This window comes from Eurytemora carolleeae, unplaced genomic scaffold (assembly GCF_000591075.1).
Source record: "Eurytemora carolleeae unplaced genomic scaffold, Eaff_2.0 scaffold817, whole genome shotgun sequence".
NCBI lineage: Eukaryota > Metazoa > Arthropoda > Copepoda > Calanoida > Temoridae > Eurytemora > Eurytemora carolleeae.
In genome coordinates this window covers 84812-156900 of record NW_019396718.1, presented here as the reverse complement: position 1 = coordinate 156900, position 72089 = coordinate 84812, and the positions used below count along the sequence as shown (strand labels likewise).

At 31.6% G+C, this 72089-nt stretch overlaps 2 protein-coding genes across 3 annotated transcripts; one reads left to right on the top strand and one right to left on the bottom strand.

The window, feature by feature from the left end:
- Positions 1–12403: 12403 nt before the first annotated feature.
- On the top strand, positions 12404–23330 carry LOC111707739 (uncharacterized). The gene is made up of 5 exons (XM_023480879.1): positions 12404–12532; positions 16125–16192; positions 17787–17850; positions 19532–19635; positions 22810–23330. The coding sequence occupies exons 2-5, from the start codon at positions 16125–16127 to the stop codon at positions 22892–22894; spliced, it is 321 nt and encodes a 106-aa protein (XP_023336647.1). The 5' UTR covers positions 12404–12532; the 3' UTR covers positions 22895–23330.
- A 6801-nt stretch (positions 23331–30131) lies between these two features.
- On the bottom strand, positions 30132–67462 carry LOC111707749 (receptor-type guanylate cyclase gcy-20). Of its 2 annotated transcripts, XM_023480892.1 has the most exons (19): positions 67383–67462; positions 66649–66663; positions 62384–62488; positions 59734–59780; positions 58474–58562; positions 52712–52769; positions 51330–51401; positions 50492–50617; positions 48078–48152; positions 47477–47525; positions 43373–43441; positions 40448–40484; positions 38779–38916; positions 37818–37916; positions 35401–35492; positions 34762–34820; positions 33651–33727; positions 31924–31963; positions 30132–31863 (listed from the first exon to the last, which is right to left on the bottom strand). In XM_023480892.1, the coding sequence occupies exons 1-19, from the start codon at positions 67455–67457 to the stop codon at positions 31419–31421; spliced, it is 1767 nt and encodes a 588-aa protein (XP_023336660.1). In that variant the 5' UTR covers positions 67458–67462; the 3' UTR covers positions 30132–31418. The 2 variants fall into 2 exon arrangements, with proteins under 2 accessions (XP_023336660.1, XP_023336661.1); XM_023480893.1 differs by lacking the exon at positions 66649–66663.
- Between the last annotated feature and the right edge of the window lie 4627 nt (positions 67463–72089).

Below are 72089 nucleotides of genomic sequence, written 5' to 3'. Positions count from 1 at the left end.
TTCAGACTTGAATTTTTCATCCTTACTCTTGGAAGGTTTTAATTTAATCTTTGTTTGATTTACCTAATGATTTTCCCCATACTTCTTGGTAAACTGCGCAGCAGGTGGAGCATCTCTGAGTTCTTTTTCCGGGGAACAGCTGAAAGCAAAATGTCGTCTTTATTACTTTTCTTTTTATATTTTTGGTTTTGATTAAACGAAAGCTTACCTTTCAGAATAGTGTCTTCATTGTTTATATCATTGGACGTCAACTGTAATTAAAAAATAGATAACATTTCCAATTCCAAAGCTAATAAATACAAGTTTCCATTCATAAAAAAATGTGTACCATATTGCCATGAAAAACCATTTGGAGATTTGGGACGGGTTTTACGAACAAAAATTATTACTGACTCTAATAATATATGTCAAGCCAAACTCTGATAATAAAAGAATTAGAATAAGCAAGTTTTGTAAGTTTTAGCTAAAATACATTTGCTTAGAGAAAATATATACAGAGTGTTACACGAAACCTAAAAATTAAGGATGAGTTGAAGATCGTCTTATTTTTTATTTTTTTGCGGCATTCATAAACCTTAATTCATGTTTAAGTTAAATAAAATGTAAAAAATCCTAGCGACTATCTGAATCAAAAGAGCTCAAATTGAACTCGATATCATGTACAGTTAGCTAAAGGGTTAGACACAAAGGATGAGACTTCAGAGACAACGGAGTTTACTGTCTGTTTCCTTATATATTCCTGATTCTCTTAACAAAGGCCACTGTACGGAGTTTACTGTCTGTTTATTTATATATTCTTGATTCTCTAAACAGAGACAACTGTACGGAGTTTACTGTCTGTTTCCTTAAATATTCTTGATTCTCTAAACAGAGACAACTGTACGGAGTTTACTGTCTGTTTCCTTAAATATTCCTGATTCTCTAAACAGAGACAACTGTACTGAGTTTACTGTCTGTTTATGTATATATTCCTGATTCTCAAAACAGAGACAACTGTACGGAGTTTACTGTCTGTTTCCTTATATATTCCGGATTCTCTTAACAGAGAAAACTGTACGGAGTTTACTGTCTGTTTCCTTATATATTCCGGATTCTCTTAACAGAGACAACTGTACGGAATTTACTGTCTGTTTCCTTATATTCCTGATTCTCTAAAGCTATAAACTTCTTTCTCTCATTGCCAAATCATTAAATAAGCCATTTAACGGACATATTTAAGGCACAAAACTAAATTTAATCTTGGGATCGTCATATTTGTTTTCACCGTCTCATACTTTGTGGGTGTATTTGAAAATAAATATTCTCTGAGCCCGTTCTTTCACAAATAATGTATGCACAGACCCCGTCCTAAAGACGAAATTTGGGGACCGATAGTTTGACCGCTAGATGTTTCAAGCTAAATTATTATCTGATAGATAGATAATTTGCACGCACACAAAGGGCTCTGGAAATGCACCTTTCTACAAGGTCCTCCTTCTGCGCAGGACAGATGTTGAATCCTCTGAATGTCGTCTTTGTTAAAATGTTGAGATATACGAGACAATGTGCGAATTATTTCCCTCATTTCTTCTCCAGGTTCAGCTTGATCCAGACTCAGGATAGGTGGTTTGTCTAACTGCGAACCATAAAATAGATAGAAAATAGCTCTTTCAAACATTTAGATGACAGTATTGAGGGAGGGGGGCCATGCGGCCATGAGCCCGGCAATATCCTGTTCGAACCCAGGTAGTTAGCAAAACCCTGCTAGAACTTAGCGAAATCCCATCAAAAGACTGCTGAAAAAAGCTTTTATAGCGAATTTTAACTTTAAAAAGAAAAAAATTCAAAAAAGGAAAAAATGCGGGAATAGGTTACAATACTCCTCTTCGCTTCTAAATAAAAATCAATGCTTTAAAACTAATTTCCAGTGAAGCATGTTGTCTTCCTAGATTAACAAATATACTTGAGATGGTATGCTCGCAGTGATGAATAGGTGATACAGTGATAACCAGAAAACAACGGAAAAGGAAGACGACATTATAGCAATACTGTATATGAGAGTGTTACAAAGCAAATAATTTAACCAGACACTTATAAATTACTTTTTTGTTAAATGGGTCTGTTTACACTGCACAATTGCTGTGTTTCATAGTTAATAGTCATATAAAGTTAAAACTTGATTCTCAAATTTGTCTTCCTTTTCCAGAGTTTTCTGGTTATCACTGTAAGTAAAATCTTGCCTCTAAATATATATTGCAACTTATTATTATTTATTATTCAAACCGTACACTATTCGTCAAAACTGTGTAGAAAGTATATAATTATGATATTTATAATTAATTTAAAATTCTGAGTTCTGCTAACTGTCTCATGGCCGTATGCCCCCACCCCCCACCCCTCCAATAATTATAATTTTCAATCTTTAATTTACTATGCATAAAACCAGGGGCGTAAGAAGATGGGGGCGTTAATGGCCACCCTGAAAAAATCGAGTGGCCAAAAAATGAATATTTTCCAATTAATACCTTGTCCAGGTGCTGGCTATGTCCAGGATGCCGCGGAAAGAACGGAAACCAGGGAAGAGAAATGTAGCTTGGAAGACGACTTTCAGGAACATCCTGAAAAAGATATAGAATATCCAGCCCTGCTTTCTTCATGAACAGAAATAATAAACAAACCTGGGAGGGGTTTTGAAAGAGAAACTCCGGGCCAGGATTAACTGGATCTCAAAAATAAAAATCATTTCGTGGATTTTTGCAAAATAAAATCTAATTTTGATGTGAGCAAAAATTGATTAAATTCAAACTTTTAAAATATTTATGATATTCTTGTGTTAATACTTTGTGATAATATTTTCCTGTTTTTAAATATGTGTAGCCCTGGGCACATTGGATAGTCAGAATAGCAATAACATTATATACCAATAGCATCTGTAAACATAATACCATTAATGCAGATATCAATAAAGAGAATTTACTCAAAACCATTCTTAAATATTAATATAATTTAAAACTCGCAAAAGAATTTAGTTTTTGCCTCAAATTTTCTAATCACCTTTACAATTAAATTTCGGAGTCACGGAAGTTCGTAGTAAGATTTTGACTCCACTGGAGACCACCGGAATTCTTTTTCACTAGAGGGGTTTGAAAAAATGCTTTTTATAATTCAAAACTTTACGCAGGGTGATTTACATTTCACTGGAGGGATTCAGATGTCCTTCCTGGGGGGTTATAATTCCACTGGAGGGATTCAGATGTCCTTCCTGGGGGGTTATAATTCCACTGGAGGGATTCAGTTATCCTTCCTAGAGCTTTATAATTCCACTGGAGGGATTCAGTTATCCTTCCCGGGGGGTTATAATTCCACTGGAGGGATTCAGATATCCTTCCTAGGGGTTTATAATTCCACTGGAGGGATTCAGATATCCTTCCTGGGGGTTTATAATTCCAGTGGAAGGATTCAGTTATCCTTCCAAGGGGTTCATAATTCCACTGGAGGGATTTAGATATCCAGGCTGAACAGGATAAAAAAGGAGTATAAACTAAAAGGAAAGACGGATGAAAAGTATGGAAGGTTAACAAGAATGATAAACCCCCTGAAAGAAGATATCTATATCCCTCCAGTGGAATTATACACCCCTAGAAAGGATATCTGAATCCCTCCAGTGGAATTATAAACCCATAAGAATGAAATCTCAATCCCTCCAGTGGATTTATAAACCTCCTGGAAAGATATCTAAATCCCTCCAGTGGAATTATAAACCTCCTGGAAAGATATCTAAATACCTCCAGAAGAATTATAAACCCCTAGAAAGGATATCTGAATCCCTCCAGTGGAATAATAAACCCCTTGGAAAGATATCTGAATCCCTCCAGTGGAATTAAAAACCCCTTGGAAGAATATCTGAATCCCTCCAGTGGAATTATAAACCCCTAGGAAGGATAACTGAATCCCTCCAGTGGAATTATAACCCCCCAGGAAGGATATCAGAATCCCTCCAATGGAATGTAAATCACCCTGCGTAAAGTTTTAATTGTAAAAGGCATTTTTTGAAACCCCTCCAGTGAAAATAAAATCCCTCCGGTGGTCTCCAGTAGAATCGAAATCTTACTACGAACTTCTTTGAGTTTAAATTTCGTAGATCTTTACTATTTTAAACAATAAATTTTGGTGATCAAAGGTAAAATATCAAAGGTATACAACTCCAGGTTATAAAAATTTAGGGAAAATTTCGTTTTGTGGCAAAAAAACTCAATTCCTTTACTTATGGATTAATGACGAAGGGGACAAATAAAATATCAGATAAAATAAAACAATAAACAGTGTGTCCAACGAAACATGAGAGTTGGTGAATAGTTTTGAATGTCTTCTTCCATGCACTGTATTAGATATTGAAGACTTTGTGTGCAGTTTATTGAGTTAAAAATTCTTTTACTAAATTATATTTTACTATCATACGATTGTCAAATATTATTTTTTATTACTCTCTTTAGTATCAAACAACAAATTATGGAAGAAGACATTTAAAGCTATTCAGCAACTGTCATGTTTCGTGGGACACCCTGTATCTTCCGCGTTGTTGCTCCTGATTCATGAACTAAGGGTGTGAATCAGAGATGCCACTCCATAAATGAAACTAAGTTTATAGAGTCCCATTTAACAGTTATTTTTAATTGTTGCTTTAACACCTCGTCAAAATTGAAAAGTGATTTTATAGCATTGACAAAAAGAAACTTTTCCATTCATAAAAAGTGTATATAAAGTTTTGTTCTGATCTCTTCAAGTTCTTGAATTTGACTCAATCTGTTAGGATTTCTTTTTCTTTTTATAGAGATCAATGGCGGGCACAATATGCATCTCAATCCTCACAACAAATATTTAAACTCTTGAATATGATTTGTATACACACTTCAACTATAAATAATATCAGTTTTAATATCTAAGTAAATTCATGCAAACAGCTCTGTGGAGTAGGGTTTGATATATAAATTTGAGAAGACTCCTCTGAAGATAAAGAAAATTAAAAACTTTTTCTTGAGCTTATTGCATGAGTCATGATGAAATATTAAGATTTAATATGAGAAAAACAAACAGATTGAATCATTAAATCATGAAAAAACTCAAATACAAACATTTGGTAAAAAAGAACAGTATATAACCAAGGATCAAGAATCGTTTCCAAATTGTAAAATCTAGATATTACTCACCACAAAGTATGTTGCAAATTGCTTCATTATTTATAGTATTTTAATTATTTTGTGCTTTGTGTCAAGAAAAGATTAAAATTGAATTTACACCATTAATACTAAAACAAGATATCGTGAATTACAAAATATGTATATTATTATATATAATCATATTCTAATTCTGTATTATTTATATTATCTTATTTATCTTATTTATCTTATTTATCTTATTTATCTTATTATATAAACAAAATTATCAAAGTTTTTTCAGTGGTTTCCACTGATTTCGAACAAATAAAAATTATATTTTAGAAATGTTTGTTTTTGTTTGAATTACTATTCATTCTCTTCGTTTTGCTGGAAACTGAACACAGACTCCCCCAATAGATTATAGTACGAGGTAAAAGGGTAGAAGTAAATAAGTAAAAAAGTAAATTTTTTCATCTTCAATATTTTACTGCCCTCCTTAATAACAAAAATGCAAGAAAGTTTTTTTGCATTAAAGAACAAAAATTAATATCCGAGTTTTTCAAAAAACCATAAAAGTTTAGAAAATTTACGAGCTGATTTTTAATAACTTCAAACTGTAAAAATTACAAAATATACCATTTGAGTTCTTACATTTCCCCTGCCTGGAAGCAGTTAGGTATTGATGAAGTTATACTTAAAGGTTAACGATGCTGCTGGTGTTTATTTTCTCACAACAATTAAAAACTAAACTAGGAACAGGAATGAGCCATTAAATGAGTTTGTTTTCTTCAAAGGGATTATTTTCCATCAGTGATAACTAATGCAAACCAACATGTCGTCTTCGTAATGCCTTTTGTCAATCAAACCAACCAACCCAAACCAACCTAGAAACCTTGTATCCTTGTAGCTAACCAATCTATACACCTTATATTCCTGTAGCTAACCAGCCTAGAAACCTTCTATTCCTGTAGCTGAACAGCCTAGAAAAAATCTTGTATTCCTGTAGCTAACCAGTCTAGAAACCTTGTATTCCTGTAGCTAACCAGCCAAGAAACCTTGTATTCCTGTAGCTAAGCAGCCTAGAAACCTTGTATCCCTGCAGCTAAACAACCTAGAAACCTTGTATTCCTGTAGCTAACCAGCCTAAAAACCTTGCATAACTGCAGCTAATCAACCTAGATACCTTGTATGCATACAGCTAACCTACCCAGAAGCCTTTTATCCATACAGCTAGCCAACCTAGAAACCTTGAATCCCTGCAGCTAACCAACCTAGAAACCTTGTATCCATACAGCTAACCTACCCAGAAGCCTTTTATCCATACAGCTATCCAACCTAGAAACCTTGTATCCCCGCAGCAAACCAACCTAGAAACCTTGTATCCCTGCAGCTAACCAACCTAGAAACCTTGTATTCATGCAGCTTACCAACCTAGAAACCTTTTATTCTTACAGCTAACCAACTTAGAAACCTTTTATCCATACAGCTAGCCAACCTAGACACAAGCGTGTACCCCTGTAGCTGACCAGCCTAGTAACCGTGAATTGCTTCAGCTAGCCAACCTAGAAACCTTTTATCCATACAGCTAACCAACCTAGAAACCTTGTATCCCCACAGCTAACCAACCTAAAAATCTTGTATCCTTACAGCTTGCTAACCTTAAAACCTTGTATCCTTACAGCTAACCAACCTAGAAACCTTGTATTTTTACAGCTAAGCAACCTAAAAACCTTTTATCCCTGCAGCTAACCAACCGAGACCCCTTGTATCCCTACAGCTAACCAACCTAGAAAACTTGTATCCCCACAGCTAACCACACTAGAAACCTTGTATCCCTACAGCTAAAAAACCTAAAAACCTTGTATCCCTACAGCTTGCTAACCTTAAAACCTTGTATTCCTACAGCAAGCCAACCTAGAAACCTTGTATTCTTACAGCTAACCAACCTAGAAACCTTTTAATCCTACAGCTAACCAACCGAGAAACCTTGTATCCCTACAGCTAGCTAACCTTAAAACGTTGGATCCCTACAGCAAACCAAACTATGACCAATGGTAATGGAAAGTCTTTAAGATACTGTGGGTAGATTAGAACTAGATGTGTGTATAATCCTTATTATATATATTATATATATACATATACTGCATGTATAGACTGTAAGATACTGTGGGTAGATTAGAACTAGATGTGTGTATAATCCGTATTATATATATAATATATATACATATACTGCATGTATAGACTGTAAGATACTGTGGGTAGATTGGAACTAGATGTGTGTATAATCCTTATTATATATATTATATATATACATATACTGCATGTATAGACTGTAAGATACTGTGGGTAGATTAGAACTAGATGTGTGTATAATCCGTATTATGTATATTATATATATACATATACTGCATGTAAAGACTGTAAGATACTGTGGGTAGATTAGAACTAGATGTGTGTATAATCCGTATTATGTATATTATATATAAACATATACTGCATGTATAGACTGTAAGATACTGTGGGTAGATTGGAACTAGATGTGTGCATAATCCGTATTATGTATATTATATATATATATACTGCATGTATAGACTATAAGATACTGTGGGTAGATTGAAACTGGATGTGTGTATAATCCTTATTTTATATATTATATATATACATATACTGCATGTATAGACTGTAAGATACTGTGTGTAGATTAGAACTAGATGTGTGTATAATCCTTATTATATATATTATGTATATATTTACATATACTGCATGTATAGACTGTAAGATACTGTGGGTAGATTGGAATTATACTGCATGTATAGACTGTAAGATACTGTGGGTAGATTAGAACTAGATGTGTGTATAATCCGTATTATGTATATTATATATATACATATACTGTATCCGATTAGACCTTTAATATGGTCAGCAAACCTGGCCATGTATTTAGGGTTATAATCATGGATTAAGGAAAACAAGGATTCAATCATTATTTTTTAATAATTATTACGATGAAATACAATTACAAATCTCCATATATGTAAATTTAACAATCAGTATTGCTAGCTGTGATCAAAGTACAACTATTTCATAATTTTACAGTATTTAATGTTCTTTATTGTTATACTTGTAAAATAGAATTTTAACTTTTATTTTATCATATTTATTTATTTTTGTGTTTTTCCAGATGTTTTATTGTATATATTTCTAAGTAAAATATTACCCTCCCCCCCCCCCTAGCTTTCTAGATCATTCATTTTAGTGTGAATACTGAATACTGACCATAGCAGAGAAAAAGTTTATTTGATCAAACTTCTCTTCTCTATTATAAAATCTGATTTGTACATTAAGACCCAGAAACTGTGAAGTAGTAAGACGATATTTTGGAAATATTTTGTGTATTTGATGTTCTTAAAAAGTACAGTTAAACCCTTCATAAAGAATACATCGGAAGAATTTATCAAATGTTGTCTTGACAATTTTTTTATACTATATTACGTCAATTTCAGTAATTGCGAAAATACATAAATAGCCATGAATATGCGGGAACAGTTTTAAAGAGTTCCATATAATCACTTAATTAAAAAACTAAATTTCTGCAACATTCCATTATCAGAAAGTGAAGAATACGACATTTGATGAATTCTTCCGATTCGTTTTTTTCTGTAAACGATCGTATCAGAAAAAAACGATGTGTCACAACGAACGAACCATGCTCGTTTTGAACTTTAAAAAAACGGAAAACTAAAAAACGATATGATCGTTTTTTTAGAAATGTTTCGCTCATGAATCTGAGTTTTAAGAAAATATTAATATTCTGTTTTTTTCATGAATGTTGTTTTAAATGGGTTTTTATAGAAAAAAATGGATATTTTCTGACCTACTTTTACGTAGAATTTCAACAACGATCGTTTTTAAAAACGTACGTTTCGTTTTCAGGATTTTCCTCGTCGTTTTTAAAACGTAACAATCGTTAATCAAAAAAGTGCAAATTATCCATCTTTAGTGTTTATGTGTACTGCATTGAATTAGGTTTCATGATGTCATGATGTTTTAAGATCATAACTGATTTAATGCAGGGGTCCAACTAATTCCTTTTTCAATCCCATTTGGGATTGACAAATTTGAGAGAAATGGGGCCAAATTTTTTTAAATGATAATTTAAAAAAAAAAATTTGAAATTTGAAAATGTTTTTCAATTGGGGGCATTTTTTTATGATTGGGGGCAAATGGAGGCAAATGTGTTAGTGGAATTTGAAATTTTATTTTAATTGGGGGCATTTTTTTAAATTTGGGACAAATGGGGGCAAATGTGTTAGTGGAATTTGAAAATTTTTGTAATTTTGGGCATTTTTTATAATTGGGGGCATTTATTTCCCAATTGGGGGGAAATGTGTGAATGGAATTTAAAAATGTTTTTTTTAAATTGGGGGCATTTTTTTTAAATTGGGGGCAATGGGGGCAAATGTGTTAGTGGAATATAAAAATGTTTTGTAATTTGGGGCATTTTTTTATAATTGGGGGCAATTTTTCCCCAATTTGGGGCAAATGTGTTAGTGGAATTTGAAAATGTTTTTTTTAAATGTGGGCTTTTTTTGTAATTGGGGGCATTTTTTATAATTGGGGGCAAATGGGTGAAAATGTGTTAGTGGAATTTGAAATGTTATTTTAATTTGGGGCATTTTTTTTAAGTTGGGGGCAAATGGGCGCAAATGTGTAAGTGAAATTTGAAAATGTTTTTTTTAATTGGGGACATTTTTTTTAAATTGGGGGCAATGGGGCAAACGTGTTAGTGGAATTTGAAATTATTTTTTAATTGGGGGCCTTTTTAATTTGGGGCATTTTTTTAAGTTGGGGGAAAATGGGGTGCTAGTGGAATTTGAAAAAAATGTTTGTAATTGGGAGAATTTTTTTTTTTTAATTTAGGGCAATGCCCCAAATGTGTTAGCGGAATTTGAAAACAATGTTTTTAATTGGGGCATTTTTTAAAATTGGGGGCAATGGGATCAAATGTTTAGTGGAATTAAAAATGTTTTTTAAATGGGGGCATTTTTTTTTTAAAGTTGGGGGCAATAAATTATTTTGGGATCGAGAAAATCAGCTATTTTGGGAATTATATGGACCCCTGATATAATGTCCTAGATTATTAAACTCTAGGACATATCAATAGATATTTGAGTTAAAGCTAAGATTTAAAAAAACCGAACATTCATAAATAAAAGACAAAATCATAAGGTATGGAAATGCTCGTTTACCCTTTTTATTTCCTTCTTCCGCTTTTTTCATTTACTTTTCTTCAGATAATGTGCCCTCTTTTCAGATAATGTGCCCTCTTTTCAGATAATGTGCCCTCTTTTCAGATAATGTGCCCTCTTTTCAGATAATGTGCCCTCTGTTCAGATAATGTGCCCTCTTTTCAGATAATGTGCCCTCTTTTCAGATAATGTGCCCTCTGTTCAGATAATGTGCCCTCTTTTTAGATAATGTGCCCTCTTTTCAGATAATGTGCCCTCTTTTCAGATAATGTTCCCTCTGTTCAGATAATGTGCCCTCTATTCAGATAATGTGCCCTCTTTTCAGATAATGAGTCCTCTTTTCAGATAATGTGCCCTCTGTTCAGATAATGTGCCCTCTGTTCAGATAATGTGCCCTCCTTTTCAGATAATGTGCCCTCTGTTCACATAATGTGCCCTCTTTTCAAATAATGTGCCCTCTTTTCAGATAATGTGCCCTCTTTTCAGATAATGTGCCCTCTTTTCAGATAATGTGCCCTCCTTTTCAGATAATGTGCCCTCTGTTCATAATGTGCCCTCTTTTCAAATAATGTGCCCTCTTTTCAGATAATGTGCCCTCTGTTCAGATAATGTGCCCTCTGTTCAGATAATGTGCCCTCCTTTTCAGATAATGTGCCATCTTTTCTGATAATGTGCTCTCCCCTTTTCAGACACACCAACTTGTAAAACTTACAGTTAAACACTAAATGAGCCATACATCGAAAGAATTTATGAAATGTCGTCTTGACAATTTTTCAATGGGGTTTATACTGTTTTACGTAAATTTCAGTATTTGCGAAAATAGCCATGAACATGCAGGAACAGTTTTAAAGTCCTCCATTTAATCATATAATTAAAAAACTAATTATCTGCAACATTACATTATCAGAAAGTGAAGAATACGACATTTGACGATTTTTTTCGATGTATTTATGTATGTACAAAAACCTGGAATCAAAAAGAATTTAAGAAAAAATAACAGTGTAAGTTGGAATCACAAAATAAGACAAAAAGTAAATTTATATACAGGGTGTCCCACGAAACATGACAGTTGGTTAATAGTTTAGAATTTCTTCTTCCATAATTTGTTACGTAAGTTGTTTGATACCCAAGATAATAAAACATATACTATATGGGAGGCATGTTATTGTAAAATTGGTTTCAAAATAAAATATGTTTCAAAAAAGTAATTTTTTTATTAAAATAAACTGCAAAAAGCCTTTAATATCTAATACAGTATAAGAAAGACGACTTTCATAATTATTTACCAACTGTGATGTTTCACGGGACACCCTATATATGAGGTTCAAATAATATGTTTCGTGGGACACCCTGTATATGAGGTTCAAATAATATGTTTCGTGGGACACCCTGTATATGAGGTTCAAATAATATGTCGATCGCATTTCCTTTACTTTTGTTTTCTAACTTCAATTATAAACCTAAATCACATCAATTTCTCCATTGGAGGTGTGCAAATATTTGCATATCAGAAGAATACGCCCAATTTTTATCGATATTTTGAAATTCAAAATTGATTCATAATTTTTGATGATCATCAGGAGGGATTTTTTTCTAAAATTATATATAGAGAAAATTCAACATATAATCTTTGAAATCCGAAAATGCCAGGAAACAATATTGTTTATTTAAACATAGATTAATATTCATCATCTCTTTTGGTTTTATAAAATAATTATTTGAGTTTTATAAAACCTCTGTCGTCTTTACACTTTCAGAAGTTGAAATATATGTATTTATTAATCTTTTCAAGTTTATCGGACTTAATTAGATTTGTTCTGTTCATTGTGTACAATAAAATGCATTAATCATGGAGAATCACATACAAATCTGTACTACAGCGGACAGCCCCTTTAAGGGGAATTGTCCCTCCCCCCCCCCCCCCACCTTCAATCTGTTTGTCTGTCATCTGCTAATAAAAGGAAAGCAAGGATAGCAGGTGTATGTGGGGGGGGGGCGTTGTGAGTGTTTGAAATTTAATTTCTTAGTTTCACGCACCCAAGCAACTAACACACTACTGAGCCTTCATCTTAATTTTTAAAAAACTCATATTTTTTAATTTGTATAATGTGATTGTATCTGAAAGTCGGTAACTGAAGGAAAATTAAGGCAAGTGCTTCATTTCTAAAAACCAGTTTGTCGACATGAAATTCTGCAATTAATTTTTATTGAGAAATTACTATAAATGATCCAATTTTAAATTTTCAAAGAATTCAGAAAATTCTTTTAAGGGTACCGTTGTGAATGATGGGTCACTTGAAACATTTGAAAAAAATGTAGTCCGTCCATTTTCTGAGTTTACAAGAATCATGATGACTCCACTTTAAAAAATCCCGTTAAAAAAATTGCAAATCAATGTTAAAAAAAAATAAAACTTACAAAGCTTGAAAAATTAAGAAAGGTTAAATTTGTCAAAGAAATTAAGCTGCTCGATCAAATATGCATTTTCTGCTCTCTGGAATGCTACATGTTATCTTGTTTTGTTGTTTCTTTAGGGGTCAACTCTTAGAGTTCTTGGAGTATATTCAGACTTGAAAGAAAAGCTTCAAAGAGATAATCTTGAATTTGTTCAAGTATTGTTGGTTATATTTAACACAACCCTCAAAGTTTGGGACCAAAAAAAGAAAGTATCGGCCATCTTTAAGCACTGCACTGCACACTAGTAAAACAAGCTAATTTAGTACTATAGCTCAAGCACTGCACTGCACACTAGTAAAACAGGCTAATTTAGTACTATTAGTCTAAACATTTCGCCCATTCATCATTTGTTCACATGTTGCAAGCTTAAAAGTAAATATCACAGAACAACGTAGTAGGGGTCACTTGTAAACAATTAAGGTGTTTTTTTTTGCCTCAAACTCAAATTGCCTTATCCATATATCTTTGTAACCTGATGGTGTAAAAGTTTGGTATTTCAAACATAGATAATTTGATCTAACAGAATTCATAAAAAAATCAGTTTATATTTTTAATTAAATAAGAATAGAGTTTTTGCCTCAAACTCAAATATTTCTAATCCCTCATCTTTGCAACCAGGTGGTTTAACCCTTTGATATTTTAAACTTATATATGTATTTGACCTAAAAGAGTTGAAGACTAATTTTTAAAATTCGTGATGGTGATTGACCAAACCTCTGTAGAGTAAAAAAGTAGATGTTAGTTCCTCATTTATTGAAAATATATTTCGGTCTGGGTTGACCCTCGTCAGTTCTAACGATATGATAACCATCAAAATCGATATAAAAATTTTTTTTTTTATTTGGTTAAAATTCACAAGAAAATAATTTAATAAACAAATAAAAAAGATTTTTCAAAATGAAAAATTTGGTCTGTCAAATGGACATTCTTTTTTAAATCTCTCTCAATATTGGTGTAATTACGGAATTAAAAAAGGAAAAAATTAATTCTTACACCCCAAAAGGGTAGAATTATGTATTTTGTTTCAAATGAAAAATTATATTGCAAAAAAATATAATTTATGCCGCGAATTTAAGAAATAAGACATGGTTTAAATGTACTAAGAGAACTTGTAACTTATTATCTGATTACTCGACACGAACTCTGATTTTCCTAATCTTAATTTTAGTTTTAGCATTCAGATATATGTAATAGACATTTGATATTTTAAACTATGAATTGTGTTAGATAAAATAGTCAAAGTTTACAAGACCAAATGTTTTATTGGGTTAATCCACCAGGTTGTAAATCTATCTGGAATGGAAAATTAATGTTCGATTTGAGTAATTAATTTATTAAGGTACAAAAAAAATTGTATTACTAAAATGTGTACTTTTTTATTCCTGATGCATTTTGAATTGCATCATTAAATGCATCAATGGTTTGCCTGGTATATATATATATATATATATATATAAATTGCACACTTAGGTTCCTACTATACATTGCTCTTTGATTTGACGAATCAAACATTGCTGCAAAAATGCTGCAAATCTAAAATTTCTCAATTTAAAGTTCAAACGAAATTCAAATAGACGGCTGATTAAAAGGTGAATATACTTAATGTTAATCCCTGTCAACGTAATCTAAAACATATGTGAGAAGCAATCAACAATTTGTTTTAAATCTTTTATAGACTACAATTTATTAAACAATCCACCATCAAAATTCAAACAAAATTTTAAAGAAACTGAGTTTTTGCCACAAACTAAAATGTGCTAAACTAAACAACTAGATGGTGCATGTCATTGTCCACCTTTGTCATTTTAAACTTAGATCCACTGATTTTGTAGAATGAAATTGCCAGTCCACGACATTTGGTTGCAAAGAGTTTTATACAACGTGTCAAAATCGTTGGCCTTAAAAGAATGAATTCAATTTTGTTTCTTATTTAGATGAATTAATTTTAAACTTTGTTTTCAAACTTTAATCCCTTTTCACTTGTTTCTTCAAATAATGTAAAATTAAAACAATTAGATTTCTGAAAATGTTCAAGGCACATTTTAAATCACAACAACAATTCGTTTTACAAAAAAACAATCGGAAAGGAATTGAGATTTTGTCACAAACAAATTTTTATATCTTTACAACCTTATGGTTTGTTCTAACAGAATTCATGGTCTGAAGTATCAAAAGTCTAGGTTGCATAAATATAGGGATTAGAAAAGCAGAGCTTGTGGCAAAAACTATGTTCTAAGATTTATCTAAGGTTGATAATCCAAGTAAATAATCAGTTGGTTGATCTAAGGTTAATAATTCAAGTGAAGAGTCAATTGGTTGATCTAAGGTTGATAATCCCAGTGAAGAGTCAATTGGTTGATCTAAGGTTGATAATCCCAGTGAAGAGTCAATTGGATGATCTAAGGTTGAAAATCCCAGTGGAGAGTCAATTTGTTGATCTAAGGTTGATAATCCCAGTGAAGAGTCAATTGGTTTATCTAAGGTTGATAATCCCAGTAAATAGTCAATTGAATGATCTACCGTTGATAATTCCAGTGAAGAGTCAATTGGTTGATCTAAGGTTGATAATCCCAGTGAAGAGTCAATTGTTTGATCTAAGATTGATAATCCCAGTGAAGAGTCAATTGGTTGATCTAAGGTTCATAATCCCAGGGAAGAGTCAATTGGTTGATCTAAGGTTCATAATCCCATTAAATAGTCAATTGGTTGATCCAAGGTTGATAATCCCAGTAAATAGTCAATTGGTTGATCTACGGTTGATAATCCCAGTGAATAGTCAATTGGTTCATCTAAGGTTGATAATCCCAGTGAAGGGTTGATAGGTGCTCGAAAGCTGGTTGATATCCTTACTTTTGACTACGCTTCCATAGCCATAAACTCGAAAACATCTAACCTCTAATCTAATCTGTAATAAATTACCGGTATTAATCATGGACATGGGTAACAAAATTTTAATGTAGTAAAATTGTTATAATATTTGATAAACAAAACTTACTAGTATTAGGTAGGTAGGGAAAATGAGGAGTCGATTTGTGACTTCTGAAAAATAAATACCCGGTTGGTTACAAAAATTATTGTTTACAGCGATAATCACGAATTTTAAGCATTTCTATATTCAAAACTTGTTTTCATTTTTCATGGATTTAGCGTCTATTGATAGAGGAGGTTGGGTTTAGTTTCGGCTCTGGGAGGGGGGGGGGGGATGGCTTTTTGCTTTCAAGATGAAATCTATTGAAGAAAGGTTTCAATATGATTTATGGTCTACAATATTGTAATATTTTAGATGTCTCTGGGCAGTGTATCGGAAGTGGAATTGAAAGGTGAAGGCATGCTGCCATTTTTCATTGCAAGGTAAGCTAGTTTTTTTAAAACCAAAAATAATGATTTTAATATGTAGTAAATTCGAATTTTTTTACTCTTGAAAAAGACTGTCAGCGAACTTCCTTTCGAGGATATCAATAAATCATATCAAAAAGTGTGGAAGATAGTGTTGTTTTTCTGTGACCTTCTTGTAAACAACACATACGCAAGCTATTTTAACAGAGAACCCGCAAATGAAATAAACAGTATAAATACAGATAAGCATACGAAGATGATCACTGATCAGCTAAAGCTATTAAGGGTACCGTAGTAGATCAGGCATTGTCATCCTTGCATGGACCATGTAGTCTCACACACGTGGATTTAATGGTTCTGTCAATGTTCCAGAAAGCTGTGACTTTTGACCACAATTTGACCCATTAAACATGATTGTTTAGCCTTTTTTCTAAATATTTTTTGTCGGCACATGCATTTTGAATGAAAAAGTACAGAATGGATAAATCCGTAAAGTAAATGATGGTTAAATTTTGATTTCAAATAGAAGAAACCGATTGCTGTTCACTCTGGTTAGCTAGTCCGGGGTTTCTCTTAATCCTCAAAAAAAGTTCTAAGACTATATTCAAGGCTGAGGACTAAGGAATCAAGTCATTGCAACAAACTCTAATCCTCTAATCCCTATATCTTTGCAACCAAATGTCGTAAACCTTAGATATCTAAAACTATTGAGTCTTCTGGATCAAATAATCTTAGTTTGAAATACCAAAGATTTACACCATCATGTTGCAAAGATATAGGGATTAGAACATTTAAATTTTGTTTTAAAGGGAGTGACCGGCTATGTAAGGTAGTTGATCTGAGTATGCAGTGTTGTGAAAAGCTTCTTTCGGATTCATTTAAGACATATTAAACTTTTAAAGATCTGTAAATCCTGAGTTTGAGCGCAAATTCGATGTTCAAAACTGCTAATTTAGGTGTGGATACGCTTTCAGAAAATAGTTTTTTTAAATCATTAAATAACGACGACATAAAATGTAAAAAAGTTCTACAATAAACTACAGACGTCATGTATAGGAACATGTTGAGAAAATAAAAATTAATCTTATCATCGAAAATAAGTAATCTTGTTCAATTATTAGTTTCTATTATCTCATTATTTTGGTTTCTCATTATTTACAAAGATTTTCGCAGATTTCCTAGAATTATTATTGAAAAGACGACATTTGAAGAATTTGAAGAAATCTGCAAATAAATTCAAAGAAAATAAGAAATTCAATATAATTATGAAAACGAAATAATCGATTTTATCATTGATTTATTGACAAATTTCTGTAGAGAAATATGTTCCTGACCATCTAATTAGATTACTGTATAATTTCTACTTTATTTTTGGTTGTCGTTATTTAATAATTTAAAAAAAAAACAGTTTAATATGTCTCAAATGAATCCGAAAGAAGTTTTCCACATTACTGCATACTCAGTTAAACTACCTTACATAGCCGGTCACTCCCTTTAAGTTGTCTTTACAGTCTCATCTCTTGTGGGTTACTCTGTAACAATGTAGCACTGTCTTAAAGTTTTGACCTTTGTAAGAGGAAATTACGTATAATTATACAATATATTACAGGATAAAGGATAGAGATTACAATGAAAGAAATATTCTGCGTGCAGGACTTGATGTATCATTTAAGGTAAATCAGGATTTTATTGTAATTGACTTTTATAAAAAAAAACTTTATCTAAAGAACTGTTTTAACCAAAGTCTGCAAAGTCTTACGCAAAAATAAATCTAAGGTTGGCCAATTTAGTTCAAGTGCGTTTCAATAATACAATGTAGAAGTCCACAAAAAAAGTATTATTGGATTCGTTAACTTGAAACCAGTTTTAGTTTATTTACAACACATACTGTTATAAACTTTTTTTTAAAGATATCTTATTTACTGATAAAAACTTACAATATGCTAGAGCATACGTGACAAGAAAAGAGAAATGAGACTACTTTATCAAATCATTAAACAGTTTAAAAGAAAAAAACAGTTCTACATAAAAGACATAAGTCGAATTCCAGAGAATTTTTCAGGGTCTGGATACAAATCAGTAAATTTCAGGGTCAGGGGTATATGCCTTGCAATCTTGGGAAATATATTTTTTTTTAATTGCTCAAACGTTTTAGCAGAAATGGCTTTCATTTTTGTTAAAGAAAGAAAAATATTTTAAAAATTTCACTCCCGTAGGCAAATCCGAAATTTATTAAAAGTTCATAGTATGTTGACAAGTCGATATGTAGAAATGTAGAAAATGTTCAGAATGTTCCTTCTCTAGTGTGTGCAGTGCATTTGTCTTGGCTTTTCCTATTCTGACGTCATACTTTAATTAACATTCTTTCTTTGCAGATTTATGCAACTTTTTATTTGCCATAAATCCACAAAATTGTTCATGTCTTTAATATTATTTAGTTTATTATTTTTCAGATGTGTTATGTACTATTATTTTGAAATCTTCGTGAATTTATGACTAAATGCAAAATTATGGATGTTTACGTTTTCATTTTTTTTGTAAAACGATCGTTTCGTTATGAAAACGGCGACAAAGAAACAAAAACGAAACGACTGTTTTTTAAAAACTATCGTTTTTTAAAAAGTTTGTTCTTAAAACGGTAGTTTTTCAAAATTATCATTTTTATAAAGCTCGTCGCTTCGTTGGCGATCTTTAACGACAAACCTTCGTTAACAAAGAGAGGAGGAGAGAGGAAAACGCTCTGAAGGGTATTGGTACTTATCGTTATCATTGATTTAAAGAAAATAATCAATAAAGTTGCATGCAATTATTTTTCAAAAACGATCGTTTTTTCAAAAACATCAGTTTTTCATAAAGTTCGTCGTTTCGTTAACGATCTTTTACGACAACCCTTCATTAACAATCGTTGACGACAATCCTTGGTTACCGATCGTAAACATATTTATCAATGACAATTTTTTTCAAAAACGATTATTATTCGTTTTCTAAAAGCTTTCAAAACGAGGGGGTCGTTTTTAAAAACGATCGTTTTTGAAAACGATCTAAAAATGAAACAAAAACTATCGTTTAACGATCGTTTTCAAAACGATTAACAACCCTATTTAACAATTGGCAAAAAATAGTAGTTACATAACATACTGAAATATATTAATGTTTACTAAAGGCCCTTTTCAAACATTTTAGCTTTTAACTGTTTCGTTTTTATCCACTTTATTCGTACTTGATAAATGAATAAACCTAATTTTTCTGCCAAGGGGCCACTATCATCATACCATGGTATATTTTTTGCAAAATTCTGCGATACATTTTTTTGACCTCTTGTCTTTCTTTAAAAAAAATGTTCTTTTTTTACAGAAGTTTGAGAGAGAATTTGATGATTCTGATCTGACAGTTTTCTGCGCTGCCGAGGGTAGACTTAAACACGATAAATCAAACAAATCAATCATTATATTCAGCAGGTTAATTTAATACTATTTATAAATCAAAATATAAAAAGGTTTTTTATACATTTTAGAAATCAAAGAAATCAAACATTTTGTGCACAGCAGGTTGCTAAATACAATTGATAAATAAAAATTCAATTATTTGGATTAAAAATCTAAATATTTAGAATTCAATTATTTGGATTAAAAATCTAAATATTTAGGATGAGAAAAGTAAATTCATTTAAACAATTTACAAAAGTCTAAACAATTAAATGCTCTATTGATAGGGTAAGGGAAAAGGTCATAACTTAGGCAGTCTAAAACAATACTTAAGCTTGTCTAAAGCTGTGTTTGGATTACAGAAAAGCATAAGTTGTGTTGCGTTGCTGGAGTAGGAATGTAGATGTTGATATACCAAGTTTTATGTTACTGTTACGAAGCTCTACAAAAATGTAAGACGTTTCTTATTTTTAAAAGTTGTAAACCTTTTTTCTTTGCGTTCATTACATTGTGAAAAATATTCATTCGAACACACACAGATATAAATCAAAATTGCATTCATTTTCTTACGTCAGAAAACTCTGAAATAGGAAGACGACTTTTAAAATCAAGTTCTAACTTTTAAAAGTCCAATTAGTATCGAGTAAAATATTTTTCTGTCTACAATATCCAAAAATACTTAATTATTGATAAAATGTCGTCTTCCTTTTATATTGTGTTAAAAAGTTGCAGAATGCAATAAAAGCAAACTTATAGAGAAAATCTTTTGGATAAATAAAAACATCTTAAACATCTTGAGGAGCCCTTGGAATAATAAAAAAAACCTATAATATACGAAAACCATAAAACAAGGCCTTTCTACTTTTAAGGAGCAGAATCAAATCTAACTAAATTCCATTTTATTTGCAACTTGGTGGGGGTTAAACTTAATTCAAGGGGTAGGGGTAATTCGTATTTACGCCACTGTTAGCATTCCTGCAATCATAAGCCTAACAAAATTATTTTAAATAAACCCCCATATTGAAGAAAATACGTGTTTTTGTTTAATTTCAGTTCAAGAGCTCAGTTTAAAAACTGCAACTCTTCCTCGAAGGTTAAAATGAAAAGAATGAAATGTTTGCAGTTTGTCCAGTTAATCCAGTAAACATCATTAATTTCCTCATATCTCAACACTAGAGCAGTTTTAAGCACAGGAGAACTCAAATCCAAAAGGTCGATTTTTTCTGTTACGCCCTTGGGACCTCGTAGCTCTTTTTAATTGAAGGCCCAATAATGCGAAGACCTTATTTATTTGATATCATGTATACATTTTTCAACTTCAGGCAAAGTTAAGAGTAAAATATGAAGATTTTTTTTTAGAAAAATAAACAATATTTGACAAATAAACACCCGTTTAGATAGACCTGCCTTGAAACAATAAGCTGTGCAAAATATTTAGAGATTATAAAGGATGTAAAAAGTTTGCAAATATGCTTTCTAGTCATGATAAATTCACAAATATATATGCATTTACAAACAGAAAGTCTTAAGGTAACTAACGATAACTAAAAAAAAATTACAAATAGAAAGTTTTAAAAAAATTAAAAATGGCCGTAAAACAATTGAGTCTTTGCCACCAACTCTGATTTTCTAATCACTATATCTTTGCAACCCAATGCAACATCATTAGGTTGCAAATATAAAGGGATTAAACAATTTGAGTTCTTAGTTCCTTTGGGTTGAAATTTCAAAATTAACAAAGGAGCTGATTTTCTCAAACCTACATCTTTGCAACCTCATGAGACACACTTATGATATTTCAACCCTAGACCATTGGATTTAACAGAATAGTTTGAAATATCAAAGGTCTACGACATTGGATTGCAAAGATATAGGGACGGACAAATTTGAGTTCCTTTTCCATCTTTTTCAAAACATGAAGAATGATGATAATCAATCAACATCTATTTCAGAAAATATATATCTTATAGTTTATCAAATGTTAGTATTGGCCAAGAAATATAAAGACCAGGAACCGCCATATCTCATGCGTCAAATCTGTCTACTGCAGTGGGAGGAGATCAAAACAAAGAATTCAGGGGCAACGCATCATTTTTGAGGGAAAAGGACCCAAGGGGTGGAATTAGAATATATTGCTATTGTATTTTCCATATTGACCAGAAAGCTAAAAATCATATGTATTCGCTCAAACTATTAACATGTTTTTTGTTGGACTGTAATATCACATCAGAACTGTAGTCCGTTCCCTTCAACTTCTGTGGGGGCACTGGGTTTGTTTACTTTCCTCCGACAGTACAGTACATAACATGCGTAATGCGTATATCTGAGTTGGGCGTTCCTGTATATAGTTCCTTGGTATTGGTAATCATTTCGGCAGTAATCATTGAAAGTTCTTGTCGAATATATCAATACACTGTAGTTAACTTTCGATTCTAATTTTGATTTCAGGCTTTTAAACAGCATGGATACACATAAACATGGAATCAAAGAGAAGCATCACTATAATTACTTGTAAACTTGTAATTTGAAAAAAGCTTGTAAGCAATCAAAAGTTGTCGTCTTTGTATTGATTTAATCGCCTACCAAGGTATTTAAATTATCATTTGATTATATTACATGAATATTTATATTATTATGATTTATTTGTCGATATTGGATATTTAATTAGAAATTAGATATGATTACAAGGCTTTACCTTCTTTCAAAAGGCAGGTTTTTTTGTTGCCCTCTGTTTTGAATTTCATGTATCCAGCTAAGTTATTTTTTATCATACTTGTGCGTAAGATACAAATTACAGGTGCTACGTTGCTTCAAAGCCGTAACAGTTCTGTCGCATAGATTTGACATTTTTCTACTCTCTAATTGCAGTGTGGTCACATTGAAATTAAGTTAATTCCATGTGACACCCCCCCCCCCATGCGAAGATGGCAAAGACCGATTTACAATGGTACCCATAAAAGGTTTTTCTGATCTAGTATGAAATGAAAACCAATTTTTTTTCTAAATTTATTTTTAATTGTTCATTTTCATTTGCGGTTTCTCTAGATGATTAAACTTTTTTTCGAGTCAGAAAAACGACGATTTCCTCCACATTTTTGATCAGATGACGGTGTCAATGGTACCATGCATTGTATATATCGGGCATTGCCGCCATCTTAGCATAAAGGGTCCCTTAAAAATTTCGCTAACAGTCCCTTTTTGTTCTAGTCCTGGGCCTGCGCACAAGATCACGTATGGAATCTTGAAAGAAAAGTTTCCTGACTACTCATCAATTATCTGGAGAGATGGATAATAAGACCAAAATGTTCAAATTCACTTTTTATTTCTATCATGAATAAGTTCATTAATCAACTTATTACTCAAATTTTCTTATTCTCATCATCCTCATACCCAATGCATTGTTTTTCAACCTCTTACTTCTGTTTAATCAAATTATCAAAGTTTAAAAGGTTTTCACAATTACAAAATATATAAAAATTAAAGTTTGAGGCAGGTAAATAGTTCACGTCTTGGTTACTGCACGCTCAAGTTTAGAAGAAAAAAATTTTGATTCAATATTTTGTTTCAGTAAATGATTGATTAATGTTCGCGTAACCCTGCTTTACATCATGCTAAAAAAGTTTGACTAATAACTTTAATATTTGTATCAAAACCATAACTCTTAATGCAGAAGTTATTTTTAATAAAATATGTATTTTTACGAGCTTGTTTTTATTTAAACTCGAAGTCATGATTTTTGAATAATAAATTTTGTAAATAAAGATTTATTTTATTAAACATACTAATTTATGCAGTCAGGCCCTTAAAAAAGGGCCTGAACAAATTTATTTTAATTTGAGCGGCGTCTCAAATCCGCCAAAAACCGGCTTCAATCATAACCCTCAAGTAATATTAAAAAAACAGCTGGCGTAGGTCCGATATTGCAGTAGGTCGGATAAATAGTAGGTCAGAAGTTCAGATAGGGAAAATGTTGCGTATAGACGAATATTATTATATTTCTAATTGAATCCACGAAAATGATGAAATTAATCTGTCACTTCTATGTTTATTTAACATTTTCTGGAATTATTATTAATTTCAAATAAAAACAAAAATTTCATTCAATTTAATCAACAGTTTGAAAAGAAATGACAGGTTCTAGACTTACTGGGTGATTCATTATACGCTAGAGGGTCTTTTCAGATATTTGATGATTCCAATTATGTTTTTTTTTCTAAGAGACGGAACATAACAATTCACAGAATAAATTCATCTAGCACAATAATTAAGGTTTCTGCTTTTTTCAAATTGTTTTAAGATTATTTTGAAAAATTATGTTAAAAATTCAAACTCTTTTCAGAAATAAGTCTGCCATATTTTCAGTTTAAAAGTGTTTCTGTAAAACCTGAATTTTAACTATAAAATCTCTGTTCAATAATTGAAACTCCACCTGACTTCACAAAAGCTGGAAACTAGATTTTTTTTAATGTTTCAACTCAAAGATATAATCGGTCTGATGACGCACAATTGGGACACACTTTTGGGTGCACTATTGAGGATGCACTATTGGTAGGCATCATTGAGTACGAACACTTTGAAGGACACTATTGGGACACACTATTAGGACGCACTATTGAGGACGCACTATAGGACGCACTATTGGGACACGCTATAGAGGATGCTATATTGAGATTGCAATATTGAGGACGCATTATTGGGGACCACTTTTAAGGACGCAGTTACAAGACGCACTATTCATGACGCACTATTCAGAATGCACCATATAGGACGCACTATTGAGGACGCACTATTGTGGACGCAATATTGAGGACTCACTTCTGAGGACGCAATATTGGGGCGCGCTATTGACGATGCAATATTGAGATTGCAATTTTGAGGACGCACTATTGGGACGCGCTATTGACGATGCAATATTGAGATTACAATTTTGTCGACCCACTATTGGGGACCACTTTTAAGGACGCAGTTACAAGACGCACTATTCATGACGCACTATTCATGTTGCACTATTGAGGAAGCACTATTGTGGACGCACTATTGAGGACTCACTTTTGAGGACGCACTATTGAGGACGCACTAATGAGGACGCACTATTTGGGACAAAGATAGAGAACAGACTTTTTAGGATTCAGGTACTGGACAAACTATTTAGGACGCACTATTCAGAATGCACTATTCAGAATGCACTATTCAGAATGCACTATTCAGAATGCACTATTCAGAATGCACTATTGAGGACGCACTATCGGGAAGCACTATTGGGACGCACTTGTAAGGACGCAGACACAGAAAAGAAATATGAACACACAATTGAGGACACAGATAGATGACGCACTATTGGGGCGCAATATAGAGGACACACATACATGTTTAAAAACATTCGATATCGTAGCTAAACATGTAGAAAAGTAAACGAGACTTAGATTAGAGGTTTGTTGACAATGTAGAAAAAGAAAGTTTTGAGGAATTTAAAAATATTTCCCGTTGTTGTGAATTAGAAAAGATCTAGTTCTGACTTGTCACACGTTCAAAAACTAGAAAATTCCATTAAATATTTGTTACTCACTTTTTACATAAAGTTCTCGGCAAGTCAAGTAAAGCAGGGAAAGAATCGCAGATTAAGGTTTCGAAAATTAACGAAAAATGCCGTTAATGAACGGAAAGCACTATTTCAAATTATGATCTTTATAGTAGACCCCAATCAGTACCCCAAGAAGGAATGGGTATATATGGGCCTTCTATTCCAAAATTAAACCTATAGCCTAAAAGAAAAAAAATAACATTGCAAAACATTTTAAACAGAAAGAACCTGTCAAATCATTCGTTGGGATGTTTAGAAAGATGAAAATTTCCCTGTATGATAATTGAAGAACTGCAGTATGGTTTTGGTGAATTATATTGACGTACTAAGCCTAGGGGTGTCAGAAATGATTTTTTTTGCATTTTTTGAAAACGTCCAATAATCCTAAAAAAGTTTAATTTTGATAAATAATTATCATACAGGGAAATTTTCATCTTTCTAAACATCCCAACGAATGATTTGACAGATTCTTTAGCCTATTTTCATTTAAGTGAATCATCTGAACTCTCTGAACAGTTTAAACGTTTTCTATTCTGTTATTAAATACATTAAAGTCTGTAAAATCAAGTTGTGTGTTGACCACAGACCCTGACACTGCAGACATACTGAAACGTCAAATAATTCGTCGGTAAAACACTTTAATGTTCGGCCTCTAACTTGTAATTGAGATGTTTCTCAAATATTCTGCATGTTTACAACAGGTTCAACATAAAATAAACTAGAAAGCCGTTAAATAGCATTTTAAAACAATTTAGAAATATATTAGTTTGGAAAATTATTTTAAGTTTTTTAAGTGAAAAATACTTTTTGCAAGAGACAACTAAAATAAGAACATAAGACGAGAACTAGACATTAATAAGATAAGCAAGCATTTTTACAACTACACAAATAGACACCTAGACATCAAAATGCGCAGAGAACTGCAGAAATGATTTTTTTTATAGACAGATGACAAAATAGACAAATAGGACATAGGACAACTAGACTATTAAACTACTATGTCAACCCTAAAAACTAAATAAGACAACTAGACTATTTAACTACTATGTCAACCCTAAAAACTAAATAAGACAACTAGACTATTTAACTACTATGTCAACCCTAAAAACTAAATAAGACAACTAGACTATTTAACTACTATGTCAACCCTAAAAACTAAATAAGACAACTAGACTATTTAACTACTATGTCAACCCTAAAAACTAAATAAGACAACTAGACTATTTAACTACTATGTCAACCCTAAAAACTAAATAAGACAACTAGACTATTTAACTACTATGTCAACCCTAAAAACTAAATAAGACAACTAGACTATTTAACTACTATGTCAACCCTAAAAACTAAATAAGACAACTAGACTATTTAACTACTATGTCAACCCTAAAAACTAAATAAGACAACTAGACTATTTAACTACTATGTCAACCCTAAAAACTAAATAAGACAACTAGACTATTTAACTACTATGTCAACCCTAAAAACTAAATAAGACAACTAGACTATTTAACTACTATGTCAACCCTAAAAACTAAATAAGACAACTAGACTATTTAACTACTATGTCAACCCTAAAAACTAAATAAGACAAATAAACAGCTTAATGATTCAATAAAATTCAAATACAGGGTGTCCCTCGAAACATGAAAGTTGGTGAATAGTTTTGAATGTCTTCTTCCACATACTGTATTAGATATTAAAGACTATTTGCAGTTTATTTCTTTTTAAATGTTTAACTCATATATATTTTAATGTGAAATCAATTTTACTACAGTGAACCCCTTAATAACGAATACATCGGAAGAATTCATCAAATGTCGTCTTGACAATTTTCAATGAATTTTATACTTTATTACGTAAATTTCAGTATTTGAAAAAATAAATAAATAGCCATGAATATGTGGGAACAGTTTTAAAGAGTTCTATAAAATCATTTAATTAAAAAAACTAAATATCTGCAACATTCCATTATCAGAAAGTGAAGAATACGACATTTTATGAATTCTTTCGATGTATTCGTTATTAAGGGTTTCACTGTATAATATAACTGTCATGTAAAAATGTTATTAGTCTTTTAGTATCAAATTATGGAAGAAGACATTTTAAACTATTCACCATCTGTCATGTTTCGTGGTACCCTGTATCTGAAATGATAAAAAATAAACAATTTGACCAGAAAGTAATGACCCTAGTTTCCAACTATAAGCAGATATCTGTAAATTGTGTGTGCAGTCTCAAGATGACAAGATGAATGAGATTTAAATTGAAAATTTCAAGCAAAACAGTTTGAAATATATCAGAGTCAGAGATAATTAACCTTTTCCTCAGCCAGGCAAAAAGTTGCGAATTTTACAAGAAACAAATTTGCTGCTAATCAGTCAACATACATCAGAGCAGCTTAGCATTTCAAGAAAGAAAACATCATTTTCTATTTTATCGGTTTAATTCTTTTAATCTTGAAGTTTATGATAAAAACATATAATTTAAAAGCATTTTGGATATTTTTATTTTAAGTTATTTTAAGCCTAAAGCAGGGGGGGGGGGCCTGTATTTTTTTCGAATTTATTTAAGGGATTTTAAATAAAATTTTTTGGATTATATTAAAAATTTATAAAAGAAAAAGAACCCATGACGACATTTATTCTATCCTGTAGAAATACGCCAAATTAAGACGACATTTAACATATTTTTAGACCACGCTTGAATGCAGAATACAAATCTATATTAAGTGGTGGATACTTGTTTGAAGTACCGCCGTTTAAACTATTGTTCGCTTGAACTATTGTTCATTTGAACTACAGAAATGACGTCATATCCTGTAGTTCAAATCAACACATTACCTAGCACCCCCTTGTGAGTGAGGGAACCACTGGACGTCATGAGCCTACGCTATTCAGAAACGAGCCTACCAGATTCTTCTTTTTCGGAACGATGGGATCGTTCTTGATAGTTCCGTTCGTTCTTCTAAAAGAATGATCATCCTTCAAGAGTGACGCCCAGCCCATGTGGATTTAACGGTTCTAATATTCCAGAAAACTGTGACTTTCGATCACAATTTGACCCACTAAACAAAATTTTTAGCCTTTTTTCTTAAATACTTTTTTGTCGGCTTATACATTTTGAATGAAAAAGAAAAGATTAAAAAATCCGTAAGGTAAAAGATTGTTAAATTATAGAACAAATCACGTTTGATTTCAAATAGTAGAAACCGAATGCTGCTCATTTTGGTTAGTCCGGTGTGAGCCCGTGGCGGAGAAATGCAGGTTGGGAGCAACTGTTTTTCTGCAACTATGAGAATAAAAACTCATTGAGGAGTGTACCAAGAGGGACAGTAATCAGTATCGACAAAGGATCGGACAGGATGCGAGGTTCATCTGCCATCTGAGGCGGAAGATTTGCCAGAGAGCTTCATCTTTGGTTCTCATAAGTTTATAGTTGAAATATTAAGTTTATTTGTTATGTTGTAAATACAATTTTCATACACTACGCAGTCAAAGGCTTCAAGTTTTAATAGGTTAAAGTAGAATCAGGAAAAGCATATAGGACGTGAAGCTTACATTTAAGCAACCTCATTTGTATTATAAATATATAAAGTAATCTCTGTTTGTTTGTTTGTATGTCCGATCCTAACTCCGAAACATAATAACCAATTTGCCTAAATTTTTGAACTCTGGAGAACCACGGGAATGTTCTGAGATAGGATTAAAAGTTCTTAGTTGTAAAGGTCAATTCTTATAAGGGAAACTTTAAGTTTCAAGGTAAGTGCTGTTTTAAAAGAATGTTGTTACTAGTTGCTTGACTACCCAATTATGAAGTGAAATGGGTCTGAGGTCACTGCACATTCGCAGGACAATTCAAAATTATAATACAACTTTACATTTTTTAAAGCAAAAGAGTTCCAAGGTGAATGTTAGGTAAATCAAATTTAGGAAGAACTTACTGAACGTTTCCATACTGAATTTTCTTTCCTGAACGCATTTTGAAAAAACGTTTCTTTACACAACGTTTCCTTTCAAAAATTTCTTTACAAACGTTTCCTTACTGAATGTTTCTTCACAAAAAGTTTTGGAGTAGCAGGAATTGTTTTGTGGGAGGAAACGTTCTGTGTGAAAATATTTTGTATGTGCTCCAATCAAAGGTATAAATAACTGCTTTCTAGCTAGAGATCACTGACTTTACATAACTTTACACCTTCAGCCCTTGTAATAAATACCTCCTTTATGGTCTCCGGGGTCCAAATAAGATATTTATTTATTCTTCATATTTCTATATGTTCAGAATAATTTGATATCTGTTCCTCGGAGATAAAGGAGAATAATATCACATGACATTACGTCAGGAATTTCAGAATTATTTTCTTTACAATTTACAAATAATGGATGCCCTTGGCTGGAAGAAAATTTCAATTTTTCACAAAGCATCTGCAACTCTTTCAAGCTTTGTAAAAAAGCAATTTTGTCCCAATTGTAATATTAGATTAAATATAAATAAATATAAATATAAATATATAAATAAAGATATTAGAGAAATACTTGTTACTATTTCTAATGCAGTTAAATCTTCTTAAATGGAAATTATAATGAAAAGAGAAAAATTAAGTAACATGTTAGATTCACAATCGTACCATTTAAATCTTTGTCTGATCAAGTTAATTTAAATATTCTAATTTCTTTTATGAAAACTATATTCTTTTATTTTCTCTTCGTAGCTTGCGCTTTTTTTGGCTTTAAAACAATGAAGAAATTGTCAGAATTAAACAATAGGAAAATGATATTATCTACCATATTATTAATCAAAGAAATATTCTAAGGGTACCAGTGAGAATCGGGCGTGCATCTCTTTAATTGGAGGGTCAGTTAAATTCAAAACGACTGTCCTTTCAACTAAAACTTGTTGTTTAGAAATCAGAATTTGTATGGACTAAAATAAGAGTGCTAGCCATTTCTATTATATATTTTTTTAATAAAAATCATTAATGTTATAAAACTGTAATGCAAGCATTTTTATAATTAGTCTGACTTTTGACTATCTAAGTAAAATGCAAGGGTGGTTACTGGTTAAATTCTTTAAGTAAAAATTTTATACTATTTTACACATGTTTACATTTGGCACATTTTGATTATTCTGCACATTATTTATTAAAATTTTAAATGGGTGCAGAGATTCATTTTTTTGGCAACAGCTTGTCTTAAAGGGAGTGACTGGCTAGGTATGGTAGGTAAACTGAGAGTGCAGTATTTTGGAATAAAATTCAGGATTTAGTCATGGATAATTTAAAAAATCGAATCTATGAGCAAGCCCCCAGTAAAAACGTTTCATAAATATCAAAAATGAATCCTTTAATTAATTCCAAAATACTGTACTCTCAGTTCACTTACCATACCTAGCCAGTCACTCCCTTTAAATGAAAAATCATTGTCATCATTGCCCAATACTACTCGACAGTTATATAAAGAAGTTGAAACAAAATTTGAACAGAAAAATTTTAAATTCTGACTAATTAGTATTTAAAGATTTTGTTGTTCAACATTTTCTATAATTCAAAAAATTTAAAATTTACATTTCGAAGATTTTTTGCTTTCTGACTGGAAATTTTCAACTCGCCCCATCAATAAAATAAAAAAGGTTTTATAAAAACCAAAACTTATATCTCAATACACAATAATGTTACGTACAATTAAACAATTCAGTAAATATGGCTAAGTAAACAATTCAGTATATATGGCTAAATATTGTTAAAGTTTTTATGAAAATATGTTTTTGCAATTCTTGCTTCTTTTTAGTTGTAAAACTGTTTTCTGATATCCATCAATACTTTTAAATATATATATATATATAAAGCATGTAATGTAGCACTATAAAGAATTTATAATATTTTGAACAATTTCTCTGAGTTTCTTAAAACGAGTGATATAAGGAAGAAAATAAATTAGATTCCTTCACCTTCTACAAGATATAAATCAATTTGGAAAATTGCATTTGGAAGATGTCAAGGTTTGGTTCAGACAAAAAAAGTCCAAGTTTTTCAAAAAATATTTTGTTTTTTGTTTAAAAAATACATTGTGGAATTCCATTTTTTTACTCTTAAAGAATTCTGAACTTTTGTTTTTAACTGTTGTGCAGGTTGATAATTAACTCAATTCGCACCCAGCATGGATATAAAAAATATCCACATTGAACAACAAAATTAATTGTTTAAAATTAGCAATTCTCCGCCTCAAATCTGGTTTATTTTCTACAGGGGTGTTTCTAGTTTTGGGTTTAACAATAGAGTTTTTAGTCTGCTTTCAACATGTTTACACTCTTCTACATTTTGTTGGAAAATGCCGTTCTGGACTTTACTGTTCTCTAAAACCTTGAGTTTGTATTTTTCAGAATCTATTTTAGTTTTATCTTTGGTATTTTCTTGTTCGATGTTAGTTGTTTCTTTAGGCGCACAACACTTTTCCGAATGCTCTTGATTCACTGTTGTATTGGTTTCCAAAACGTCAGCCCTTATCGTTTCTAAACGACAATCAGTCCACTCATTTTTAAAGTCTGCATTTCTTCCTGATACAGCTTCAAGGTTGTGCGTTATGGCAGTTTCATTGTCTTCAATATTTTTTGACTTTAGTGAAAAGTTTTCGTTTTTTTCGTCGACATCTTCTGTACATTCCTCTCCTGTTTCATTTTCTACGGATCTTAACAAAAATTAATTTATTAAAATTTTAAATTAAAAATAAGTTGAATGCATTGTTTACCTATTATCTGAGAAGTATATCGATTCAAAATTTTCGGCCTCTGACAATTAAAATTCATTTAATACAATATCTTTTATGAATCATTGAGCATTAAAAGGAGTGTTCGCAAAAAATGAAGGGGGCTACTAATCTTACTTCTATCTGTTGCGCTATAAGGAGAAAATTGTTAAAAACAACTAATACCGAAGAACGTAGTGTCCATAAAAATTTAGAAAGATGCAACATTCAACTCGGATCATAAACAAATCAATTTAATTCCAAACAAATCATTCAGATATTACAAACAATAGTCATCCATTATTTTTCGACGCATTCGTAAATAGTCAATATTTCATAATATTTTGTATTTTTCATGATCTGAGAGTTCCTTTTGAAAACATTTATTCCTGTTTATATCGGAAGTAGCCTACATCCCCTTTCATTTTTCGCGAGCACTCCCATTAAGAAAGTAAAATGACCGAAAGAAACCATGAAATTTAAGATTTATTTTTAATTGACAGTTTGGAAAATTCATAAATAAAGTGTTACAGTGTACATTCGGCTTTCAGAGAGAGGCAACAACTAGATCTTGAAAGTGGCTTCTAAAAGTATTCAGAGATACAGGGTGAGAGAGAGAAAATGGCAAATAAGAGAAGCTTTAGCCAGGAGTATATATGATGGAGGGTATACACCCCTGAAGACAAAAGGAAAAAAACCTACGAGAAACATTGAGGCCTGCGCTCATCTTTTAACGCTGTATTGACCTGGAGAATGGAGGTTTTTTACCTGGCTGGACCCAGATTTTGCTACTGACAGCTCTAATACTTCTTTAATATACTCCTTAGCTGTCATAAATTAGTCAGGTTCTTATACAGCTCTCCAGTTTCTTGCAGCTGAACAGCTGTGTGGAAAAAAACATGGAACTACACCCTACTTGGAAAAAAATAAAATAATAGTGCAGAGAAGGAGGGGTTTCTCTATGCTTCTCTTCCCCCTCCCTCTTGCCAGAAACAAGGAAAATGGAAACATAGAAAAAATAATCCTGATAGGTTGTGCACCATGCACTATGATACTGGTTTATACTCTGCCGGCTGCGAGGAAAAGATTGTTGTAGACAAGGCTGTATTCTGAAGCACTGTCCGTGATGAACTTACAAGAATAAAGAATTCTTTTATCTATAATGTCCACTCCTTGTCCAACCTTTCTTATCCGATTTGTCATTATTAAGGCGGAATTCTGACAACGGATATCCTCAGAATTTTCAAACCCCGCTTAACAGTGACTTTTATTTTTCCAACCTGTAAGAATATATAAATTTGAACAATGGCTAAATGAAAAACAGCTGGATCATCATTCCTCAAATAACTTGTCAGAGAAATTTGACACCTCTGCCTGGAAAACAAGTAGTTACATGCATAATATTAGGGAGAAAGAAATCAGAAATATATATCAAAATGCATGCTTCCCTTGTATTCCAAGGATTAGAATGCGTAGATCTAAAAGAAACAGATGTATGATCAGCGAAAAAGAAGATGGCAGTCTGAGAAAAAATTAAAAATTTTGATTTAAAAATAAATTATAATCTCCGTAAAAATAAAAAAGCATTACATAAAAATTATTTTTCAAAAATAAGGCATTTATAGGATTTATTCATACGATTCCAAAAACATAGAGGACTCTTCATTATTTCTTTTATTCAATTTTGGCTTTAAAAATTGTTTTAAATATTTGCTTAATGAATTATTTTCCTGAATTTTGTCTGCTCTGATCATTTAGGAGAACTGTTACAGTTGGATTACTCATTTTATCTTTTACATCCGGTAACCTGGAGAATATGTATATAATAACATGCATATTCAGAGACGTAAAAAAAAATTATTGTTTACATTTTAATATTCTGATGTTTTCAGGAATCTGATTTTAAAATTAATATCTTCAAAAGATTGTTAAACTTAAACTGAAAATAGGAAAAGAACTAATCCAAAAATCTAAAAATCATTTTTCTGGAGGGCTTAACATGTAAAAATATTTTACCTTGGGGAGCTGGACATATAAAAAATTCGGAGGCCTTGACATTTATAAATCTTTTACCTGGAGGGCTGGACATTTAAAAATATTTTACCTGAAGGGCTGCACATTTAAAAATATTTTACCTGGAGGGCTGTGTATTTAAAATTATTTTACCTGGAGGGCTGGACATTTAAAAATATTTTACTTGGAGGACTGCACATTTAAAAATATTTCACCTGGAGGGCTGTATATTTAAAATTATTTTACCTGGAGGGCTGTATATTTAAAATTATTTTACCTGGAGGGCTGAACATTTAAAAATATTTTACCTGGAGGGCTGTACATTTAAAAATATTTTACCAGGAGGGCTGGACATTTAAAAATTTTTTACCTGGAGGGCTGCACATTTAAAAATATTTTACCTGGAGGGCTGTATATTTTAAATTATTTTACCTGGAGGGCTGGACATTTAAAATGATTTACCTGGAGGGCTGCACTTTAAAAATATTTTACCTGGAGGGCTGTATATTTAAAATTATTTTACCTGGCGGGCTGGACTTTTAAAAATATTTTACCTGGAGGGCTGCACATTTAAAAATATTTTACCTGGAGGGCTGTACATTTAAAAATATTTTACCAGGAGGGCTGGAAATTTAAAAATATTTTACCTGGAGGGCTGGACATTTAAAAATATTTTACCAGGAGGGCTGGACCTTTAAAAATTCTTTTACCTGGAGGGCTGGACATTTTAAAGATCTTTTATCTAGGGGGTTGGACATTTAACAATCGCTTAAATGGAGGGTTTGACATTTTAAAGATAATTTACCTGCACATTTTAGAAATTTTTACCTGTAGGGCTGGACACTTTTCTCTCCAAGTAACCAGAAGGTTTGGATCAATCCTTTCCCCTGAAATATTAAAATATCCAATAAATATTTAAATCGAGAATTATTTTGTATAGAAGGTTAAGCAATAACATGATTGATTGGGATAGAGTTTAAGTCGATCGCAGGGTGTCTATTAAATTTGTAAAACATATTTTTAGAAAAAAGAGGTAATTGACGAGTGTCAATGTATTGCAGGGTTCCCATAATATGATTAGTTATAGGTTATGAATAAGCATAAGCAACAATTCTTCATTACAAATTTTTTTTAAATATTTTTTTTAAGCGCAATCTGGGTTTTCCCAAAAGTTTTCAATTAAGAAGGTTCAAAATAAACACAAATTCTTTTTCGCCCTATCATGGCCAAAATAAAAAGTATCCAAAAAACGTACGGCTTCATAACTTAACGAAAGAACAGTGCAAGAATTGTATTCAGCGGTGGTTCGAAAGAGAAAACGAAAACAGAAATTATCTGGAAGTCGCCTCACATACGTCCAATCAAATTTCTTTAATTAAGTTGATATTTTTAAACCCTTGATAAAAATGCCTTTTCAAAAACCCGCTATTTGGTTTTGAACAGTCATTTTTATCGGACACACCCTACCTTCATCTCCACTTGTCCTCTCTCAACTGTCTCAAAACAATCAAATGTCTTCAATGCAGTATTTGTCTCAGAGCTGATATGGATCTTCATTGCTGAAATAGAATTAACATTTTTAAAGTATAATTTAGACCGTTGCGCAGCTCTATTTCTTTTACGTTCTTGAACATTTAAATTGTTTTTCAATTTTCTAAACAAAGAATAACAAATTCATGGTTCTTTTGGGTTGAGGGGTTGGCAAGGTTTAAAGTTTAATTTAAATTTAAAATCGTACTTTTAGAAGAAGATCGACTTTATATAATTCCAGAGGAGGGGGGGGGGGATGGATGCTTTTATATGCTCTGGGGTGAAAAATGATTATCATTCGGCATATTTTTGATAAATTTCATGCAAAATTTCATCCCCCCCTCCCCCCTTAAAAAAAATATGACTCCCCATTTCAGCGAATAAAACCTTTATGAACAATTTTTCAATGTTGAAGAAAACGAATTCCATCATTGTGATAGTAAAGAGCTACAAATTGTGTCAAGTTTTGTTGATATTGCGTCGCTTTGAACTTGCACAAGATATATTTTGCGCAAAAAATTGAGTTTCTCAGATTTGAACCCCCATATTTTTGCAAAAGCTTTGCTTGTGAGCAGTAAAGGACGAGAGAAGGCACACCACACCTTTTTTTGTCCGCACCACAAATGACGTCACAATTTACTATTAGTTCTTCCGACCACACCTTTTTTTTGTCTGGGTGTGCTTCTGTGGTTTCATATGTATTTATTTATGTCCTGTAACACTTTTTTCAAATTGAGGCAGCGTCATGTTTTACTATATGACTTGATTTAGTTTAAAATACATTTTGTTTGAAAAAAAAACTTAGCACAAAACGGAAAATACCTATTTTTCGTCCGGACCACATATATTTTTCGTCCGGACCACACATATTTATCGTCCGGACCACACATATTTTTCGTCCGGACCACACATATTTTTCGTCCGGACCACACATATTTTTCGTCCGAACCACACATATTTTTCGTCCGGACCACACATATTTTTCGTTCAGACCATACACATATTTTTCGTCCGGACCACACATATTTTTCGTCCGGACCACACATATTTTTCGTTCGGACCACACATATTTTTCGTCCGGACCACAAATATTTTTCGTTCAGACCATACACATATTTTTTGTCCGGACCACACATATTTTTCGTCCGGACCACACACATATTTGTTTTTTTCTTATTTTACTCGTAAGCTGCCGCTTTTAAGTGATAGATGCTGGATTTTTAGAATCTACAACTAAAAATTTACATATTACATAAGTGGTTTTGATTTGCTCGAGGTATTATGAAAAGAAATGTCCATGAATTGTTCTACAAATTGTTTGTACCTTCATAATTATATTCTTCTTTAAAGAAAAGATAGGATGAAATATTTTAAACCGACATGAATACAATAAAATCCAAAAGTAATTTAAAAAATAATGTAAACAACGCCGGACGAAAAATGGTGAATTGTGACGTAATTTGTGGTCGGACGAAAAAAAGGTGTGGTGTGCCTTCCCTCCCTCAGTGGGCCCACTAAATCCAAATATATAGAACAAGGTTATATATGCATGTTATGTTTTGGAAAATGTAAAATGAATGTAATGAATGTTAATTTCTGAATAAAATGTTTCAATAAACTTGAGTTAACATGAGAATAAAAATACTTTACAACAATTTAAGTAAATGGAAACTTCTTCTTTACTCTGTTTACAGAATACTGAATACAAATGAAAGCAAAGAAAACTTTTAATATTTAAACTGTTGATTTAGTTTTTAAGTATTTAAAAAGCCTTCAGTTTTGAATACAGTGAAAAGATTGACGATAAAATGCTTTTAGCAAGAACTACAGTGGTTATTAGAAAACAATGGAATAGGAAGACGACATTATAGCAATACGTAAGTGCATTTGATGGTGTTACAAAGCAAATAGTTTTACCAGACACTTTTAAAATTACTTTTTTGTTAAATTGGTCTGTTTACACTGCACAATTGCTGTGTTTCATGGTTATTGAACTTTTTAGAGTTAAAAATTGATTCTCAAAGTCGTTCTACTATTCCAAAGTTTTCTGGTTATCACTGTAAGATATTAAGGAAAGGAATTTTAAAGAAATTTCTAATGTGTGCAACCTGTTTTCGGGCACGTATCTAATATTTATAATGTGTGCAACCTGTTTTCGGGCACGTATCTAATATTTCTAATGTGTGCAACCTGTTTTCGGGCACGTCTCTAATATTTCTAATGTGTGCAACCTGTTTTCGGGCACGTCTCTAATATTTCAAACCAAAAATTTTGCCGGATAAAAAAGTCCAATTGTAAATAAAGGTTTGCACCATCGCGTTGCAATGATAAAGCGATCAATGCTCGATACTTACGTTCTCCGCTAGATTCAAGCCTAGCCGCAGTGTTTACAGTATCTCCGAACAGGCAGTACCTAGGCATCTTTATACCAACCACCCCGGCACAACACGTACCTACGTGAAAACAACAAAACTTTTGGAAAGGTGTCGTATCTTTGCATTTTCTTTTAGTACAGTGATGAAAACTGTAGAACAAAGAAGACGACATCGAAGCAATCATAACAGTAGTTGATGAGGTACGGCCAAGCAAATAGTTTTACTTTATAGTAACTTACTAAGTCAATTATTAAGTGATTTAGGCCTTTTAACGCCGCACAATTGTGGTGTCTCATGTTTATTGTATAGTATTGTATTTTTAAAATTGGATTCCAAAAGAAAAAGTGCTAAGAAAATACAAAATCTTTAGCGATACTTATATTAATAAAATTAAAAGAAAAACAGCTTCAAAGCTTTTGATTATCTTTTTTATTTAATCATTCATAGCTGAGATCAGATTTAATTTAAATAGAGTAATGAAGTTAAACTAGGTAATGATAGTTGAACTACATTAATTGAATTAATTCCTATTTCTGGACTATCGTACTTTCTTTCTAAACTATGTTTTGTATTCCTACCACACTCTAAATTACGAAATAAAAAAATATATTCTACAAAAGAATCGCTTATTTGGCAGCAAAAGTTGGATGACTGCCAAAAAGTATAATTTTTGTTAAATACAAGGTTTTTTTTAATTTCTCACTGTTGTGAACCAGCCTCTTGTAGGGAAATTCTAGGAACCTGTATGTAGGGTTGTTAATCGTTTATGTAAACGATCATTAAACGATCGTTTTCGTTTTCCTATCGTTTTTGTTTCGTTTTCCTATCATTTTAAAGACAATCGTTTTAAAATCTTTAAAAAAACGATAGTTTTTAAAACGATAGGAAAACGAAAAAAAACTATCGTTTTTCAAAAAAATAAAAACGTTAACATCCCTACCTGTATGTAGGCCTATTCTAAGCCGAAGTGAGTCCTGTGGCCTATGCTGAATCTTGAAGTTCCGAACTGCCTCAAGCAGTTTCAAGGACATCCTGCCTATCTCACGTGAGTGATTGTTGCCATTAGGAATTGGTAAACCTTGAAAAATTAAAATTCTTAAGCTTTCCCTTTTTTAAATTACAATCGAGTATGAGTCAGATTATGTCTGGGAACTCTTGTATTGTTGAAATTGAGATCAACGCTTGATCTGAATATTTTGTTAATCTGCAGATTAATTTAATATTTATTCTATATTCCGCACGAAATCGTACTCTGGAGGAATACCTTAACCCTATCCCCGCTGGGGTACTTGAAAACCAGGATACGCTGGGGGGGGTCAATTTGACCCCCCCCTCTAAATCCCATGTTTTATGTCCAAATATGACAAATGATACATCATTAGAAAGCTCTTGTGCTCTACTTTTAGAATCTGCAAAAAAATTTGCAAATTTGCGAAAATTGAATTTTTTATCGCAAAATCCAGTTTTATAGTAAATATGTTTGCAAAAAAAAATGTGTCCAAAAAATGACAAATTATACATTTTTGAAAAGCCCTTGACTATGCCATTTCAAATATGCAAAAATTTTTGCAAAATTTTAAATAACCTGATTTTTAATCAAGAAAAACTAAAAATGTGCAAATTTCCTTTGACAGGTTGTTTGCAAAAAATTTGCAATTTTTTTTCGCAAAACTTGTGCAATCCGTTTCCTTATGTCCTAGGCTTTCCAATAAGCTAAATTTTATCAAAATCTGACAAGTGAAAGTGGGTCAAAACAAAGATTTAGTTTGCTACAGGCAAAAGCAGTCATTCAGGCAGTGTGCCTGAGGACTCAGGCAGTTAGTATTAAAGCCCGGTTTTAGGCCTAAAGGGAGGGCTTTGGGTATGTAAGAAAAGTCAGAAAATTTCAACAGCCTCAGACCAATACTTTTTGAGTTATGTAAAAAAAACTACAGGGGGGGGGGCCAAATTGCCCCCCCCCAGCGGGAATAGGGTTAAATAAGGAGATTAAGCAATGATCCTCAAACTAAAAGTGACAATAGTGGATATCAAGATTAAAGGATAGGTATTATAGGTGCGCATTTACACAAAAGTAAAAATTAGCAAATGCGAAAAACTAAAAATGCGTTACAAAATTAAGGTTCACTGAATTTTGACCAGAACCTTTAATTAACTGTGACGCTGCAGAAACACCCCTATAAATTGCAACGAAGAAATAGGACCCGTGCCATCTTTGTTGACAAGAATAAGAGTACTTAATCTCTGGAAGAAATATAAGTAAAAACTGAATTAGAATGTAATATAAATAAGTTTATAAATAACTGCTTTTTGTTAAAAAAAAATAACAAACAAAAAATGTCCACAAACTTAAATTTGCTAATCCCTATATATTTATAATCTGATGGTGTAAACTTTGATATTTAAAACTTATAATATAACTTTCCAAATTCATAGTTTGAAATATCAAAGGTCTACGAGGTTGGGTTACAGCAATTTCTTTGCGATCGAATTGATACCAATATCTTTATAAAGGGTTTTCACAATTTTCACATTCTTTGCGGCAAAGACTCAATATCCTATTTTAAAATTTCTTAACTTTCTTTACGGTGTTTACACATTTTAAATCTTACCTGAAGCTACCATATAAGCATCCCCAATGGTTTCAACCTATGAAATAAAAATTAAAATAATATTCTGAAAATTCGTTTAAAATCTCTAAAAAATGTTAAATCTTCAAAATTCTAAGAATATATTTAGTAAGATTTGTTATATACCATTCAAATTTTCTCGAAGGGTTTCCTAATCCTTTCTCGTATTTTTTAATTCAATTTAAGAATAAGATTGATAATAAAAAACGGGAACTACAGGGTGTCCCAAAAAACATTGGAATTCAGTGACGAATTCGATATCGTCTTTTCAAATAATTCTTTGATTTAGTATAGTGATACCTACTGAGAAAGCTGTAATCTGTAAGAGTTTCGTCTGCTATATTTACATTTTTTTTGTTTATGTTTTGACTGCAACCGGTTGTACTTAGTAAAACAAGAAAATTACAGTATACAAACAGAGTAAACTTGTCCGTATTCACTGTTCATCTTGCGGAGACATTATAGACACATCTTTACAGTCTTTTACCCTTTTCATGAAATAAACTCTAGCAGACATTATAATATTATGGCTTTTGAAATTAGGTATTAAAATGCTAATTCATAACAAAGACGATATCCAATTCGTCACTGAATTCCCATGTTTTTTGGGACACCCTGTATAGTAATCTAATCATCAAAAGTCCATGGCCGGATTGAAATCACATTTCTGAGAATGTAAGACGGATTCCTGAAGCATATTTGCACAACAAATCCTGGATTTTCTGTCACACAAATGAACGGAAAATTGGTTTACATCTGTCTAATTCCAGATAAAAATTTAAAGGGCATTCATTGCGAATCGTTGTCAATTGAATTAACGATGATAATTCCTTTAAAGAAAATGATTACTTGCCTCAATACCTAATTTTCAAATTCCTATACTTTTGCAACCTATCTATGCGAGTAAACCTCAAATATTTTAAAATTCGACTATTTTTTAATGGGCACATTTTTAAGGTCTGCATCAAAAAAAACATCAAATTGCAAAGTAAAAAGGATTTGAAAATTAAAGATAGAGGCAAGTATTCAGTTCTTTATGTCTCGAAATAGACATAGCTTAATAATAGTAGTTTTGCTAAATGATTAGATTATGACATTGTAAATTTATAGTTTCTGTGTGTATCTATCTAGTAAATTTAATATATTCAAATAAAATTAAGCCTTCCGCATAATTTTAATGGTTTTCAAACTGAAAGATGATCACAAAGGAATGCAAAAATGAATTGAATTTTGAAAACATTAACTGCGTGTTTTATAAAAATAAACTTTATTACATTTAAATTTAATCTACTTTTATTTTTAAATTTTCTTTTACTCGTCAAATTTTGCAGTGACGTCAAAATTGAAAGCTATTTTTTAATTTTATTTCGAAGAGCAAAGTACGTTGAAAAAAGTAATTACGAAAATTTATTTTTATATTTATAATTTTGACAGGTTTATATTATTATTCATATAGGCTTTGTTACTCCTGCTATTTACCCGCGCTTGATATTAATTTATGATTCTAACTAAAGTTTCTGGAGTTGCCCGTGGAATTTCAAAAGAAATGTTGTCTATGTCATTGTCGACTCCGAACTAACATGGGTTCCCTCAACAAACAAATTTATGAATATTTACATAAGCTTTATTATATACTAGTTGTAGTACCCGACGTTGCCCAGGTTTATGTTATTCATAGTTATTCCCGCCGTTTACCCGCTCTCGGTCTTAAATCTTGGTTTTAGCAGAAGTACCCGACGTTACCCGTGGAATTTTTAGAAATTTCAAAACTTGTATTTGGTTCCATTGGCCCATTAGTCCATTGGTTCCCTTAAAAAATTCGGTCCAGCCGTTTGGCTGGTTACAGCTAATATATATATTAGCGAAGAGCCTTATTATGTAGAAAAGATAATCTTAACATGTTTTGTCCTGTTCATATTTATGATTTATGTCTCCAGATCGAATTATAGGTTTCTAAAAGTACAAAGAGTAAAAATGATAAATTAACCATAATAATTACAACCTTCTTTTTACAGCTACATAAATGGACTGTACGTAGACATAATTTCATGTTATTTGAATTTATAGAGCGGAATGTCTAATAAACAACGGTACCATTATGTCTGACCAATAATTCAAAAGATGTCCATCATTTACTTTTTAAAATCGATTCTTTTTTAAAATATGTTTTATAAACTGTGTAACATTGTAAAAATAACCCTGTATGTTTGCAACATATAGATTAGAACATTAAACCTTAAAATATGTTTTATAAACTGTTTAACATTGTGAAAATAACCCTGTATGTTTGCAACATATAATTAGAACGTTAAACCTTAAAATATGTTTAATAAACTGTGTAACATTGTGAAAATACCCATGTATGTTTGCAACATATAGATTAGAACGTTAAACCTTAAAATATGTTTATTAAACTGTGTAACATTGTGAAAATACCCATGTATGTTTGCAACATATAGATTAGAACGTTAAACCTTAAAATATGTTTATTAAACTGTGTCGTCCTATTAGGACTCATCAATATGGCTCTAATCTTGGAATTTTAGTTGTTCAAAGAATTTTAACTACTGAGGATCGTCATGATAGACGTGAAACATTATCTTTAGTATAATTCTATTTTAAGAAAAAATGCGAAGTTAAAAACTAAAATGTATATTTATATATATATATCCATAGACACAGTGTTTCGTCCTATTAGGACTCATCAATATGGCTCTAATCATCAGATTTTTATTTTGCAGTTGACGGGGCTTGAACCATGAATCCTTAGATTATGAATCAAACACGCTAACCACTGCTCCATCAAACCCTAATGATTTGGTAATGAAATAGGGACTAGAGAGCTCAACCAACTCATTATAAGTTGAGGGCCTTGCATATATATATAAATATTTGTTTAAATTTTACCTTATATACATCGAAGTTGTCAATGATTGAATCAAAAACTGTATACAAATCATTCAGGAAATCCACAATCTAGAAACATGTTTAAATACAAATCATTAAGACAATACAAATTAATAAATAACAAAAAAATATTACATGATGACAATTATTTAAATATATTTTGATTAGTAGTTATTGTTGACTGTCTTTTTTCCTTAAAATGTTTAGTTGAGAAATTATTTAGAAACCTTATTTATTTTTAAATATAAGTATATAATTGTGTATTCTACATTACTGGAACGATTTTTTGCCCTCGTAGCTCCTCTTGTTTTGATTTGACGTAATATTTATTTGGTCACATGTTAAAATTTAGAACATTTTTGTTCTTCTCAATATAGCTCTTTAATAAAAGGAATTGTGATTGAAAACATCTAAGATTTCAATTAGAGATAGTTTATTCTGTTTGACATGATGTATAGATATATATATATATATATCAAAAAATTGTCATGGACCAATCTTCAGTGAGGTTTGTTCTATATACTATAGGTATTTTTAATTAAATCATATGATTATATAGATTAAATATAATTCTCTTTGAGATGAGGTCAGATAGTGATGTAACCTGATAATGGTGTAATTACAAATCTAATCTTTATCTAATCTAATATAAAGTAGACTACAATTATTTTCTAATTTCTCTTTATATAATCAGCCAATTGGTATAAATTGTATGTATATCTAAATGAATACTAATTCTTCTACTCATTTCCCTATCCTGGAAATATCCATACACAGGGTTTTCTTTCAAAGGTGGATGAGGAGGAGGGGGGGGGGAAGGGGCGGAGGAGCCACCCATTGAAAAATTTGAGTCGCAAATTGTAAGAAGAAACAGCTTTCGCTCCTTTATTTCGATCTTAACACATATCCTAAATAAGATCTTGCCATGAACCCAGAGCCACATATTTCAAAATCGATTCTTTTTTTGAAATTACAAACACATGTTCATAATTTTTGATACTAGGTTTATGTTTGAACCACTCATTTAGACAATAATAATATTTATATATTACAGCATAATCCGCAATATTGAATAAGAAAATCTTCTTACTTTCTCTCTGACGTTTGATAATCTTGCGAAGTAACAATTGCTACACCCGAAAATAAAAGATTACAGGTCTCCCTTAAACAAGTCAAACAGTATCAAAAATACGGCATTTTTCTCCATTTTCTCTTTAAATATTTTTATTTGTGGTTTTTTACCAGTTGTAATAACTTTGAAGGACCTTAGATATAGATATATAAGAAGATTTTGTAAAAATATTGAATTCGTCCTTAATGTGATGTGAAAAATTCAAATAGTCCAAATATCGGGTTCGAAGTTTGGAAGTTGTTTGAGAGAAAGATTAAAATGCTGGAGATAATTAATTTCTATATCAAATTTCATTCTAATAACAAGTTAATAAACATAAAAATTGTCTTTTTGTTGTTCCTTGTTTTTTTACAAGTTAACATTTAAAAAAATTCCACTTTTAAAAATCACCCTGTATACTTAAAAACTTCAGTCTTGTTCTCCCGTAAAATGCAAAGTGTTATGAGTTCTTAATCCTTGTATTCTAAATTGTACACTTCCCATCCAGAATCAAGAATGTTAAAACTTTATCATAACATACAAGGGAAATTTTCTTCTCAACCTCCATTTTTTTTTAGCTCCTCCAGAGGGGACAGAAGAAATGGGGGGCCGGGGGTTACTTATTAAAGTAATTGAGTCTTTGCCACAAACTATGATTATTCCTATATCTTAGCAACGTAATGTCGTAGGCCTTATAGATATATTGAAAATTCATCTTGTAAGATCAAATAATCTCAATTTGAAATATGAAAGGTTTACACCATCAGGTTGCAAAGATAGAGGGATTAGATAATTTGAGTATATGACAAAGAATCAATTCCTTTATTTAATATGGTTTTTGGAATGCTCTGAATTGGTCTATTTCAAAAATCTACAAAAAAGATTAGGAATAAAATCTGAATGTCTAATTTCTTGATCTTTGCAGCCAGATGTTATTATAGACTTTTTAGACTTTTTTTAGGTCGCAAAAGTTAAAAATACGACACAAGGTTAAACAGATATTGGGATTAAAAAATTGCAGTTTGTGAGGATTAAGTGCAGTTATTTTGCAATAAATCCAAGATAAAGGGGGCTCTTCTGCTGCTATCCCCCCCAGGCCGGGGGCTNCCCCCACCTCTGTTTAAGTCCTTGTCTAGCAAAGCAGAGACTTTAAGAATTTAATAGATAAAGTGTTCTCTCATTTTTAAGTTTTAATTCAATCTTTTCTGATTAAAGTTGTGAAAATAAGTTTATAAAATATTCATAAGCTGCAGAGAACAGTCAGAAACAGAAACATCATTCAGTTTATTACATGTTTATGGACAAACATTAAAAATAATATTAAAAATTATTTGTCTAGATTTAATTTTTTTACACTTTTACATCTAGCAAGTTTTTAATCGTTAATTAACGGAAATAGACGTTTTTGAAGAAAAAAGAAACGGACGTGTTTTTTTGCAAAAAATTTGCCAAAAAATAAAAGATAATTTTTTATGTATGTCGATGTTTTTAAACACCATCTTCGGATTTTTGCCTCGTTTGTTTGTTGAATTATAGAATTTTATGCATTTTTAATATTTTTTTACGTGATTTGAATGTTGATGCTTTAGAATGTTATTCAAATTCTAAAAGATGTTTTAATATGAAATATAATCGTTAACGGCTGGCACCGTTAACGATATCTAAAATATCTGCCGCGTGTTAACGCCGTTAAGATCGTTAACGAACGGTAACCTTAAAACGGATAATACCGTTACCAAAACAAAAGTACTGTTTTTCTCTAAAAACATGCAGAGTAAATGAATGAATGAATGAGATTACATCTAGTGGAGTAAATTAATGAAAGTATGAGTAAGATTACCACACATAGCGGAGTAAAAGGATGAAAGGATGAATGAGATTACCACAAATAGTGGAGTAAATGAATGAAAGGATGAATGAGAATACTACATCTAGTGGATTAAATGAATAAAAGGATGAATTAGATTACATCTAGTGGAGTAAATAAATGAATGAGATTACCTCTAGTAGATAGAGTAAATGAATGAATGAGATTACCTTAAGTGGAGTAAATGAATGAATGAGATTACCTCTAGTAGAGTAAAAGGATGAATGAGATTACCTCTAGTAGAGTAAATGAATGAATGAGATGACCTCTAGTGGAGTAAATGAATGAATGAGATTACCTCTAGTAGAGTAAATGAATGAATGAGATTACCTCTAGTGGAGTAAATGAATGAATGAAATTACCTCTAGTAGAGTAAATGAATGAATGAGATTACCTCTAGTAGAGTAAATGAACTAGATTATCTATAGTGGATAGGATGAATGAATGGATGAATGAGATTACCTCTAGTAGAGTAAATGAATGAATGATATTACCTCTAGTAGAGTAAATGAATGAGTATACCTCTAGTGGAGTAAATGAATGAGATTATCTCTAGTGGAGAGGATGAATAAATGGATGAATGAGATTACTTCTAGTAGAGTAAATGGATGAATGAGATTACCTCTAGTGGAGTAAATGGATGAATGAGATTACCTCTAGTAGAGTAAATGAATGAATGAGATAACCCCTAGTGGAGTAAATGAATGAATGAGATTACCTCTAGTAGAGTAAATGAATGAAATTACCTCTAGTAGAGTAAATGAATGAATGAATGAATGAGATTACCTCTAGTGTAGTAAATGAATGAGATTATCTCTAGTGGAGAGGATGAATGAATGGATGAATGAGATTACCTCTAGTAGAGTAAATGAATAAATGAATGAATGAGATTACCTCTAGTGGAGTAAATGAATGAGATTATCTCTAGTGGAGAGGATGAATAAATGGATGAATGAGATTACCTCTAGTATAGTAAATGAATGAATGAATGAATGAGATTATCTCTAGTAGAGTAAATGAAAGGATGAATGAGATTACCTCTAGTAGAGAGGATGAAAGGATGAATGAATGAATGAGATTACCTCTAGTAGAGTAAATGAATGAATGAATGAATGAATGAGATTACCTCTAGTGGAGTGGATTGAGCAGATAAAGCTGTAAACCCGACTATATCACTGTAGGATACAAGATTTAAACATCATTAAAACTAGAGTGGGGAAATTCCTCTAGTTTCATTCTTTATTAATACTTCAACCCCTACCCCATTACATCCTCCCATTTAACCCCAACCTACTCTTATTCATTTTAAAAAATTAGATTTCTCTATTTCAAAGTCGAATGAAGTACAAGGTTAGTAAATTATTTAAATTATTTTAGGCCTTGAAACTTTAAATTATTATCTTTATTGCACTCTAGGGGTTTAAAATTATTTTAGCGTAAATCAAATATGAAAGTGCAGTTCACAATTTCTATTTTTGAGCCATCTTTTATTTTATCATATATCTAGCTTTTAGGATCAATCAGATAAGAATGTGATATCTATTAAAGAAATTGACTATTTTCAACAAGACAAGAGGGTGAAATAACCGGCTACCACAATTTAATCCTATTGTACCATAGGAATCCCTTGAAAGGAATAAACAATGTATTCCTAAAATATATTGTACCATAGGAATCTCTTGAAAGGGAGTCTAAACTAAGTAATAAATGGAATAAACAATGTATTCCTAAAATATATTGTGACCGAGGTAAATGTTTCTGCGATGAAAGCCTGGCCCTCGACTAACCTTGCAACCACAGATCTAAAATAAACAGACATACACGTGGAATAGGAAGACGACTTTTTGACTCAAGTTATAATTCAAATAATCTAATGAAAATGAAACACTGTAATTGTGCAGCAGCCCCATGTAGAAATCGGTTAGCAATCCTCGGTCCCAGCATTATTGAACACAAGACTTTTTTGTTAGAACCAAGAATAATTGTTATAGAAAAATGTAAATTAAAATCTGTTGAATTCCGTTTTACTACCTATAACCACACATGCACAAATGATTTGAAAAATGAGACAAATTCGAATTCTTTCAAAAACTGAATACATATAATTTCACAATGGAGGCAAAATAGTCTGAGTTTACTAAAATATGTGAAAAATTTGTCCAGACTGTCAGTAAACCACTGTGAAATGTTCACTGTGTCCAGACTGTCAGTAAACCACTGTGAAATGTTCTCTGTGTCTGCTGCTAAGAATCTTAAAGCAGAAAATGTACTGTATATTGTATATTGTATATCGTATACATTGTATAACCTATCCTGTGTTCTGGAAATCACTAACCCTTGTATGTATCAATTAGATTTTAGTAGCAACTCTCACCCCTCCCCCCTAATTTATCCTTTGTATGTACACCAATTACTCCCCAAAAATGGACTAAAGGAATTGAGTCTTTGCCACAAACTCTGATTTTCTAATCCCTATATCTTTGCAACCTGATGTCGTAGACCTTAGATATTTCAAAATTTTGTTAAATAGCTTAAGTTTGTAAAATAAAAGGTTTGCACCATCAGGTTGCAAAGATATCAGAATTAGCAAATTTGAGTTTGTGACAAAGACTCAATTCCTTTAGACGGTCGTTAAGACTTTTTATAGTCCACGGACTTTTACACCAATGACAAGCAAAACTTAGTGAAAACATTTTTATTCAAATAAAACATATATTTCTGCAATACTGTATCTAATTCGTCCGAAATTTGTATTATTATTATTATTATTTTTCAGTTTTCTCAAAGTATTCTTTATCGTTTTCATTAATTTCATTAGCTTTAATTAAAACTTGGAAAACTTCCAGAATTTTCTAATTTTAGTATTAATTTGCTTCTTTTTATTCAAAAATGTTTTTTTTACTCCATGAGTCTATAACTAAATGTTAGGTTTCAGCTTAATTGCCACTTCTGACTTGAATTTTAACCATTGGATTAAATATTTAACTCGCCGATATCGACGAGTTAAAATTTAAACCCAGGGTTAAAATCTTCATTGAATAAATTTTACGTTTTAGATTATTTAATAATTTAATGTTTGCACGTAAACTTAAAAAATGGTTGTAACTGGAAATATGTTTTTTTTGATTGATTGATAAACGTTTATTACCAAAAGCACCTTTAAGTTTTTTTTGGTTAAGTAAATAATTTAAAATTAAAGAACAGCTGATAAGCGATAGTTACGCGAGTTACGTAATATCTCTCCGTAAATCCTTTTTTCTAAATGGTTCAGATTTTTCCCAGAAAATTCAAATTTTCCTTCAGGGTTTATTTAAAAAAGTTCAAATTCAAGTAGCAACTCATTATTTTACAGAACTTTTAACTTTAAGCTATAACTTAAATTTCGCGCATTCTTTAGTTTTAGACTCAGGATTAAATGCAAAAAAATAGAGAATGAGGTAAATTGGGATTCATTGTTTTTTTTTCTTTTAGGCCAATTCCAAATAATTAATTAGCATTTGTTGTTTGTTTTGCAGGACCATTTTCTCTGAAGGATTCAAAAACATGTTTTTTTCTTGGTTTATTAAACAAAAAATATAATTTTTGAGGAATTTTTTTAAATTGTTTATTGTAGTAGTCTCCAAAAAAACGGAATATGTAAATGATTATTAATTCTCAAAAATTAAGTTTAAGTCATGCTCATCCGTCCAAATAGATTCAATCAAATAAATTCAATAAAAGATCCTATCAATGTTTAAGAATTGACAGTATAAAACCTTTTCATCAATCTATCCTTTCAATTTTATTCAGTTTAGATAAAAGGTTCAAATTTTATCAATACAGCAAAAAATTCTTATTTTGTTAATTAATAAGTATTCTATCATCAGTGTGTTCTGTATTCTGTATCATGTATCCTGCATCCTGTATCCTGCATCCTGTATCCTGTATCCTGTATCCTGTATATTGTATCCTGTATCCTGTATCCTGCATCCTGTATCCTGTATCCTGTATCCTGTATCCTGTATCCTGTATCCTGTATCCTGTATCCTGTATCCTGTATTCTTTATCCTGTATCCTGTATCCCGTATCTGATAATGTAATTGTTCTGTTTTCATCTTTTCCTCTAAATAATCAGCTGCTAGCTGATCTGTATACTCTATACCTGGGTAGTAGCTGATAAAGTAATTGTTCTGTTTTCATCTTTTCCTCTAAATAATCAGCTTCTAGCTGATCAGTATATTCCTCCATACTTGTCAACAGGCACTCCAGTACTCCACGTTCTGTCACACTATGCAAGAAACAATGAGTACATAACGACGTCATTTGAGCAATTGAATGTGTATTAATAATGATTTTATTTTTATTGAATTATAAACTGTCAGATCTTAAAAATATTGATTTTAGTGAAATATCAGTTATAACAGGAACATTTTCCAGAGAGAAGACGACAAGAATTCCACTTTTCACTAGTTATCAGTCACTGACATTGGTCCTGAGAGGAATGAAAAATGTTTAAGCTTAAAAGTGTCACTAACTTGTTAACCAACTTTTTTAGCTTTAGAAATGTAACTTTCAGAACTATAAAGAACAAAATTCTCATCTTAATAACTGTGCACTGTAGGTGTTTTCTCTTTCAAAGTTTAAAGTGTTAAAAGTTTAAATTTCAAAAGATTGTTAAGCTATTTTTCTTAATTCTTAAAAAATTTTAATCCTGGAGAAGGTGAATGATTCCTTTAAATCTAGTTTAAACAATGTTTATTTGTCTGAAGGGATTTAATCAAATAAATTGAATAAAAGATCCTTTCAATGTTAAAGAAATGACAATTTAATCCTTTTCATCAATCTTTTCTTTCAATTTTAATTCTATTCGGTTTAGATAAAATTTTATCAATACAGCAAAAAAAAATTTTTTTAATAATTAGATTTTGTATTCTATCATGCTAATGCTGTTTAGAGTGTTCTGTATCCTGTATCCTGTATCTTATATCCTATATCTATACCTCTCTACCCGCTGTACCGCCTGGCGTAGTGTATTGAAGTCAGGTTTGATACAGTAGCTGGAATCACAACATCTAGAAAACATAATTCTTATTTCTGTTCCAAATAATCTTTATTTTATATCCTTTCTGATCTTTCTTCTAAATGGAGTGTTCAGAAAAATAGAAACGGTGGTGAATAATGTGTCATTCCATACTATTATTATTAATTATATTATAATATTATAATTATAATATTGTATTATTTGTAATTACAATTATTATAATATTGTATTACTTGTCTCTATACAATTATAAAGTACATCCTTATTTTTCAATTACTTCCTTTAAAGGGTCTGTTATAATTTTAAATGGTACCCTATAAAGCTTTATCTGATCAATAATGTGGAAGATAAAGTCGTTTTTCTAGCTTGACAAGTGTTCAATTCTGATAATTCATACAATATTTTCCTGTAAAAGAAATGCGCAAATTACTTTTTTAGACAACCCACATAAAATAATCAAAATAATCATTTTTTAAAATTATAAAAATTTAAAATTTATACTTAATCAAAAAAATCTTTTCAGGGTACCGTTTGGAATCGGACATGCCACTCTATAAATGGAAGAACATTTGAAATTACGGTAACAGCCCCTTTTAAAGTAAATTTTTGTCTGCCAAAGTTTGATTAATCTTTTGATTGATATGATATTCCTAAATCCATGAGTCGGGAGATGGAAGTTTGATATGATAAAGTTTATATAGAGAAATATGTTGCATTCTGGTTCCAGGGAATTAAATTAGTCATTTTAAAGAGACTGTTATCGTCATTTCAAGTGATCCTCCATTGCCCAGCTATTGGTAATTTCCTAGAGAACGATTTTTGGACCCCCCCCCCGGCCCCCCTCTTCCTATCAATTTTGTACATGGATCTTAAATGTAAGACATGTGGCCGCAGCGCTCGGCCCCCTAGCCTGTCCTAGCCGCAGCGCTCGGCCCAGAAAGTGTCAAAACTTAACCTAACCCGTGGCCGCAGCGCTCGGCCCCCTAGCCTGTCCTAGCCGCAGCGCTCGGCCCAGAAAGTGTCTTAACCTAACCTAACCCTAAATAAATACTAATTTAATTGAAAATTGTCGAAAAAGTGGTCCAAAAATCGTTCTCTAGGACAGACCCCAGCCATTTCACAAGTTTCCTATGGTTGTTTTCTACAAAAGTTACTTGCGGATTTTTGCAGCAGAGACAATGTAGAAAGAAATTAAAAGGTTGTGAAGAAAAACAAGGATATTTTCTCCTGATTGTTTCTCACATAAAAGTATGAAATCAGACTTACAACTCATTATTTGTGGGGTTCTCTTTAAAATACGTTGATAAAACTTTGATTTTTCTTATTTATTTATAATTGTACCTTTCAATAATAGATAGAAGTTGAGTAGCGGTGTAGAACTCATTTGTAGGAGGATCTCCTGTAATATGTTATAAGAAAATTTGAATCCATCAAAAGAAAATCGTGGAAAAAAATACTAATTAAAGAAGTCTCTGGAAAAAATGGTCACATAAATAAATAAACTGAAGTGTTTAGCAAAAATCTGTTCTACCATGATTATTTTTTAATTAAAAAAATTTCCATGACTGTTTTTCCGCAAGACTTTTTTAAGTGCCAGAAATTAGGACTTTTTAACAAGTACTTTATTGTGACTTTATTGGATTGTTACCAAAAAGAACTAACTAACTAACCCGCATTTCGTTATATTTATATTTGTGTATGTGCACTGCAAGCAGTATGCCACTGTAATCTTATTACAATTCGTAAATGTTTGATTTTATATCAATATTTTAGAAAAGTTTTTTTTTGAAAATTTTTTTGAGAATACTGTATACAAGGAAAGACATAGATTAATAACAATACAGATATAACAAAAGATGCCGTTTTTTTCAAGATTTAGGGTTTTTTCCTTCATGGAAGCCCAAAGGAGTTACGCGTAAGCCGAGTTGAATAACGCGTTGGGCTTCTCAGCGTTACTATGAACGAAAAATCCCTACATCATGAAAAGAGGATATCTACTGTTCTATCTGTTTTGTTATTAATCTATGGGAAAATACCATAGCTTTGTCAACAAATTAAGTGTACTTCAATTTTTGGGTGGAATGTAAACAACGCTTTTATAGTTTCTGTAATGTTTGTATCATAGATCTGACAAATGAAAATTCATCTCTAAAAATAAGATATTTGTGATATTATTCGAAATATTTTTAAGAGCTGTAAGGCAACGTTTAAAAGATCAAATAACCAACTGGCATAGTACCCAGCGTTGCCCAGAATAAGAAAGATTAAAAGGAACTTATTAAGCCTATGTTACCCCCCCCCCTGGTTGAGCAGTTTGGCCAGCTACATCTAATATAAATACATATGAGCAAAGAGTTTTTACTAAATTATTTATACTACAATGATAACCAGAAAACAATAGAATAGAATGACGACATCATAGCAATACTTAAGCCTTTTGATGTTGTTACAAAGCAAATATTTTTACTAGTAACTTAGCAAAGCACTATTTAAGTGAAATGGGTCTATTTACACTGTACAATTGCTAGGTCTAATGTTCATTAACTAGTTAAAGTTATACCTTGAGTTCAAAAGTCGTCTTCCTATTTCAGAGATTTTTGGTTATCACTGTATACTATACTATACTAGACAATATACTTTGAAGTTTATTGTTATTATTTTATTACTCTATGTGGGTCAGCATTGTATAAAAGGAAGTAAATAAAGAAACATCATCTCATGGGACCGTCAAATATATCATTCTACGACAAACAGTGAGCCTAAAAGTGAGTCTAAATATGAGCCTAAATATGAGCCTAAAAGTGAGCCAAAAAGTGATCCTAAATATGAGCCTAAATATGAGCCTAAAAGTGAGCCTAAAAGTGAGCTTAAATTTGAGCCTAAATATGAGCCTAAAAGTGACCCTAAAAGTGAGTCTAAAAGTGAGCCTAACAGTGAGCCTAAAAGTAAGCCTAAAAGTGAGTCTAAAAGTGAGCCTAACAGTGAGCCTAAAAGTGACCCTAAAAGTGAGTCTAAAAGTGAGCCTAACAGTGAGCCTAAAAGGTTCCAATATCACCAATTTTCTCGTGTATTTATAGCCTTACAAGTATTGATAGAAGATTTAATGAAATTTTGGTTGGATCAAAGAAATGTCTGATTGTGATGATGTGACTTTAATTATTTTATGAAACTGCATGTGTTTAGAAGATATGTTCTAAAGAATATACATATATTAAAGTTTGTAAAACATTTTTTTCCTCAAAACTAAAGAATGAGAAGTTACGGCTTAAAGGGACTGTAACGGAAAAATGAAAGGGGGTAAAGGCTGAAATCTATGTATCTTAGGAGTTAGATCGAGACCCAAAAGTATATCTGATGTTCTCGAAAAATTAATATGCAAAAATCGGTNCCCATCTTAATCTGACACTGCACACACACACTACAAAAATAATGTTTACACATTTTGAAAATTAAAAATCCTTTCTTTCCTAGAGGATGGGCTGATTTAACCAAAAAAATTGTTTTGTATCCGCAGGAAAACAGTTAAAGTAAACTTTTAGGTTAATACCAGAAAAGGAAGGATCAAAAGATACTCCTGACCCCTTGACCCCCCCTCTGGATCCACGCCTGGCAATCTAAAAAAGACGATATCCCAGAGGATCTTAAGTAACTTAGATTTATTTGCTCCTATTATTATTTGAATTTAATATTTTTCATTTTTAATAGATTTAATTGATAATTATTATACATAAATATACGTGACGTTACCAGAACTCCGACCAATGACAGTGCAGTATTATCATTATGTCTCTTCATCTGTATCACGTGACCATTATACTGCACTGTCATTGGTGGAAGTTCTTGTCTCGTAATACGGACGTAAAAATAATTGTATGTACAATTATGTAAAATAATTATCAATTAAATCTATTGAAAATGAAAAAATTATCAAATTGAAGTAATGATAATTCAAATAATATAAATAACCCATTTTTACAGAATTTGTTAGCTATAACTTAAAACTCGCGAAAGATTACGATAATGAACCATTGTTTCGCTACTTAGCGATTTCCCTAAAGACCTAATATATGTACCGTGTGGTATTTCTCAGGATTGGATCGTAAGACTCCCTTCTCTCAACGCTCTTCATAATAAAAAGGAAGATAGTAAGGTTCCGAACGTTTATTTCTCTGAGCCTTCAATCTAAACAAATTTAATAAACCCACAGAAAAAGCTTTGAGTGAAAATCATACAATTATAACAAATAATCCACTCAGGCATTAAAAAACTGTGGCTAGGAACCAATAAACGAATACATAATCATCAATCATACTAGAATCAACCGATAAACATAGATATATATAAAATAATTACCACGGTGATCCCAGAATTCTGAACACGGATAATACTTGCAAAACGAATAAACATATACTGAATATAAATTTAACTACTACTCCGCGAGAAATCTTGCGTCTGCGCAGTCGGACTGTAAACAGTTCCTAAACTAGTTTTTTCACAATACATTCCGTACAGATCTTCAGGAGAAACTCAGAAATACGCAGGGGCGACAAACAGACTTTCTACACGCAGCATGGCTCGCGTAACACCATATCATTGTGAAATATTTACATTTTCTAATTTCTATTTCTATTTATTTTATTTTATTGTATGATCTTCCTTAATAAAAGTAAATTTTTCTTGTTGCGTTGTTGGAAAGATGTTCAACGTTCATGCTTCTCTTTCGATTTTTCCTTTTTTTGACAGACATCTGAACAAACATATGCGACGCATGCAATGACAAGCACCATAGTAAAAAAGCCCGAAAATGTATATTATATATTTTAAGAGAAACAGAATTTTAACACATTTTCTAAAAAGCATATTTCTGTTTTCTATTAGTGTAATTATTCTATATATTTATATCTTTCTGGCTTTTACTTAGAAATATGCTATGTACAAATTACAATTGAAGGCACCATAATACTGTGAAAGTTATTGCAAACACACGAATTTCTGGATTTTTCTAGATCTATATCTAAAAAGTACCTTCCGTAGGTGCAAACTAGATTTTCTGAATATTCTAGATCTGAAAAGTACATTCTACATAATTGGTACAAACTAGATTTGTGTGATTTTAGATCTATATAGAAAATGCATTCTTTTGGTGCAAACTAGATGTTTTTGGTTCTAGATCTAGAAAGAATGTGCATTTTGTTGGTGCAAACTAGATTTTTCTAGATCTAGATCTTGATAGAAAGAATTTTTTGTCCATGCTTTCTGTTGGTGCAAACTAGATTTTTGTGGTTTTAGATCTAGATCTAGGAAGTTCATTCCGGTTTGTGCAACCTATATTTTCTAGATTTAGATCTAGGAAGTACATTCCGTTGATGCAATCTAGATTTTTCTAGATCTAGATCTTGATAGAAAGAATTTTTTTGTCCATACTAGAAAGTACATTTCGTTGATGCAAACTAGATTTTTGTGGTTCTAGATCTAGATCTAGTAAGTTCATTCCGGTTGGTGCAAACTAGATTTTCTAGATCTCCATCTTGATAGAAATTACATTTCGTTGGTACAAACTAGATTTTTGTGGTCTTAGAGTGACCTAGAAAGAAAGTACATTCTGTTGGCGCAAACGTGATTTTTCTAGATCTAGAAAAAAGTACATTCCGCTGGTGCAAGCTAAATTTTTTGATATTTCTAGATCTGGAAGATACATTCTGTTGGTGCAAACTAGATTTTTCTCGATCTGAATATGGATCTAAAAAGTACTAGATCTAGAAAGTACACTCCGTTGGTGGAAACTATACAGTACTCAAGGGAATCCAAGCTATGGATGTAAAATATAGATAATATTCCATACACACAGAAAATATATCTACTCTACTCGCATATAACATAAAGTCAACCGTTTGTATAGAAACAATTTTAATTCTGAAATTGTTACTTAATTCTCATATTTTTGGGACACCCTGTATAAGTACATATTTTCAAATGAGGATGTTTATCTGTTTTTTCGGATTGAATAATGAATTAATTATTTTCAAATTAAACTTATTTCAACAATGTCAGAGAGTGAGTTCTATTGATTTTTATTCATTATCCTGCATATTCATTCTTTTATTCATTATCCTGCATATTCATTCTTTTATTCATTATCCTGCATATTCATTCTTTTATTCATTATCCTGCATATTCATTCTTTTATTCATTATCCTGCATATTCATTCTTTTATTCATTATCCTGCATATTCATTCTTTTTTCCAATATTCAGTTTTATATTAAAGTATCATCAATGACGTATGAAGTTTAAGGAAACTTTCAATTTTCTTTTTAATCCACTCTTGTTGGAAATATATCAGATTTCTTATAACTACATTTAATGAAGATACGTTTGATTGCAAATACAGATACGATGCTATATCGATAGAACTAATATACGATTGAACTAAAGTCAGCCGGCTTTTAGAGCATTTAAACAAATATAAATTCAATCATGTTAATATGAACTTATCAAAAACATATTTTATCATCACATTTGAAAAAACAAAACTTACGTGCGTTCAATCGATAATTAGTCCAATTGATATGACACCAACAATGTGGGAAAATGAAAAACCGGTTTTTTCAAAAGATAAATTAGTCTTGAGATTAGCAAAAAGAGAGGATTAAGCATTGATCTCGATATCCACCATTCTAAAGTTTTTAGCTCAGGTTGCAAAGATATCTATTTTGATTTTGTATATTTATATTTTAATATATATACTCAGTAAAGACATAATTCCTTTTATAATCTTTATATCCTGCCTGCGGATTGTGTAGGTCAAGAACATCAGGTATATACTATCTATATAGAGATTAGTAAACTAGAGTAATCAGGTATATAGAGATCAGTAAACTAGAGTAATCAGGTATATAGAGATTAGTAAACTGCAGTAATCAGGTATACAGAGTAACTAGAGTAATCAGATATATAGAGTAACTGGAGTAATCAGGTATATAGAGTAACTAGAGTAATCAGGTATATAGAGTAACTAGAGTAATCAGGTATATTGAGATTAGTAAACTATAGCAATCAGGTATATAGAGTAATCAGTCTAATATATAGAGTAATCAGTCCAACCTGTGCTATTAGCTAGAGATTTGGATGAATCAGCTCTCGTAGGACCTGGAGATAGTGGAGGTAGAGGAGAACTAGGAGAGGGATTACAACTAGAGGTTAGAACAGGGTTAGTCCTTATCTTCTATGTATATACTTTGCTTGTCTGGGTGGACATCACAATTGGTTTTCCCATTAACTTGAAAATAACTTATGAAGTAAAAAGGTTCTGTGTAACATTTACACACACTCACATACCATTTGCTGTTTTTCTTTGCTTTTTCAGTACAGTTCAACTCATTAATATGAATACATCGGAAGAACTTATATGTATAATGTCACCTTCAATTTGAGTTTGAAGCTGTCAGTTGTATTTTCGAAAGCTGTCAAAGTTTTTTGCCAGAGGCTTAACAGGGAAATGTATATTTTACTAAAACCAAGGTTATAATGCAAGGAAATTTAATTGCAGTTGCGTATACTCTGCGTTCATATTGAAACCAGTTCTATCTGAGCGGAATTTGTAAATAAGAATATATGCATCATCAGAGTTTGTTTAGTATCCGTGGAGGCTAAAAGCATTAAATTTTGATAATTTTGATAATTCCACATAATAGTTTCCTATGACCAGAATATTTCATTGATTTTTCTGTGAAAGATGGATCCCATGTCAGGCTTCGACATCCGCCTTGTGTTTACATTACCGCCCAGAGACATTACACTACAGTACAAAAGATGCGTACACCTCTGAAATAACTTTCCTTGCATTATAACCTTGGCTAAAACATAATCAAATTTCTGTGATTTTTATAAATTAATTTTTTGTAAAGAGAAATAAATAGCCCTGAAACCCGCGACACGTGTTTCCAAAACAATAGATAGTTGGGCGCAACATAACCAAGTGAAAAGTGATAAAGACGACATTTTAAGAATTCTTCCGATGTTTTCATATTGATGAGTTTAACTGTGTAATAAATTGACTATAAATGTTGTCCTTCTATTCCACAGTTTTATGAGTCTCACTTAGAAGTAAACAATTAAGTAATTAATAAATTTTCTAATCCTTAAATCTTGACAACCAAATTATGTATATTATATTTCAAACTTACATTACTTGATTATAGTTTGAAATATCAGAGGTCTACGAAATCGGATTGTAAAGGTATAGAAATTAGAAAATCAGAGTTTGTGGCAAAAACTCAACTCCTTCAATGTCTTAAATTTTCGAAGCGAAAAAAAATTATTAAATAATATTTTTTTTAAAATCTAAACCATGGATGATCTAACCCTGATCCAAATGGAGGATGGAGTAACTGCGAGTTGGACTGCAGAATCTAGGAATAGAACATTGTTATGGACAGGGGCAATCGATGTTACGTTAGTCTAAAACTAGAATGTTCCCATGCACGCGGTTTGAATTTCATTTGAAAGTTGAAAGCCCTTTACGATTTCATTTAATTCTGCGCAATTCTGTTATATTTCGCTCTCGCAAGCAATGAATTGTGAAGATATTTCGCATAGATTAATTAATAATACAGAAAGAACACTAGATGTCGTCTTTTCAAGGTTTAAGGGTTTTTCGTTTACCCTGTCGCATGCTCTCTCTTTGTCCTTTCATTCAACGCGTTACGCGTTACGAAAACCCCCTTAAATCTTGAAAAGACGACATCTAGTGTTCTATCTGTATTTTTATTAATCTATGGTATTTCCATTTTTTTCTCAGACTAGGGATCACAGTCTTCTAGTTCTAAATATTGCATCTATAACTTTTCATTTGTACTGAGGCCGAACTTAAAAAATTTGAGCCGCGGCTCAAATATGGTTGGTACCACTTAAAACTGTATTTAATTTTTATAGATTTAAGCCGGCGCTCATTTGAAACCGGTTTTTTGGGGATTTGAGACGCGGCTTAAATTCATTAAATTCAGACACGGATTATTTAATAATAAAAGAACCAGTTCAAGAGAACCAACAATTGATGAAAAAATTCCGAACAGTCTTCTTTGAATTTGCATTCGTTTGGGTAACTCTATATTTTACTTTTTCGGTTTTTTTATATTTGATTCGAATTGAAAGATACAGGGAATAATGAGGCTTTAATAACATCCTTGCAATCATTTGATTACCATGATTTGAAGATTAAATTCAGTTCTATGCATATCTTGTAAATGTTGATTTACATAATGTTAATAGCAATCAAACAAGTTATACTGCACAATGAATCATTTATAAATATGAATATTATACACTGTACAATGTATACTGCAGGGACACGCTCCAGAACTAACACTTGGCCGCGCCGGCCCATTTCTAACACTGAGTGTTAGAAATGGGCACAAATTCATGAAAGACTGTGTTTTTGGGATCCCTGCCCATATCCAGAGTAAAGTCTAAAATAAAAACTATAACCAACATTTTATTAAACATGACGAGGACAACAATTTCCTATTTTAAACTTTTTTTTAAATCAAAATTATATTAGGAGTTCTTTTTATATTAAATCTCTTGACCGTTTTCAAGACAATGTCAGGTTACCCATATATTTTCGAACATATCCTGAATATGAAACGTTGTCGCGTTTTCGAGACAAAACTCACACTTTCCTGTTTTTGAGCATAATCCACTTTTCAGGACAAAGCTCACTTTCATAACTTACAAAATAAATCCCTGAAAACAACAATTATCTTATGAAGACTAAATTAATTGAGTTTTGAATTATTTCTAGAAGTTTCCACATTATATCTGTTAAATTAGAGAATATCGATGATTTATTTTTAAACACTTTTAACAGAGAGTTTCACGGATTTCTAGTTAATTCTGTATTGTAAGAACAAATGATATTAATATATGTTTTCTCAATGCTGTAATGATTTAAAAATTATAAAAGAACAGTTTGTTTTTATTTCCTATTTTGTTTATATTTAACCTTATCAAAAAATCTTGTTTTCTTACGTAAGTGAGTAAATTTTTGAAAATTGACATTGATATGAATTCCGGTAATTGTCTCAAAACCAGGATATGTTCCGAAAACGCGACATGAGCTGAAATCCGGTAAATGTTTCAAAATAGGGATATGTTCGAAAATGAAAGAAATCATCAAAAACTAATTATCACACCTTATCATTAGTTTAAAATTGACATTTATTGTTTCAATGTATAGTCTTAGCCATTTTTTTTATAAATATATGGTGTAATTTTGTTCTACTCGTCTTGGATTTAAAGATATATACTGTTGGAAAAGATAACTTTGCAGTGTTAGAAATGGGCCAAGTGTTAGTTTTAGAACTAATATCCCCTGTACTGTACTGCAGTTGCCTTTTCAACTCAGCTGTACATAAAAAACTTCTCTCCGTGAGTTTGCAATAAATTTGTGCAAAAAAAGAAAAGAGACTGCTGACTTTTCAATTTGCATATACCTTTGCAAACTTATGCCGTAGACCTCAGGTATATTCAATTTGCATATACCTTTGCAAACTTATGCCGTAGACCTTAGGTATATTCAATTTGTAATATTGTAAGGAAATTTGAAAAATAAAGGCTTTCAACATTAACAAATTTCATGGATTGTGAAAAGTTGTTGAACCGTATGTAGATCAGTTCTCTCGCTATTCATTAAAGGAATTGAGTTTTTGCCACAAACTCAAATTTTCTAATCCTCATATCTTGGCAACCTACGGGTTGAAACCCTTAATATTTCAAACTTAGGCTATTTGATCTAACAGAATTCATAGCTTGAAATATCTAACGTCTACGAAATTGGATTGCAAAGATATAGGTATTTGAAAATCAGAGTTTGTGACAAAGACTCAATTCCTTTGTTCCCAAGTTGAAATGACATAGGGTTTAAGATATCAGTGCCTTTCAAAAAAAAACCTACACTTTAAAATTAGAGAAAAATTATTGATTTTATTGATTTTTTTAAAAATTTAATAGTAACCTGATTTTTACAAAGTGCACAATCTAGAGAGCAGATAGGTGATCCTGACCGGCGGGGAGAGAAGGAGAAGGATTTACGGGATTCACGTTGCGGAGCACCACTCACCTCAATCAAGAAATCAATAAGAACACAGTTTAGGACTTTTGTCTTTCAAAGGAATTGAAACTTAAATTTGCCAGTCCCTTTATCTTTGCAACCTGATGGTGTTTAAGTTTGATATTTCAAATTTAGATTATTTGATCTAAAAGAATTCGTACTTTGAAATATCTGAAGTCTACGACGTACATTGGATTGCAAATATTTTCCTGATTTAAAAAAATCAGGAAAATTGCTGTAAATCTTAAGCGTTTGTTTATGATTATCAGTAAGTTGTTTTAAAATTTACACTGCGCTTGATATACAGGGTGTCCCACGAAAAATGACAGTTGGCGAATGGTTTTGAATGTATTCTTCCGTATACTGTATTAGATATTAAAGACTTTTTGCAGTTTAATTCGTTAGAAAAATCTTTTACTCAAATATATTTTATTTTAAAATCAATTTTACTATAAATTATATTTCTTTTAAATGATAATTAATCTCTTTTGTATCAAAGAATTTAACAAATTATGGAAAAAAAAACATTTAAAACTATTCACCAACTGGACACCCTGTTTATAACATGACATCATTGAAAGTCACTTCCGACTTTTCTTTTTGGGGTGTATACATTTTTGTAGATTTTTATTTTTAAGAAACCAGAAAACAATGGATAATGTGAAAAACACACATGAAATAATTGTGGTAATTCAGCACTTCTCAAGTTATTCAAAGTCTTAATTTTCCGTATATGTTTTTCCGATAGAAGATTAAATTGGTATCGTTGTGTATTGGACATGTTTTTTGCATAAAGCTGACCCACCAAAAAGTCCATTGTTTCGAAAATCAAGTTAATCAAGAAAATTGTTAAAACAACAACTTTTTTGATTATCTTTTTAAAAGTCTGTGTTTTTTAATTATTTGTGTAACCTTGATACTACCACCTCCAGGTTGCAACAAAAAATTTAAGCTTGAGATAAATGCAAAGGAATGTTTGGTGCACCGACAAGACGTTTTCTTACAGAACGTTTTCTTACTAAGCGTTTTCTTACTGAACGTTTCCTTACAAAATGTCTCCTGCCTGAAAACGTCTTCTTACAAAACGTTTTATAACAAACGTTTCCTTACAAAAGGTTTTCTTACAAAACGTTTCTTCCCTAAACGTTTCCTACATATTACGTTTCCTGCCAAAAAATGTTTCCTATGAAAATGTTTTCTCCAGATGAACCTTCATAAATACGTTTTGTAGTACATGAAACGTTTGTCACAGGAAAGTTTTGTAGCAGGAAATGTCTTGTGGCACAAAGCGTTTGGTGGCAGGGAAATGTTTTGTATAGGAAACGTTCTGTGAGTAAACATTCAGTAAGGAAACGTTCTGTAGGTTCTCCAACAATTGGGAATTGGATTGAGAGGATTTCCATAACACGGGATAACACATTCTCAGATAGTTTTTACATAATGCCAGTTTTCCAGAACTTGATATTTCTTGGTTCTCAAGAAATAAAGATTTTACAGATATAAGTAATGCTTTAGAGTGGTTGGGAGTGGGTATATAAACAGCTTGATCTAATTACTATAATTTAGTGCTTCACAATCTCCAGATTGTAGGATATTAGGTCAAGTAGTTTAAAAGGGTAGAACAGATAAGGTTTGTTAACACTAAAAGCCTATGGAATAAAAGGAGGTTAAAGGACCTAGGTTCACATTGATTTAGCCTGCCTATAAACGGTCTCATTCATTTTTCAGACAGGGTCGACTTTACCTGACTAACTCACTTATGCTTTTCTGTAGCCCTTTACATGTACATTTTAGCACTGTAAAGCACTTATAAAGCAGTTATAAAAGGTTGATATAAAATGGATGAAAAAGACAGACGAAACTGAAATTTAATTAAACAAGACAATTTCTAGTCAAGAAGGAATTGGAAATAATTTAGACATTTCACATAAAATACGGAAATTCTTCTTTCAATCTTCGTAACAGGACTGATGGCTTTATGTGAATTCATTAACATCTATTTACAAATGTATTGTATCGAATTTACAAATCAGAAACTGTGGTGCAAACTTTTAAATTAAAATTGGGTCAATTGTAAGTAATACAATTGCTACCTTTATATATTGAATTAATGGGGTTTCCCGGAAATAAACTTAACCCTATCCCCGCTGAGGTACTTGAAAACCAGGATACGCTGGGGGGGGGGGCAATTTGACCCCCCCCTCTAAATCCCATGTTTGATGTCCAAAAATGACAAATGATACATCATTGGAAAGCTCTTGTGCTCTACCTTTAGAATCTGCAAAAAAATTTGCAAATTTGCAAAAATTGAATTTTTTATCGCAAAATCCAGTTATATAGCAAAAATGTTTGCAAAAAAAATTTGCCCAAAAAATGAAAAATTATACATTTTTGAAAAGCCCTTGACCATGCCATTTCAAATATGCAAAAATGTTTGCAAAATTTTAAATAACCTGATTTTTAATCAAGAAAAACTAAAAATGTGCAAATTTCCTTTGACAGGTTGTTTGCAAAAAATTTGCAACTTTTTTCGCAAAACTTATGCAATCCGTTTTCTTATGTCATAGGCTTTCCAAAAAGCTAAATTTTATCAAAATCTGACAAGTGAAAGTGGGTCAAAACAAAGATTTAGTTTGTTACAGGAAAAAGCATTCATTCAGGCAGTGTGCCTGAGGACTCAGGCAGTTAGTATTAAAGCCCGGTTTTAGGCCTAAAGGGAGGGCTTTGGGTATGTAGGAAAAGTCAGAAAATTTCAACAGCCTCAGACCAATACTTTTTGAGTTATGTAAAAAAAACTACAGGGGGGGGTCAAATTGACCCCCCCCCCCCCAGCGGGAATAGGGTTAAATTCACCAATAAACAGTTGGAACTGTGGATATCGAAGAGTTAAGCGCTTTTCATCGAAAAGTTGGACGGGTAAAACATTTAATCTAGGGTATGACATGGGTATAGGTTAGGTTTATATACTGCATCTTCAAACTGGGACTTCACATTAAAACTATAGGATGAAGGCTGAAGGGTTGTATGCTTCCGTATAGTCAACTTTAGTAGTTAAACATTACAATAATTTAACAGAGGGTCAAACTTTTATTGCGACAAACTCATGAATTGAGGTTTAGCCCTTTAAAGGGACTTTAGATTAATTTCAGCTGACCCTCCGTGTAAATAAAAGGCCCGGTTCAAAATGTTATCCTTGGAACCCTAATCTGAGCTGAAAACTTTAGAATGGTGGATATCGAGATCAATGCTTAATCTCCTCTTTTTCTTAATCACCAGATTAAATAATGCTTTTTCTCCTCTTGTTATTAATCTCCAGATTAACTAATCAATCGGGATTAAAGATATCCCATTTAAAAGTTCCCAGCTCTGATCTAATATATGGTTGCTGATTAGGTCGTTGTTCTGACTCAAAAACTACAATTCTTATGATTTCTTCATTGTTTCTTCTAAGCAAGAAATGCGCAAGTCACTTTTGCAGTTAGAACCCACAAACAAACAGTTAAAAAAATGTGTCAAAGCTAGAGTACTTGATCAGACAAAGGTTTAGAGGGTACTATTGTAAATCGGTTATTGACATTTTTGTAATTACATTTCCACCTTAAAGTCCCTTTAAATTAGAGGAAAATGTTGACTAACACCATGGAGGATCTAATCCTGTGGGAACGGGAATACTTGTTAGCTAAGCGTTGTCATTAAATTACAGATTAAAGTCACAAAAGTTTAACCCTTCTGAATAATTTCTTTATTGTGGGTTTTCAGCGAAATATGATATTGTTTCGCAAAAATTTCGCAATTTTTTGCATTCCGTCAAGTGAATTTTTTTCCCGCAAAACAGATTAATGCGAAATTTCGCGAAAGAAGCGAACATTTTTATAAATTTTCGCGAAATTGTCGCATATTTTTTCCCCTGAAATTCCGCATCGTTTTCGCTGTCTTTCGAAAAATTCATTTTCGCGAAATTTCAATGATATATGCTATGAAGAAAAAACTCACCGGGATGCGAAATACGAAAAAAAAATTCGCGAAATTTCGAACTTTTTCATTAAAGTTTTCGTTCGCTGGAAACCATAAATGTGACCAGTATAGTTGTCATTATGAAAGCACACGTCCAAACATTGATGCATTCACATTTTAAAATATCTATTTTCATAACTTTTTCTAATACTTACTCTCGATGCAAATGTCTAAGGGAAAAAATTAGATTAGAATAATCGTTTGTTGCATTAAATCATGAATCTTTCATTGATGTTTTGTAGTATATACTTCATGGAAAAATCAAAGTAGAGATTTAATGGTCAATTTTAAAGAGTTAGTTTAAAATTTTAAAATTGATGAATTATTTACTTTCCATACCATGACTTTGTTTTGTAATTATATTAATCTCTGTTTGTTTGTGTTTCCAATAATTACTCATGAACCCTTTAACCAATTTGTCTCAAATTTGTATTGGAGAACTCGCTATAACCATGAGAATGTTCTTAGATAGGTTTTAAAAATTTAATACCTGAAGGGAAGGAGATCTTGGCGGAGTTATGGATGATATCCAAATATTTAAAGATACCTGAAGGGAAGGATATCTTGTAGGAGTTATGGATGATATCCAGATATTTAAAGATACCTGAAGGGAAGGAGATCTTGGTGGAGTTATGGATGATATCCAGATATTTAAAGATACCTAAAGGGAAGGAGATCTTGGCGGAGTTATGGATGATATCCAGAAATTTAGAGATACCTGAAGGGAAGAATATCTTGTAGGAGTTATGAATGATATCCAGATATTTAAAGATACCTAAAGGGAAGGAGATCTTGGCGGAGTTATGGATGATATCCAGAAATTTAGAGATACCTGAAGGGAAGGATATCTTGTAGGAGTTATGGATGATATCCAGAAATTTAAAGATACCTGAAGGGAAGGAGATCTTGGTGGAGTTATGGATGATATCCAGAAATTTAAAGAACTTCGTCTGGTCTCAGTCATTTCACGATTCTGAAATACAGGGTGTCCCAATAAACATGGTAATTTAGAGACAATATGAAATTCGTCTTTAGTTTTAATTCGTGCGTCCAAGATTAAATGTACTTCACACAATAAAAATCATGTAGAAGAATATAAATGAATAAATATAAGTTGAAAATGAATGTTATTAGAAATGTTAAATCTTAGTTAATGCTTCAATCAATGGATTAATGCATAAAATGAATAGTTCAGAAGTTCAGATAATCTAAGATCTATTAATCCTCTAATACTTTAATGTATTTCATTCAATGCTTTCTATACTTTCTAATCAATAAACTGGAGAACTTTTTCCTATTTCCTAAATAAATAATTCAATACCTTGCAAACTTGAATTTGGCATTTTGGCATTTTGGCATTTTGGCATGTGGCAGTAATTTGTTTTGAGCATAGATAAATTTATAAAAATGGGTTGAGACAAGCTCTTACTAAAAACTAACGCAATTTACCAATTAATTCTTTTTAAATAAGGCAAAAAATAAATGCTTTATAATAATAAAATGTACATGTCTCACGGGCAGCCGTAGTACATTTGAATTTCCGAGCCGGGTCAAACTTGTCGGTCTCAGTTTGTACTGTACCTAGCTCTATGGACAGGACTAACCGGTGCAACAAGGTTGACCCGGTCAGACTTTATGCTTCATATAGGTTAAATTTACTTGTACTAAAGGGGCAGAGGTTATAAAAAAGATAAAGTAAGATACAGAGTTAAAAATTAAACACTCGACACATTCTTGAAAAAAATGTAAGTTTTCACAGTAGTCTGGATCTGTGTGTGCATGGCATTAAGCTTATTCTACATTTCTATTTGAAAAAAATCGTTCAGATCTTTTTAAGAAACAAATGTACATTTTTAGAATTACTGACTTATAAATTCTGAATCCTACCAGTTGTGCAATGTAAAAATGCATATTTTCTTCTACTTACTACAAATTCAGTTAAAATGAAATTCATTAGTGGTTTTAGTTTTTAATTAATATGTCTGTTTAGTATAGGGTTACCCACAAATGATGAGACTGTAAAGACGACCCAAAACTCTAAAAATATAACGAATTGAAGCTTTAGGTTTCTGTATTCGGCCTACAAGGAATTCCTTGAATGCAAGAAAACGGAAAAAAAATTCTGTACAATCGTCTCTGAAGTCTCATCCTTTATGTATACATTCATTGTAATTTGTACAGTATGCGGTTATGCTAACTATTAAAGTTGTCGGAATTACCAACATTTCCTCAACCCTCATTTCACTTTCTAAAGGTAATTTCATTATATTATTCACTTGATATAACATGTATTGTCTCTTGAATTATTCACGTTCTGAGTGGAATAATGCATACTCTGTAAAGGAATTGAGTTTTGTCACAAACTCTGATTTTCTTTTCCCTATATCTTTTCATTTTATTGTCGGAGACCTAAGATATTTCAAACTATGAATCTCTTTAGATCAAATAATGAAAGTTTGATATATCAAAGGTTTACACCATCAGGGTGAAAAGATATGACGATTGTAAAATCATAATTTGTGGCAAAAACTCAGTTCCTTTATATGAACGCTATACGCTCTTGGATATATTAAGTTTTTAACCAGTTGCTCCTTATGTACAGATGAAAGTAAAATTAGCAGCGATCGATATTGAATTCTTTTAGATATCAGCACACACACCCTTTCGTTTTTCGCGAACACTCCCTTTAAGTTTAATAAGAAAATGTAATAAAAAGAGAAGACAAGAAGGAAACTATGAATATTTAATTTTCAAGTTTAACTTCAAGAATAAACTCAACATTGAGAAGTTTATCAAACCTTATTACATTACAAGTTACATCTAGAAAAATGCGTAAACATATTTCATGAATGCTGAACACCACGGCCGAAAGCGTGGCGTACGCAAATTTGGTTTTTTTTTGAAGTGCAAACAACTTTTTGCTTTTAAAAGCACAAAAGATATTGATTCAATTTTAGAAAAATGCTACAACATTTTTTTTTATTTGTTTGATTATTTATGTTTGTGTGTTAATTATCAAAAACTAGTCATTTAAAAAATTCGCAACTTTTGAAAAATATAGATATAATTTTTGGCGCAGTATCGTTTAGCGGATATGAAAATAATTCTTTTGTCCTATTTTTTGTTGTGGAATGCAAAAAGATTCATTTTAAATTTCAATTACATAGCTTCATATCTTCATATAACATTTTAATCTTGGATTAAATCAACTTTAAGAAAACACTCAGATTTTCTGCTTTAATTTTATTTCTTGGTTCTGGGATGCCGGCATAAATTTTCCATGGAAAAGATTAAGTTTGGATTATTTGATTTGTTTAGAAACCTTTTAACGAAATTATTTAGACACAAACTTAGACATATTTGGAGTAAAGTAGTCCAAGTAGGAAAATGCACAAAGTTTAAGCAAAAGAGTGTAAAAAGTTGTTGCTTACTAGGCCCCGCTTACAAACTTTCCATACAGGAAACTTTTTAATGCTCTAAGCATTCATTTCTTTGTAGGAAACTTTCTGCAAGAGACAGGAACAGGGTTCATTAAGGAACTATACAGTAGTCATATTCAATCTTTTGCAACTAACCGAATTGGCAGTTAGATTCTTTAGAAACTTAAAGGGACCCTTCACTTGCTTGGGTAATTTGAGGGTAAACTGAATAGCCCTTTCATTCATTCATATGTTTATTCAACTACAAAGCATGAGATATTACAAATAAGCAATCACAATTTACTTTGCAGTTTGGACCCGCCTAACCAGGGTTGGTTGTTTTGAGTGGTTGGCCCGAAGTTAATTAACGATACTGAATATAATTGGTTACACATATCAAGATATGTTTTTGGATAGGTAAGGAGTTGATTGGAAGGAAGGAGATTGTCAGGTGATCTGTGGCAGGGTGAGATCAGAGGGATTTTTATGTAGAGATAAAATTAAAATACAGGGTGTTAATGATGGTAGTTACAGAAACAGAAATAAGCTAATAAAGTTTCAGTTATTATAGTTTTTTATATAAAATTTATTCACACGATATACGGCTAGGTTTTCCGCATTTAAATCTCTCATAATTCTCAAGATAAATATTGATTACTCTTTCTTTAAAATATTTTTGCAGATTTAGTTTCTTTAAGGTCAATTTCAATTTTATTCCACAATTTAGGAAACATTGCGGACGGAAAGCTCTCTAAATTTTTGCCTAAAACCCGTTCTAATTTATATGATTTTGTTCTATTTGGTTCAGCTAAAGACTTAAACATATTTTGGAAGGAAGAGGGAAGGTTATCATTAAAGTATCCATGCATAAAAGTCAGAATACAAAGTTTGTATGTATCATCAAGATTAAGAACTTTCAGTTTTGAAAATAATGGATTTGAATGTGCCTTGAAAGTACTATTATTAACCGCTCTGATTGCCTTTTTTTGCAAAGATCTGATTTTTGGCAGTTTAGAGTTTTTAACCCCTCCCCAAGTAACAATTCCATATTCAATATGAGGCCTTACAAGAGAAGAAGTAGACGAATATTTAATGGTAAGATATTCTTAATTTGAGACAAAGCAAAGATTGAGCTAACAATTTTATTTGAGATATATTCAATTTGAAAATCCCAGTTTAGCTATTGATTGGTATTAGTCTTACTTTTCAAAGACAACTGTGGCCTGGGAAAAAGCCGATTTATCCTTTAGAATTCCAGCGCAAAGGTACCTTTGCATTTACACTATTAGATTCTTTTTGTCATAGTCATGGATTTTTACAAATTTTCAAAAATTAAATTAAATTGTAGTACCTAATAGTTAATTGTAGATATTTTTAATTTTTTCAAATCATTTTTAAATTGTCTATTTTCAAAATATAACTTATTTTACAATTATTTTACAACATTTGAAAGTTTAATACGCTTTCACTACTTCCCCAGAAATCCCCGTATGATTAAAGAGTTGATATCATAGGAACCGGTGTGTCTGAGAAAGAAAGTCGTCTTTGTATGAACGTGTTAATTTTTTTGGTATCAATTTTGGACACGAAAACGTTAATTCTAAAATCAAAAGTTTTATTATACAATGGCTGGGACATGCTGTCATTAACATATGATAATTTAAGATTTTATTGAACCGTTGATAGTTGTTACTGAAAAAACGTGTAAATAGTGTCTATGCAAAGGGGAAGTGAACCGTTCCTTTAAACTAAAACTTAGAGAGCTCAAAGTGCAATATTGTAGAGAAAAGTTTAAGGATTCATTTGATACCAATGAGAGATAGACAGTCTCTCCCTTTCAGGTCAAATAAAGCTTTCAGGAATAATTCTCTTTTATGTTTTATTAAAAAATACCTATTATTAATGCAATATACAAAGAATAAAATTTTATCACGTATCATGTATCAAAACACTTTTTACAGTGTTAGTGAAGAGAAGAACTGGGGGGTTAACATAAACATTTTTCATTATAACCCCTAGAGAGAGAGAGAGAGAGAGAGAAGGAGAAGTGGAAGGGCGCAGATGGGACCAATTATAGATAATCTAATGCACATCTTTATATTGATAAAAAGATATATAGATTCGACAAATTTATCAGTATTTTCTCAATTATCTTTTATTGGTGACCTTCCCCATGG

What these genes read in the sequence shown, in the direction of transcription:
- LOC111707739 (XM_023480879.1), top strand. Translation starts at nt 16,125, where the DNA reads ATGTCTCTGGGCAGTGTATCGGAAGTGGAATTGAAAGGTGAAGGCATG. An exon ending in CTGCCATTTTTCATTGCAAG is followed by an intron (nt 16,193 to 17,786) that starts GTAAGCTAGTTT and finishes AATATATTACAG; the next exon opens with GATAAAGGATAGAGATTACA. An exon ending in TCAATCATTATATTCAGCAG is followed by an intron (nt 19,636 to 22,809) that starts GTTAATTTAATA and finishes TTTTTGTTCTAG; the next exon opens with TCCTGGGCCTGCGCACAAGA.
- LOC111707749 (XM_023480892.1), bottom strand. Translation starts at nt 67,457, where the DNA reads ATGACTGAGACCAGACGAAGTTCTTTAAATTTCTGGATATCATCCATA. An exon ending in CTCAATCCACTCCACTAGAG is followed by an intron (nt 43,442 to 47,476) that starts GTAATCTCATTC and finishes ACATGTTTCTAG; the next exon opens with ATTGTGGATTTCCTGAATGA. An exon ending in TAGAATAGGCCTACATACAG is followed by an intron (nt 37,917 to 38,778) that starts GTAGGGATGTTA and finishes GTTTTCACGTAG; the next exon opens with GTACGTGTTGTGCCGGGGTG.